The sequence below is a fragment of the Gigantopelta aegis genome, chromosome 14, assembly GCF_016097555.1.
Source record: "Gigantopelta aegis isolate Gae_Host chromosome 14, Gae_host_genome, whole genome shotgun sequence".
In the NCBI taxonomy this organism is placed as follows: domain Eukaryota; kingdom Metazoa; phylum Mollusca; class Gastropoda; order Neomphalida; family Peltospiridae; genus Gigantopelta; species Gigantopelta aegis.
The window spans coordinates 41,260,170-41,324,561 of record NC_054712.1 but is presented as its reverse complement, the minus strand read 5'-3'; the positions used below and the strand labels follow the sequence as shown (position 1 = coordinate 41,324,561).

The 64,392-nt window shown below is 40.6% G+C and overlaps 1 protein-coding gene across 1 annotated transcript; it reads left to right on the top strand.

Annotated features, from left to right (window-relative positions):
* Positions 1–6,860: 6,860 nt before the first annotated feature.
* Positions 6,861–36,762, top strand: LOC121389521 (cytochrome P450 27C1-like). The gene is made up of 9 exons (XM_041521176.1): positions 6,861–7,443; positions 26,876–27,066; positions 27,492–27,691; positions 30,080–30,280; positions 30,799–30,968; positions 31,864–32,106; positions 33,205–33,361; positions 34,176–34,219; positions 35,797–36,762. The coding sequence occupies exons 1-9, from the start codon at positions 7,183–7,185 to the stop codon at positions 35,905–35,907; spliced, it is 1,578 nt and encodes a 525-aa protein (XP_041377110.1). The 5' UTR covers positions 6,861–7,182; the 3' UTR covers positions 35,908–36,762.
* Positions 36,763–64,392: the final 27,630 nt, after the last annotated feature.

The following is a 64,392-nucleotide window of genomic DNA, read 5'->3' as shown; positions in this document are numbered from 1 at the left end:
CCCACCGAAGGGAATCGATCCCAGACCGACCGCGAATCGAGCGAGCGCTTTCCCACAAGGCTACGTCCCACCCATTTACCTGACAAAAAGATAGAGTGGAGAGGGGCCATGGTGTTCGCAATATTGGTGGTAGTATTCGTTGGAACAGTAGACCGTTAAAGGGACATTCCTGAATTTGCTGCAATGTTTAAGATGTTATCGACTAACAGAGACTTTTTAACGATTGTAATTACATACCAAATATATTTTTCTGCATAAACTATTAGTGGCTGTGTATTAAACGTGTTTCGGATCGTTCTAATATTTGTACTAGGTTAAATTTAATTTTATTTCCTAATTTATTATTTTTCGTACGTACGAGATTATCTGAAGACGAAATCCAGTTTGGGCTTCTTACAAATATTAAGACGACCAGAAACGCACTGAATATACAGACACTGATATTCTAAACAAGAAAATGTATTTAATATGTAAGATTAATCGTAGAAATATTTTATTAGTCGGAAGCATCTTACAATGCATCAAATTCAGGAATGTCCCTTGAAACTGATTATTTCTTGTTTCTGTAAAAATATATTTCATATTTCATATGTTTTATTTGTCGATTTTGAACATAATATATAAATAGAAAATAGAAAAATAAGTAAAAAATAAATATAAAATATAGGTCTACTGAGACAGAAATATTCTTTCTAGGGAAACGTCACCTGGTTATCTCATGGGTATATCAATTTTCGCAATATTATTTCGATTATTAATGCACCGACTAGAAGGAGAAATAATAGTTTATTAAGTGACTCGATCCCACAGACCTCTACCCCTCGAGCGGACACTCTACCACTAACCACAGTCCCGCCCCTAACTCTGGTTTAATCAATTTGTTTTTAACCGATCTTGTCTCGCCGCCTGGAGACACGTGACGTCAGAGCGATTGAAAGCCGATAGACGTTTGACGTCACAGCCGGGCCTGATTATAGTATACATTATTTATAACCCGGTTTTTTTTAAACCATATAAATAACAATCTGCCCCAGTGAAAGGTCACTTCAGCATCAAATAATAATCTTAAGGCAGAGATGAATTTAACTTGTAAAATGCAGGAAATTGCATTTCCGGACATCTAATTTTCAACAGTTTACGGGAGAGCATACCCCCTAACCCCCTAGAAACTTTGCTTTACGACTTCGAATGTCAGCCGTCCTCTCCCCCCCCCCCCCCCCCCCCCCCCCCCCCCCCCCCCCAACGTCTACTTGCTTCCGCCATGCCTGAAACCGCTACATTTTCCTCTTTAGTCTCTCTCTCTCTCTCTCTATATCCGTGAGTCTCTCTTTCTCTCTGTGTGTCTGCGTCTCTTTCTTTCTCTCTATTTCTCGCTCCAGCCATTGCACCACGACTGGTACATCAAAGGCCGTGGTATGTGCTATCCTGTCTATTGGATGGTGCATATAAAAGATCCCTTGCTGCTAATCGAAAAGAGTAGCCCATGGAGTGGCGTCAGCGGGTTTCCTCCCTCAATATCTATGTGGTCCTTAACCATATATCCGACGCCATATAACCGTAAATAAAATGTGTTGAGTGCGTCGTTAAATAAACCATTTCCTTTTTTTCTTTCTCTATATCTTTTTCTTCTTACCGTCTTTTTGTTCTCTTTCCGTCTCTCTTCTCTCTCCGTCTCTCATCCTTTCTCGGTCTCCTTCTGTCTGTCTGTTTGTCTGTTGTTTATCTGTCTGTCTTTTGTTTCTCTTTCGACCAAATGTATCATACGTTAAATACCAAACATCCACAGTTTAAAATGTGCTGAGATGTCGTTAGATATATAGTTCTTTACATTTCACATCACAAACAGATTGTTGAACGTCTAAAACTCACCGGTGTCGCATTAATCTTCAAACCGTCAAAATATTGCCCTTGTTTAGTTTGGCCATGGCATAATAGAAATACTACCCCCCATGACACCTGTGTAATATGACAGGTAAAAAATAGAGGCCCCAAAATTGAAGTGTAGTGAAAAGATAGAAATTTGAATCACCCAGTATGAAGGGGTCTTCATGCGGTTGTCGTAAAGTGATAGGCGATTCAAACAGGCGGGGAGTCGGCACATCTCACGTGAACAGCCTCCCAGGTGTGCCGCTCAAATCTCCTGACGTATTCACACTGTGTTGTAACACCCTGTCGCATGGCGTGACGGAATGCCCTCTGGTGGCAGACTCCGCAACTAATACTTATCTTTTGTCGTAGGTCCAGTGATGTGAAGGTGGTTCCGATTTTAATCAAACAAAATGAAACCATTATAATTCTTTTTTTAGAAGTTTTGTTCGAAATAGCAATTTTCCGTAAAATTTAAGTACTAAATAGCAATATGATTTAATTTATTTTAATTTAATTTAAATGAACTGAACTGAACTGAACTGAACTGAACTGAACTGAATTGAATAGTATATTTAACGAAAGTTTGTTTTGTTTAACTACACCACTAGAGCACGTTGATTTATTAATCACCGGCTGTTGGATGTCAAACATTTCGTAATTTTGACTTATAATCTTAGAGAGGACACCCACCACATGTTTCCTGTAGTAGCAAGGATACTTTATATGTACTATCCTGCATACAGGATAGCATAATACCACGGCCTTTGGTATAACAGCTGTGGTGCACTGGCTGGAAGGAGATATTTAACGAAACTCCAGCATGAAAAACACTTCGGCTACTGGGTTGGGTGTCACACGAGATAAATGACGATCACCATAAAACGTCCAACACTTTCAATAAAACACGATGTAAACGCAATGTAACCACTATGTAAACACAACGTAAACAGCTGTGAAAGAGGTGCATTCATGAGATACAGTGTTTAGAGCGGTGGTAAACATACAACCAATATTGCACTGAAGAATGAGTATGAAAACCAAGACATAACTGATCACAAATTCCTACCTCTAAAAGACAAACGCAAACGATATGATCAGACCATAGGATCAGTGTATATGGCTGTAGTAAACAAACCAATAGTGTACCACATTATCAACACACACACACACACACACACACACACACACATATATATATATATACACACACACACAGACACGGACACATAAACACACACACACACACACACGCGCGCGCGTGCGCGCACACACACACACACACACATATATCTATATATATATATATATGCACGGACACACACATAGATACACACACACATACAGATAGTGAGCGAGACAGAGACAGACACACACAGGCACACGCACGCACACACACACACACGCACACACACACACACACACACACACACATATATATATATATATATATATATATATATATATATATATATATATATATATATATATATATATATATATATACACACACACACAGCCACGGACACATAAACACACACACACAGCCACGGACACATAAACACACACACACACACACACACACACACACACACATCTATCTCACATATCTATCTATCTATCTCTCTCTCTCTCTCTCTCTCTCTCTATATATATATATATATATATATATATATATATATATATATATATGCATCGACACACACACACACACACATCGATACACACACACACACACACACACATACACACACACATACAGAGTGAGCGAGACAGAGACAAACACACACAGGCACACGCACGCACACAGACACACACACAGACACAAACATAAAAACTCAGACATATACAGACATACAGACACATACACACAGACCGACATACACATACATATACGTACCAACACACAGACAGACACACGCATGCACACATACACGCAGACAAACAGCAAATACACGTAGTATCAATGATGCTTATAGATGTGGTTTTAAACACATTAAGAGAGATACTATGTGCTGTATTGGCCACTGTGAGGGAAACATCATCATCATCATCATCATCATCGTTGTAGTCATCACCACCACAATAATCAACATTATCTTCAACATCATTATCAACATCATCTCCACCATCATCAACATCATAATCGTCATCACCCAGTCATCATCATCATTATCAACATTATCACCACCACCATCAACGTCGTCATCACTACCACAGTCATCATCATCATTATCAACATCACCACCACCATCATCGTCGTCATCACCACCGCAATCATCATTATCAACATCACCACCATCGTCGTCGTCACCACCATCATCAATATCAGCATTACCACCACAATCACCATCATAATCAGTTTCACGTACATCATAAAAAAAAGTAATGTTTTGGTGTTTGTTTGTTGTGTTCCCCCCCCCCCCCCCCCGTTTTCATTTTTCTTTTGTTTATTTATTTATTATTATTATTCACATTTATCGAATGCAGACGGCACGAATTTATCTATTGCCACTTCTTTGTACTCTAAACACTAACATTCGTAAATATATGTCAAGAAAGTAACCGATATCTTCGTGTCAACAAACATGTAACAGGTGTCAACAGCCATGTAACACCTGCCAGACTGTCAATAGTATTTATTCTATTTTCCTATTTACTCCCATCATCCTTTACCCGCAATATCCCATACAAAAAACAAAAAACAAAAACAAAAGAAAAAAACAAGAAAAAGAAAATAAACCAAAACATGTAATAATCTAACGCAGGTGATGTATGTTTTTCCTTTTACATTGACTACGCATTTTTAATTCTTCCATCATAATGTCTGCAAAAAAATATTTAATAAATATGGCTTTGAACCTGCCCTGCTATATTTACGAGGGGGCGAGACGTAGCCCAGTGGTAAAGCGCTCGCTCGATGTGCGGTCGGTCTGGGATCGATCCCCGTCGATGGGCTCATTGGACTATTTCTCGTTCCAGCCAGTACACTACGACTGGTATATCAAAGATCTGTGGGATGGTGTATATAAAAGAACCCTTGCTGCTAATCGAAAAGAGTATCCCATGAAGTGGCGACAGCGGGTTTCCTCTCTCAATATCTGTGTGGTCCTTAACCATATGTCCGACGCCATATAACCGTAAATAAAATGTGTTGAGTGCGTCGTTAAATAAACCATTTCCTTCCTTTCTTTTTCTATATCTGTTTCTTCTGACCGTCTTTTTGTTCTCTTTCTGTCTCTCTTCTCTCTCCGCCTCTCATCCTTTCTCGGTCTCCTTCTTTTTCTTTTGGCTATATTCACGGGACATGGTACTCGATGTTCCTGCAACATTCAAGGAACGGAAACATCATTTTACTGGCTTGAATGAACACCGTGAGGTTTTTCATGGTCACATCTTTCTTCTAGTTTTTTTTTTTATATCTTCTCTCACTTGTATATTTAGAACCAGTGCATTTCTTTCACAGAATCATTTACTTTCGTACTTTTTAAATACTAGTATTGCACAAGCTCGTTAAAGCGACAGACCCTAGTTTCAACCTGTGAAAAAACCCACTACGTTTAGTTAATCTACAAACCTGTAACACACATTTGGATAAAATTACAGTTGAGTGAAACATGAGTCTGTGACTTTGAAATGGTGAAATACCCTCTAAAAATAGACTAAAACTCGACTCCATAATTGTTACTTCTCAGACGCACGTGCATTTTTTAAAATATAAGAAATGCATTTTGTGATATTAAAAACACCAGGATGACCAAAAACACTTCGAATGTACGGAAATTGAATTAAGTAAAGTATTATTTAAGTTATCAGAAACGGTTATAATAGTCAAAAATGAGCGTTAGTGTTTAAAAACTAGGGTATTTAAATAGTAAAAACCTCGGAAAGATCACCTGCCCCATCCACGGATCTTGCTATTGCATGTCGCAATATAAATGATTTCGTTTCGTTTTTACATATACCTATATTTTTCGTCTTAACGCTCCCTATCAAAGTTGTATGATGGCCGCTTTCCGTTGAAATTATTCTTTAATTTTAATTCTAAAATATAAAACGTATACTTCATCTGCATGCTAATAAAAAATATATACCACTAAATAATTTCATTTAATAGAAAATAAAGGAAAACATTTGAAAACTATAGCAGATAGCAACACAACTGACGCGTTTGCTTTTGTGGAAAACAAAACGCGAACTACAAAACAAACAACGGCAATAAACACGGGTATTTTATTTGTATTTTAATTTAAATATCTGAAAAGTAAAACCTACTTCACAATGTCTGTTATTTTATTGCTAAATATCTGGTATTTTGTTCGTTATATCCACGTAGTTGTATAAAATGCACGCACTCGTAAGATGTCAATTTGTAACATGAATGAAACTACGTCAGTTGATCAGTAGAGCTAATTATAATCAGATTGAAAAACTAGAAAAAAAAACCCAACAAAAAACATTACAAAATGCTACGACAACTGTAGTTATAATAAACCTGTTGCCTATGTTACAAATCTCGAACGAGGATAAGTTCCCAGATTGGAAATAGGCCTACTAGTACGATACAGAAACTCACTTCAGAAATGTATTTTTTCAACTTTTGTTTTCGTCGTTCACACTGGTTGTATGTTTGTATATATTTTACTGTTATTACAATTATGCTACAATTATTTTTTTTACAATCTAACGCAGCTGATGACTATTTTTTTCCGCTTTACGTTGACTACGTTTTTTTTTTTTTTTTGATTCTCCCATGATAAACTCATTGAGCGTTGAGAACGAAGCGACAAAATGACGGCACTGTGAGCTGGCGTGTCCAGGAATAGGCTGGTTGTTTGTGGTTGGATGGCGCAAGTCGGGGCAGCGGCCTGTCGGTGTGTTCGCTCTGCCTCCGTCGATTCGGAGACACTACGCTAGCGCTGCCAATCGCTGTTTGCCGAGGTACGATCGCACTCCACTGACCCTATTTAAATGATGCGCCACCGAGCTGCCACAGAGAGCGCGCGACCGGCCGCCACTGGTCCGAAGTTATACACAGTACGCCGTCATTGGGAGAACGTCACTCACCGAGAACGGACGAGTATTTTCGATCTGTGCCGAACGTGTGTGTACGGGGCCAGCACAAACCGATACTACTATCCACTCACCTCACCTCGCTTCAGTCAAACTGTCGCCACGCGTTCAGTCGACTGCTGCTTGTGCGTGTGAGAGTGTGTGTTAAAAAAAAAGTGTTTAAGTGTTTGTTTCTAACTGATTGATTGAATTAAGTTTTAAACCACTACTACGGTGACAATATATTCGTTGTAACGAGTCAGCATGGCAGAGACGGTTCTTCGACGGATAGCGGCGCATGGACGGGTGGTTCTAGCGCGGACCAGACGCGCTACCTGTGTTAACAATTCGTGCAGTGTTTTCACCGAGGCCACGGACACTGACGATATCCATCTCAGCGGGGTCAAGGAGGGGACGCACCCCAAAACACTCGCCGAGATGCCCGGTCCCCCAGGACTGCCCTTCCTAGGCACTCTACCGGAATATGCACGGAAAGCTAACCAAGGGCAGTTCCACGAAGTACAGGTAGGTTGATTGTTTATGTCAACAGTGTAGCCTTATTTCTTAACTTTACAAGGCAGTTATTTTGGGTAATATGTACAGGGGAGGTATTTAGGGGGGCATGTACAGGGTAGTTATATTAAGGGAAACATGTTCAGGGTAGTTAATTTGGAGTATATTTAGCCTAGCAGTCTCTTGGACTTAACTCACAAAACCCCAATGTACTCCTGTTGGGAAAACATTTATTGATTCTGACTCGTCAAACAGAATATACATATTTGTCTTGCATTCCGTTTTAACTTCTAATATTTAAATATATTTCTGGCCACAGTAATAATACGTACCTGGGGCCTGTGCTAGCTGGAATACCTATGGGTGTCTTTGATCGCTTATGTAATTTTATGTTTAGAAACAAACATACCGCACTAGGGTACTTAAAAAAAGGTATACTAACGGTGTCAACAGGTATCTGTCTATATAAGTCGCAAACTTAAGACTACAGCCCCTCCCCCTACAACCAAACAAGCGATTTGGTTTGAGTCTGTTCCACTTTACGTTAGCCTATAGTAATAGTAGGCTATATACACAGTTAATCACTATGCGTTCAATATAAACGAACCGAATGGCTTCCTCGTGTGCTGTGTTAAGAGTAACATAATGTTTGTTTAACGACCCGCCGATTGGCAGTGACTTCAATAAGTTGTGCACTATAATCTGTACTAACCACTAGTGTATAGTAGCTAGTATACATCGTGTGACACTACTACCTGTAATACCCACTGGTATCTAGTACTAGTATACACTGGGTAAAACTACCTGCACTTTATTATTACTACCTGTAGTATATTGTAGCTAGTACACACTGTGTAACACTACTACCTGTACTCCCCACTAGTATATACTAGCTAGTATACACTGTGGCACTACCACCTGTTCTAACTAGTATACACACACAGTGACAGCCAGGCTGACACACACATACAACTGCCTGTCGTATATTAGCAATAGATCGCTGCTTGAGAGCGAAGTTAACAAGTTCAGTTTGAGAAGGGGAGGAACGGGGGGTGAGGGTACATACCTCAGATACATGTTTCAGGTGTTCCGCCGATGTACATGCCTACCGTCCGTGTGTCGTGGGAACACAAAAACATATTCCATCGTAACCCCCACTCACACACCCTTTACCATTGTCTATACGTCTACCTTTCGTTTGTTGTAAAAACTCCACTCACATCAGTCTATACACACACTATCCACATGTCTACTGTCCGTGTGTTTTGAAAACTCCACTTACTGTAACTTACAAACGTGCACCAACATTTAGTATCTACAGATCTACTTTTCGTGTGTTGTAAAACATAAACACTCGTAATCTACACTTGAACCGTGCACCGACTGAATACCTGTCTAGGGGAGAGATAGAGCTTTAAAAAACATTAAAATTGGGGGATTGGTTGGGGTGGGGGCATGTTATTCATATTTACAAAATCGACTTAACTACATCATTTAACTTCTTTTCTTTCTTCTTTTTTTTTTCACTAGCCGTCTGGCATGGCAATATTAATCAATTTACTAGCCCAATATTGAATATCACAAGCCATGAGAGGGGGCTACCGTAATGTAGAAACCATGCTGCCGTTAGTGTGTTGTGAACCCTTCCCTCGCCGTAACCTCCACTCGCACCGTGCACCCGTTCTCTTCTCACCTCGCTTTAAGTACACGGCTGTTATTTTTACCTTTCTTAAAAAAAAAAGAAATACGCGTTTCGTTCGCACAAACTAGCGAGCGTCGTGTTTTCGCGGTGCCTCGCTAATCTGTGTGTGAGAGATTTTTTTTTTTGTTTCTGTGGAAACTCGGAGATGCTAGCAAGTTTTCTTCGCTTTCCTCCCATCATGGCTACGTTACTCATTCAAGTTGTCTTTGTTGAAATTCCTCCTTTGTGACAGAGGACCCTTGTGTCAACTCGGACGCGCTACACCCGTGACACTTACCAGCGGAACAGCTGTCCAAAAAACACGGCCTTCAATTATTTAGCTTCACCAAGACACAGAACCCCTCGTCCACTTCTCTTGTTCTTCACTGCAGATTGTTACAGCTGTTGAAGTGAACAAAAACCCGTACAAAACACATAGACAGACACTGCGAGATTAAAAATCTTGCTGTTATTTACATTTTTGTTTAACATTATAAAAAAAACGTAGAGCTTGCTGTTATTTACAGTTTTGTTTAACATTATAAAAAAAACCCGTAGAGCTTGCTGTTATTTACATTTTTGTTTAACATTATAAAAAAACGTAGAGCTTGCTGTTATTTACATTTTTGTTTAACATTATAAAAAACCCATAGAGCTTGCTGTTATTTACAGTTTTGTTTAACATTATAAAAAACCGTAGACCTTGCTGTTATTTACATTTTTGTTTAACATTATAAAAAACCCGTAGAGCTTGCTGTTATTTACAGCTTTATTTAACATTAAAAAAAATTATAGATATTTCTGGTATTTATAGTTTTGTTTAACATTGTAAAAAAACAAAAACATGGCACAAACAAATGCAAACACTGTTTTAATATATAGTTTTACTACAACTTGGAGAAAAGGCATAAAAGTAAATTTAGAACAAACACTAAATCGGGTTAACAATTTGTTCTGATTTTCTTACATGCATTGTGTTACAAATCAAGAAGCACACATTAACATAAGAATGTTAATATCCCACCGACCCCAAAAACGTAAACCATGACAAAAAGTTACCCATTTCAATTATCCCTGTAATTATGTCAAATATTTTTTTTTTTTTTTTTTTTTACTATTTTGAATTTTGAATAATTAACAGAACATCGCCGCGTGTTTGTTACATCAGTTAGTATATACAGACGTACAATCATATCGACTATAATTCGTATCGCAGGAATATTTTATAAAACCTGTCTGTCTGTAGAATTCGCTACACGTGTATCGCTTCCAACTATAAACACATGCAAGCAAGCACACATCATATACACACGCACACACACACACATACAACATATATACACACACACACGCGCTCGGATATACAAACGCGCGCGCGGACATACACACACACGAGTGCGCGCGCACACACACTTTGTATATATATATATATATGTATGTATGTATGTATGTATGTATGTATGTGTATGTATGTATGTATGTATGTATATATATATATATATATATATATATATATATATATATATATATATATATATACATACATGTATTTTTATATATACAACAACCTATATGATTTATTCATCCAAACCACATTGTGAAGAAGAGCGAACATGAAGCTCATGTGGACATAATATTAGCTGAAAGTAAAATCCCGCAGATGAGCGTTTCGCCCACACGCCCACTACATAGTTGAGACGACGTACCGATATACATCACGTAAAGGTCAGCGTTTGTATCTTTAACGAGGCGGTCCGATACAACGCGATGTGTTTTGTGTTTCCACATTCCTCCTTAATAAAGCCAGCTATTCCGAGAACCCCGCTACATTGTAGATCCATTACGTGTCCGTCAGGGCCGGGTCTAGTGGGGCAAGAGGGGGAGTTGCACAACCAGAACAATACGAACCCCCCCCCCCTTCATCTAACCCGGTGAAGACCCCCCTCCACTTGCTGCTCCCTGATTATTTCTGTCCTTCCACACCCCTCAACTTATTTTAGTAGGCAAGACCCTGCCTCTCCCCGCTATGTACTGCCCTGCCCCTCCCCCGCTATGTGCGGCCTCCCCCCTCCGTGCCCCCACTCCCCCCCTGATAGGGCACTGTTTGTATTATGCTTGTTCACAAACTGCTTTCTTAAAATGAGCTTACGCTAAAAACACGGACCCGACATCCGTTCGTTTTTTGTATATAAAATTATATATAATCTCAACACGTCAACAGGGAAGTGAATACTTTATGGCCACGTCTCAATTACGGGGACCTGTCATCGTCGTAGTTACGTAATTATGATGGATACGTGACGATGTCTTGAAAAACACACGACGTACGTAAAGCCAGAAAAGCAGCATTAAAGTAGCATACTCCAGACTAGATATAGTTCAGTGGAACTAGTCCGGGGGTTTGCACGAATCTAGTCGCTTAGGTGTTTTTCTTTCTTTCTTTCATTCTTTTCTTTCTTTCTTTTTTCTTTCTTTCTTTTTCTTTCTTTTTTTTCTTTCTTTCTTTCTTTTTCTTTCTTTTCTTTCTTTTTTTCTTTCTTTCTTTCTTTCTTTCTTTCTTCTCCTCCTCCTTCTTCATCATCATCATCATCATCATCGTCGTCGTCGTCGTCGTCGTCATCATCATCATTTTATGCTCGTCTATATCATTGTCCGATGATTACCAAAATCTCGCTCGTAATAACGTCCACTGTAAGTAGGTACTTTGCGGTTTGTAGCGCGTGAAGTGCCACAACCGCCCTTTTAACCGCAGTGAGATTAAATCTCCGCGTTTTAGGCGCACTTCTTGACCCCGGTCTCGAGCCAGTGCCCCAGAGTGAACCATGCCACACACGACAGACCCCGTGACGTCACGTTCACTATAGTCAGTTCTTACCGCCACTCGCGTACTTTGTAATCCTTACATAGTATACACAATTATACAGAACGATACTGTAACGTGCAATAACAGATCCGTATGAGAGGTTTTTCCACTAACAAATAGTACTGAACACAAACGGTTGTATGCTACCTGTGAGGTGGGGTCGGGTATGTGTGGGTTGTGGGGTGGGGTATGGGATATACTCCACTGTTAACTTCCTGCGACATCTTAATTTTAATTATTTTCTATCATTTAACAGAAGATCAAAAGTCAGTAAGTGGTGTGACGAAACTAAATCCTCACTCCACGCAAATCAGGTGGGTTCCAAGAGTTCGTAGTCTAAGAGAACGAAACGTCGGAATTGTATCAATGAGCAAGCCAATAATGCCATTGGCACGGATGGATTTATGATTTGAGTCAATTGACAAACGCTATGGGGAGGAGTGGAAATACTTTGACTATATTTGAAAAAGTTACATCATCAAGATTCAGAGATACTATTTTCCAAACGAAATATCGAGATGTGTTCTTCCACTCCCCAATCCTCGCCCGATTTAAAGTCGTAAAGAAGATTTTAAATATTTTTAAACAAACAAACAATTTGTGACTAACAGAGCCTTCTATAATTTTAGTGGTGAAAAAGGATCAGTTACTCGTCAACCAGTTACCATGACAGCAAACTCAGGCTAATCCCTTTAAGTTAGGGAATTGATGGTTCGTACTAAACATCATACAAGTGTAACGTACAGCGATGGACCGGGCGCCAATCAAAGGGCGGGAGTCGATATATGTAGGGCGTAACTCGCTCTTCACACGTACGGCGTATATCTGATCGCTTGTTTTAGGGATGGAAGAAACCCGAACTGAATGTTCATCTCTTCGTATTGCCCGGACGATTGTGTGTCGACCCGGCTTGTACTGTACGTGTACTATATAGAGTTGCAATGCTCGTCAGTTTCCCTGTTGTAGTCATCATCGGTGACCTTTGACCCGAGGCCGAGTGCGTTCGTTTCTACCACCGGGCTGAGTGCAGTACTTTTATGGCTATCTGCCTTTCTGGACTAGGTTTTTGTAAATGGTCATCGTTTTTGCAGACTCGGCTACACGTTAGGTTTTGTTTTTTTCTTTCTTTACGACATACATAACAGAGAACAGATGTGTTAACTACTGATAAAAAAAGAAAAGGAAAAAATACTAACCACAAGTTGGTAGTAGTGGTGGTGGTGGTGGTGATAGTGGTGGAAGTAGTAGTAGTAGTAGTAGTAGTAGTAGTAGTAGTAGTAGTAATAGCAGCAGCAGTAGTAATGATAATGTGTGTGTTGCTTTAACAATCATCGGATATGAAGCATTTCGTTTCTTTAATGTCAATACAGCGGAATCTGATTCTTGACATGCTCCACATCAGACATTATAACTAAGACAAAGCGAGGAATCGCGCGTCACAGGACGAAAACTGAACCGCGTGGTCTATTCTGAGTGTTTGAATATTACAAATGCAGTGGCGATTGTATCTGTAACATCTCGACACAGTGTCCAGTCAACAGCTCTTAGATCTAACACATAGGATGAGTGTAATAAGGCCTAATCGCGAAACTAGTTTAGGGAGGGGACCAAGGGCAAAGAAGCAAGTGGATCAACTCCCTGGAAAGGGCACTTCAATGGAAATTGTAAACAAATTGTTTAACAAAAAACGGGAGGGGTCTTTATTGTTTTAGGTCCCTCCCTTGGAACCACCCTTATGTAACTCTTGGTGAATAGAGTTAGAGAAGAAACCCGCTATCATTACCCCCACAAATTGACATCTCCAGCGATTAGCGGCGAGGAATCTGTTCTAATTCTGCACATTCCCACTTGACCGAGAAGTTGTGTGCACCAAGGTCAACTCCAGTGCACTCACTTTCCTCGGCTGCAGTGTTTACTATCCGATAAATGGTGCAGTGTAGACTCGTGGAGTGCGGCGAGAATTGTGTCACAGGTGAAAACAAAGCGTTGTATCCATGCTGCTTATCGCTCACCTGCCGTGCGCTATGCTAGTTAACGATCGCTTAACTTCATTTATTCTGCTCTTTTTGTTCACATGCTCGCTCTTTTTGTGGAATAAATTATTAAATCTTTGACGCGGAAGTTTGTGAAATTAATACTAGCGGAGAATACTGCTCTAGTTCTCGGTCTGGGGTCTAATTCAGGAAGCTCTTTTAAGCAACATCGCATTGTCCTTGCGGGTCACCTTGCATTGAACTGACATCGAGAGCGTTTAGTGAATGGGGACCTCTGTATTTCACATGAATGTAGAAAGGGGACCGTGGCGTTTGGCTGGCCAGTCGGCAGATTGATTCTGTAGTGTGCATATGGAAATACGTTTCCAACAAAATGCATTGACCCATTTTTATAAAGCTAAAGCTCCTAGCAAGCACCTACCCCGTTCCGAAGTGTTCGTCAGCTCACCTCTGAGGCACCAGAAAGAGTTGTTGTTGTGCTTGTTTAATTGTTTTTTTCCTACTCGGTGTTCAAAGCACGTGGTCATTTTCATGTGTTGTCTGCCCAGGATTGGAGATACTGTTTGGTGGTCAGCGAGAATTAGCTTGGTGTAGTGGTCTGACACCCACCCCATTGAACATCTTAATCTATCTCTGGGTTGGGGAAGGTCTAATGCAGTGATCATCAGGCGCCAATAATGGGGTGCGAGCCCAGCTTGTATGAACTTGGACGCCGGCTATTTAACCTCTACACCAATAGTTCAATTTTAAAATCCTTTCCAAATTCACGTCGTTTTGTTGTTGTTTTCCTGTATGAATGATATCTGGTGGTCAACACTCAGTGCGTGTGTTTAACCGTTAACCCGCCGTCTCGCTTGGCTGACGTCACAAGTGGAGGGGGTTGTCCGCGTGTTAAAGGATTACTGATGAGGTTCTGTGGCAGTCCGCACCCACAATGGCCTCGCCTTTGTCCACCAGTCACACTGCCCACTTCGCTCCAGGCCTTTTCGTGTTCGCCGGACTAAATTGGTCAATGGATACTCGTTGGTTGTCTTATAATTTAGCCCTGTGTCGACATTGTCGCCGGCATGTGGCCGGTTTGTCGCCATTGTTCCGCCAGACAATGTCCTCTTCCCATTCTGGGCCCGCACAAAGGGCTGACATGGTCGGGTAAGCTGGTATCATTCAGGGCAAATACAAACAGCGCGCAACCCATCGACGTCTTAGCGCGCGTTCTGTTTGCTTAGATATCGTTCGTGCTATTGTTGTTGCTGTTTTCTTCCCTTTTTTTTCTTCTTCTGCGCAGAGAATAGCACAAACAGAGATATAAACAGATTGAAAGCAAAATATTAGGTCCTATGCTTCACTGCACTCTAGCTTTCTCCCTCCCTCTCTCCCCCCCCCCTCTCTCTCTCTCTCTCTCTCTCTCTCTCTCTCTCTCTCTCTCTCTCTCTCTCTCTCTCTCTCTCTCTCTCTCTCTCACACACACACACACTCACACTCCCTCTCTTACTTTTGTTTAAATGGGTTCTATTAGTTAGCCAAAATCATGTGCCGTCAACTTAAATGGAAAAGAAAACAAATTGGAGGTCAGTGTATTTAGCAATAGAAGACTGAAAACCATTATAGACGCAGAAACATTCTTGATGGAAGCCATTCTTTACGCCCAGAGGCAGCACAGTACATTTTCTATATTATCGAGTTAATTATGCAAAGATTGTGAAGGATCGATTATCACATGAACGTAAAGCGTATAATAATGGACTATAATTGGTTTCCACTATTCCAAATAGTATTACATAAACTATGTGTTAAAAGCCACGGTATGTGCTGTTCTGTATGTTGCTGCTAATGGCAAGGTGTAGTTCATGGGTTAATATGGATTCTGTGAAGTTCACTAATCATTTAATAAGAGTATTCTTGTCTTAAATCCTTATGCAATTGTCCACGCTGCCATGTCATGTTTTACAGATTCTAAGTAATCACAGCTATGGGATGTCAATAACCACACATTACGCTATTTTAATATAACGTCTAAGGTGTACGCTTCTGTTTGTTTCTTTTGTTTGTGTTTTCTTTTTTTTTCCATATGACTTAACCACGGTTTTCAAAGCCTGCATGAATCTTCTACTCTTGGTCTTGTGTTCTACGTTGTAGAGATTTAAGATGCTTTGTTAAGATGAGCACGTATCAGATAGCTAGACCGTCACCCAGATGGCTGTGGTCCGTGCTTAAATCTGCGTTAGACTCTGACGATTTGCCCCCAACATAAAGAGACGGTGAACTGTCACGTGACGACGTTCGAGGATGGCAGGGGGGTCACACACGCTTCTACAGCCACCAGCTGTGAGAAGGCAAAAACACTGGGTCCGTGACGTCATCACTTTTATGTTTTACGAACGCAGAGGGAGGACAGCGGTGAACAAAGTGAAAAAACACACGCACCCCCCCCCCCCCCCCCCCCAAAAAAAAAAAAAAAAAGAAAAAAAAAGCGAAAACAAAATTTATTCAAAAGATCCGTAAATGGACCAAAAAGCTCTTCACTTTAGAACGAGAAATGAGTTGATCGTCTGCCCACCGTGCTGTAGAGTTGACGACTCCAGTGGGAGACGACTCGTTGTTCCCCTGACCTAGTTACGATCAGCCGAGATTGCCGATAATCCCCCAGAGTCGCGCACAGGCGGGGATAAGCCGGACTATTTTATGTGTGTTTTTACTGGAAACATTCGCGTCACACACAGACCTGCACTACGTGACGCCCCGCCGAGTCGTGACGAGGTCCAGGTGTTCGGCGGGGTGACTCTCTGTGACCCTCGCTGTTCAGCCAAACAGGGCTCGAAATTCACCATATGACACACGCAAAGACACCTGCGAAAGAGATTTGGTGTGACTGTGTTATGGGCGGTTTGTTTGTTTGTTTGCGCCAAAGAAGGTGTGCGAAATTAACGATTACACATTATCATGTACGTTGACTGTTAATTGATACTAAATGTTGCTAAATGTTCACGTTACGTTCAAGAGTCACCAGTCTATTGCTATGGTAACATGTTTACGTGTAACGGAGCACTTTTAACGACTACAGTTACATAATAAATACAGTTCAGGCCCGTAGGAACCGGGGGGGGGGGGGGGGGGGGGGGGCAAGTGACCCTTCACTTGTGAGCCTTTTTTAATCACACTAATGTTTGCCATTGAAACCCGAACCCCCCCCCCCCCCCCACACACACACACACCCAAAGTTGTTCCTACTGGCCTGCAGTTTTGGTGCCTGAATAATAAATATTTCTGGTCGTTCTAATGTTTGAGTTGCAATTTGTGGAGAGTCCAATATCACGAAGGTTGCATTGGATCATGTTGATTACTTCCTGGTTATAGCTTGCGCTATGTAGAAGGACAATCAAATTATTACCATTAATGTGAGAACACCTCAGCCCATTACTGAATTGTTTCGTTAATGGGTAGGAGTTATGTTCATTGCAACAGAAATATGTTCTTTGCAACAGAAAACCTATCAGGGTTGTTTTGAAACCATGTCAACACCGTCACAGACTCTAGAACATTATTATGTAAACCTATCAGGGTTGTTTTGAAACCATGTCAACACCGTCACAGACTCTAGAACATTATTATGTAAACCTATTTACTATTAGCATGGACATCTCAGATGGTCATGCCCGAATTAATTGAATTTCAAACTCGCTTTTTGTAGTCGCTGTTAAAGCATTCAAACTCATAACCCGTCGAATGTCCAAGAAACGCAACTTTGAGTAATCGACAAACCATTGCTGTTGTCTAGATTCTAGTATGTTCCTAAACGGTATCACCAAATGCTTGCATAATCAACATTCAGGTTAAAGGCGCATTGATATTAGGTTCGTACCTCCTTATCGGATTCATATGAATATTGCCTTTAATTTTCATATCAATTTCTGTCCCAGAAACACGGACTAAATATATGAAAAATGTATCCAGGACAGCGAACATGAACTGAAATGAATTCAAATGGGGAAAAAAACAAAGGACAAAAATGAAATATAAAGTAAATCGTAAAGATTTCTATCCGTGCAGAGATCCAGCTTAATGAGTGAGTTATTCGTCAAGATGGCGGTGGCCCGGGTAATTGGTTGCCAGTGTTTGTCTAGGCTGGTGAGCTCCAGAGATGGTCAACATTTCCTAGTCAGTGGTCAAGTCTCAAGCGTCATCTTGTTCAAACACCAGCCATCGCACGTTGGCGCCAAAACACAAGATCACGCCATCTGGCGGCTTTGCACGCTCCGGGGTCACCCGCATAATACAAGACCTTCGGCGAGATTCGTGGCTTATTGAGTGTGTTTGTCGCTGGTGTTTTCGTGCAACACCTTTACCCATTACGTATCGTAATGTCTCCAAAAACCCGATATCTTGGAACTGTAATTCAGACGTATAGTCTTAGATGCAATCCTCTGCATTTTTCCATTAGAAGCAAGGGATATTTTATATGCATTTTCCCACAGACAGGCCAACACATACCATGACCTTTCGTAGACCAGTCGTGAGGCAGGGGTTGAGAATGGGGGAAAATCCAATCAGATAATGGGGTTCGATCTTAAGATCCAAGACCCTGAGGCGAGCGCACTTGATAACTACTGGGCCCACATAATACCTAATTATAAAAGAAGACGTAGTAAAAGTGAACTGGAATGGGTCACGGGACGGCGTCAAGATGGTGCCCATGGGGGAAGGGGCCTGAGGCGACGTGCCTGGACTTTTGAAGATGGGGGGTTCCTTAATAAATCATACACTCACTCACATCAATCAATCAATCACTCAATCACTCACTCACGATACTGTATTTAAAGCTACAATAGCTTAGCTATTTTTAAGTTTTTCATTTGGCAGACGATATCCGTTGAGTAAAAACTGTAGATTCTTTTCAGTTTTACAGCAGTAGACTGTGTCACATGACGATCATCATGGATTGGAGATTTTTACATAATGATTTTAGCTGTGCAGTATTTAATCCACGGTCATTTCGTGTTACTGTATCACACATTTCCACCAGACTATAAAATTCCCCTGGTCTCCGCTATTTTCAAATCAAAGGGCGCCGTCTTCTAACGCGGAGAGGTCATCAAGTACACCTGACCAAAAATCCAGTCCAAGAACTGACTGACGGTATTGCCAAATATTTCAGAGGTTATTGGGTGTTTGCCGAAAGCCGAAGTTCAACAGTGACCGGCTTTGAGCTCGGCGTCCTTCGGCTGTTTCCGGAGATTGGCGTGGCCTAAGAATTGATCTCTGGCAACACTTCTGGTTTTCCCTCTCCAATACAGTGTAATCCACGCACGACTAATTATGACGTCCTCAACAAACCTCACTCGGAGTATGTCGGCCCGAAGCCAATGTACGGTTCGCGGATTATCAGTCGACTGTTTCTCTGAATTGGGAAGACTTTCCATTCACAACGTTCCTCGCATTCCACGGAGCATTGTGCTTGCTCGGTTTTCTCCCTCTTCTCGCTGGATGGATGCCCTTCGCTTTTATTGCCTTTAGGATTGGAACCAAGCTCCCACGCAGCTAATATTTGACCGATTTCATCTCCGGGTAAAGCGCCTTTGATCTCCAGTTAACGATACTTTGTGATGTCATCAGAATGCGCGACGAATCGTTCCAAGACGAGTATTAATAAACAACAACATATTCCTCTCGCACATCTTTCATTTCACTTGGCTACACAGGCTCGACGATGGAATGTAACGATTTCATTGTCTACAGGACAAACATAGGGGATGGGAGGAAAAGGTTACGCGGTGTATGCCGGTCTTTAGGAACGCATACACACACAATCACAAAAAACAAATATACATAAAGGCACACACAATAACATGCATCAAATATATACACACATGCCCCCCCCCACCCCCACCCCCCCACCCCCCCCCCCCAATACACACACGTACACGCACACGAACATAATGGCAATTTTGTCGGTTACTTAACACCTATATTTCCGTGGCTTTTCGTCTTTTATTAAAAATAATAAATAAATTAAGTTAAAGCGTGTCTTGTTTAATGACTCCACTAAAGCACATTGATCAAATAAATAAATATATAATAAATAAATAAATAAATAGACCTCTATGGTTGTTCGTGGTCACGTGCCACTGTGATGTAAAACAGATATTCTTTACATGCTGCCACCTCGTCTGCAGCAACCGGAACTATGTTAAGCATTCATTAGGCAGGTAGTGCAATTAACTTAGATCGAATCAGGTGCTAGCGTGTACTTTTACCTCTGTGGTTAACCTACTTCCTACACACATTACCGGGCTGTATAATATCCGCCTCCCAGGTGTATACTATTAATATCTACTCCTCCCAGGTAGATATACGAAACAAGAAGAGCGAACAAGAGTTAATACGAGAAGAATTGGAACTTTTTAACACCCCACGGGGTCCGCGTATCAAGTCTCACGTATTGAGTGACGTGGGCCACTTGCCTGGACTCGTACACCAGTAGCTTAGAAATGCCGTGTGTGTTCACTGACGTGGGACAGTAGCGAGTCTTCAAGCTATAAGCTTATCAATACAGCAGATATTCACACATCATATATAATACATAATACACACAAGAAGATTCGATTGTCAAATTGTACATCGATCAAATATAAAATATCAATATATAACGCATCTCGGTGAAAACGCACCAATCATGTCGTTCAGAAAATAAGTAAAAAATAATGGTACATTTAAGTTTTCTTTCTTTTTTTATTGCTAGCTGTTATCTTGTAGGCGTTAAGTAACTTCAGAATCGAAAATAAGGGTTAGAGTTATTGCATTTTTTTTTTATTTGCAATAAAGTAATAGCAACAACAACTGATCTTTGGGAGATGCGTTTTCATTGACATTCACTGAAGACCAGAACAGGGCCCCGTTCCACGAAGCGATCTTAGCCCTAAGATTACCTAAGGCTCATAGCTACCCTATGCACTTAAGTTGATCTAAGGGCGCTTCATAGAACGGGGCCCAGGACATTAAAACTGCAGACTCGCGGTGTTCTCACCTTACGACAGGCCCATACAGACGTCTATATGGACGGTGCTCCATTTCGGATCGGATTTCTCACCGACAGTGCAAGCAAAGAATGCATGTCCTACCGAGACTACTACACGCTGGATAAGCCGTCAGAATATGGACTCCCAGGGCCGTGTCAACACTAGCATAACGGGGGTTGGGTGGGGGTGCATAAAACAAAATTAGGACAGAGCTTAACACGATCTTCTTCGCATAGATCATAGGCCTTAAAAGGTAGCAACATATACCTTTAAAGTGTAGGGTGTTTGTTAAATGGAGTTCGGGGGTCATGGTTCTATGACAAAATGTTAGGTGGTCACATGCGGTATTTTCAACCTCCTGATCAAGAAAAACAGGGAAAATAAGAGGATAGCCCCATAATTACATTTACGAGTTAAATAAGGAGTTCTTGGTGCCGTGCAGTTTTAGCTATTGGGTTGAAGGATGACGCGTGTTAGGTTCGTATGCAATTACCGGCTGCAACCCACAATGTTTTCACATTAGTGTGTGTGTGTGTATTGGAGGTGGTGTGTGTGTGTGTGGGGGGGGGGGGGGCATAGATCCACTTCTTCTATTTCACTATACACCATGCAACCTACACAATGTTACAAGGTGGTTTCACAAAGTTTAGAAACAAATTCTTCAAACCAAATACCATACCAAAAAAAGAAAAAAATACCTACAAAGAGAAGAAAAAAGAATGAGAACCAAATATTTGTATGCGGAAGGAAAGTACACGAAACTCCCATTAAAGTCAAGTAATTGTTAGTAAAATGTTTACGACATTCCGTTAGTTTATGGCAAGTAATGTTTGACAATAGTATTACAATGAATGAAACTAACATTTGTTTCTAACTGATCACCGTGTCCTGTTTCAGCGAGACATTTCGGACATTGTATTCTAATTTTAGTTTCGTAAATGCGTTCAGTATTCACGGATCGTTTCGTGAAATCGTCAAATATTTTTATCACCATCCAGATCATCGGATGCATTTCACTGCGATTCGTTCACATCGATTTTCATAAATAACTCAGACGATACCCGGGTGAACCGGTGCTGGGTTTTTGTTCAGCGGCCACGATGCGAATTAATTTTTAAAAAGTGTTTTCGATTAATCTTCGCAGTTGTAGCTAGTATTAATGTCTCTGTTGAGAGTTCGGAAACCAGATAGCGCTTTTAGTTAACGTTAGATGTATACACGATTAGCCAGGATATATGTGCTGTTTTGAAATTTAAACGAAACTATGTAATGAATGTCATATGTAATACCCTTTTTAATAATCTATAATCCTAATTCGATGCACACGTTTTATACTTAGATTTGTTTTTTTTGTTTTTTATCCATATTAATACGTACTAATACTTTATTTTATTTTATTTTATTTTATTTTATTTTATACTATGGTGCCGTTAAACACTATCCATTTCAGTAAATATTCTTTATACAAAGATTGGCTGTACTTATTAATACTAGTTCAATATACACAAATGACAAAAATTAAATTATTTGTTATTGGTTTGATTACTAATTGCATACCAGGGCCATTTCATTTGGGGAAGACGCCCGGGGTAACAGTGCTACCCCCCCCCCCCCCCCCCCCCCCCCCCCCCCCCCCCCAAGTTTTTCTCAACTCAGTATTATCATGAGAGGAAACTTCAATTTAGAATGCTTCAGAGAATCTATGAATAGCAAGAATTAAAGTAGTGTCCTGGAATATTCGTCATAACGAAAATTCTTTTTGAGTTACCTGCGCTCGAGCGCTTCCTTATCAAAAAAACAATCAACCCTGTCTTATTACCCGTCACGGCATCGTGTGTTTGTTGTAGTGACGCGTTTGATTTTGTAAAAAAAAAACTTTTAATATTTCTGTAGCTCGAGGTTTGTTGTTTTGTTGTGTGTTCTGTTTGCTCGCACCGACTCGGTCCCTTTTAACGGACTGACTCGCGATCCTGGTACGTCCCGACTCCTAAACCAGTGATTGTTTGTCGATAGCGTCACACGAACCATCGTCTTGGAAACATGCTTCAAGCTATACCTTCATGTTTTTCAAGATGTTGTTCTATTAAGGTTCAGGCACGCTATCCTGGGCATGCAAATCACGCGACTGCCTACATACTGAGAGCTAAAACAGAATGGTGGGTTTCTCTATTACCAAACTCACGGACAACTGATTATTAAAGTATCCCCCCAGTTGTATAGTTTACAACAACTATAATACACGTACATAGTTTAATTTAATGTCTACTCAGCCATGCCAGGTTACGAGATAATATAATATCTAATAAATGTAGTCGACATAGATAAAACATATAATACATCAATATGACACATTCAATTCATTTAATTAAAAAAAATAACATACAACAAGCAAACAACTGCCCCACTCCTAGAAAACAGTCTTGAATTAAATAAACAATATAAGAATAGGGAAATAATATCTGCTGTTAAACACATTTATTTCAGTTCAGTCTGGGGTATTAACAATAAAAACAACAATAAAATCGACAATAAAAACGAAAGAACATGGTAAAATGTACTTTATTCATTCATCATTATTCCTATGTCTTTTTTCCCTATCGGCCTCTCTCTCTGTCTGTCTGTCTGTCTGTCTCTCTCTCTCTCTCTCTCTCTCTCTCTCTCTCTCTCTCTCTCTCTCTCTCTCTCTCTCTCTCTCTCTCTCTCTCTCTGTCTGTCACTTAATTCCCCATCATTCTGTCTCTTTCTTTCTCTCCCTCCGCTTCATTGCCTGCGATCCAGAACTTATCGTTTGCACTTTGTCGACGTAAGTGTGAGTGTGCGGGATGCCACGAATTCCGGGTAAAATAAACACCAGCCTATTTACCTATTTCGCCGGTGAAGTAACTCGCAACTTTCTTTGTGTCAGTGATAGTGGCTCAAACCGCCGCAGTCAGCGAAACACAACACGAAGCCGTTGTTGTTAGAATTCAGTCGGTTTTCTTGATAAACCTCAAATAGTTTCTGTGAGTAGATTTGTACGCCAGAAAGTGTCTGTGTGTGTATGTATCCGTGCACATATACTAGGTAGGCCTATTTCTACTGTCACTGCTGCTACTAATGCTACCACTGTTTCAAAAGAATTACTGCCATTTCTACTACTATATCACACATATTACTACTGCTACTACTACAATTACAGCTACCACCACCAGCACCAGCACCATAACAACAACAAAAGCAACAACAACACCAAATCAGCAAATGTTTGACAATTAATGCGCTTTAGTAGTGTCGTTAAACAAAACAAAATTTAATTTTAGCTGTCGTGTGTGTCCAGAGCCGGACTCAGGAAATATATATATATATATATATATATATATATATATATATATATATATATATATATATATATATATATATTTATTTATTAATTTTTTTTTTTGGGGGGGTGGGGGGGAGGGGCAACCCAATGAATTTGAAGAAAAAAATAGAATATATATATATATATTGGGGTTGTCTCACGTCCCCTCTCTTGACTCCGCCTCTGGTATTTCCATCTCCCTCCGTGTAAGCAGAGAGCGGTCGACGTAGTAACAGTGTCGACGTAGGAAGACACGGTGTTGACACTAGCTGGGAAATACGAGCTCACCTGGGGATTACCAGTGCATTTAATTCCCATTCGAACGGATTGAAGGAGAAATGTCAAGAATTTACACTCGTCCACAAGTAGCAGGGCGTTTTATACACTGGCAGTTCGGCGATCAAACAGACCCATGCCCGCGTCCAAACAGACGGCAGGCCCGCGTTCAAATAACCAAACGGATGCGCTCTATAGTGGACGTAAGAAAATTATAGAATGACAAGTATATTGAACCGTGTATAGAATAAGATAGACTGTATATTGTGAAAGGACTGGAGATAATTTAGTGTGGTGTGTGTGTGTTCAACTTAAAGGTTTATGTAGGCGCGGAGTCATTGCCGGCGTAAGGAGCCCATTTACACTGATTTAACAATTTCTTCCGCCCCCAATAAATAATTAATATTTATGCTAAATTGCAGTTTGAGTGGGTGGGTGCGCGACTTAGACCTTATACTACGAACATGAAGTAAAGGGCAGTCTTTAGGAAAGAACTTGGTTGTTTCGGGGTTTTGGTTGTGGGGTTTTTGTGACTGAAGAATGAGTATCCAAGTTTGAAACATGTTTAGCATGACATTAAAACAATGTTACATGTTAAAGGGACATTCCCGAGTTTGCTGCATTGTAAGATGTTTCCGACTAATAAAATATTTCTACGATTAAACTTACATATTAAATATATTTTCTTGTTTAGAATATCAGTGTCTGTATATTATATGTGTTTATGGTCATCTCAATATTTGTAAGAAGCCCAAACTGGAGTTTGTCTTCAAATAATTTCGTACGTACGAAAAAATATTTTTTAGGAAATAAAATGAAATTTAACATGGTACAAATATTAGAACGACCAGAAATACGTTTAATATACAGCCACTAATATTTTATGTAGAAAAATATATTTGATATGTAATTACAATCGTTAAAAAGTCTGTGTTAGTCGATAACATCTTAAACATCGCAGCAAACTCAGGAATGTCCCTTTAAATCCATTTCGCCAACTTAGTACAAGTTTAAAAGCTTTAGATTTTAGTCTAAATAGAATGAGTTATTAAACCAAGCCATGCATAGTAGTAGGCCTATTAGAATATTTGTTTCATTTTATATGGTGTAATGTGGTGCGACTCGACTGTGACTAAATAAACGAGGCGTTGAAAGAAACCCATTAGCCGTCTCGTAATTCGCTCGGCAGAATCCCCACCGTTTGTGCCCTCATTCCAAGAGATAAATTACCTTCTATAACTCGCGCCTGACATGGCACCAAAAGTTAAACTGTGACGTCACGGCCCTCGCGACCGGCGCTCCAGCACGCGCGCTTTGGCGGGTGATGTTTGTACATTTCATATTCGGCTTGTCGGCCGCTCGTAACCGATGTGTCAATTGACTCAGGCGGACAATGCACATATTTGAAGAACATAGGCTCGCGACCCCAACTCGAAACACGTTTGCAACTCGTAAATTATCTCCAAGTTGAGAAATGCTGAGAATTTTGTTAAGAATGCGCGCTGCTATTATTGTTTCTCCCCCCCCCCCCCCCCCCCCGCAAGGCGATCGATACCAGCGTAAAATATTTACAATGAGGCAGTAACATAATGCATCGCCCATGAATACGATATTAATGTCTTCCGAGAACACGTCAGTTTGCGCTATAAACTGCGATCTATACCTTGGAGTGTTTGGTTTTGAGAAAATTAGCAAACTGTTATCTCCTTAGAGACACTTAGTAACGGCAAAGATCAAATAAAGAAAGGGATGAAGTGATTCATAAAGTATCGACTGCAGTTTTGTTACGGCGAACAAGGTTAGTTGGCCAGCGTCGCGTGTTCATCGTAATTACGTCTACAGTCAGAACAGAACGGCAAAAGGTGTAACGTGCATTACCGTGTCAGTGACGCAGTAACAGCAGGGCACATCAAAATGGTGAGGGTGGGGGAAGGGTGGGGTGGTGGCGTAGCCACCCCCGCCTTCAGGTCTTACGTGCTCTTTCATAAAAGTTTCACCCTCGTCTAATCAACCTGAATCCGTTTCTGTAAGGTAACGATGGGGTTCAAATCAAAAGGTTGACGTATATAACAATATCATTTATGAGCGTATCTACTCCGCCCCTCTCCCACCCCTCCCCAAATCATTTATCCATTTGAGAGATGTTTTCTGAAGTCGTTGCATGGTGTCAGGTATTGCCTCAATTAAGAGAAAACACTTGGTGTGACACAACCTTTACCTTCATATTCTACATTTCCGATCAGTCCATTATTAACAGTTTTTGTGTTGTTCTTTTAGAGGCGGTTCCATCACAAATATGGGAAGATTTTCAAAGAACCCTTCGGATCAGTGACCAACGTGTCAGTGGCGGACCCGTCAATGGTGGAGGAGATTCTTCGAGCCGAGGGGAAGTACCCCCTCCGACCGCCCTACGAGTCGTGGGTGCTCTACAACAAAATGAGGAACCGAACGGGCGGAATAATGACGGCGTGAGTAGTAATATTTGTAGTTAGATTGCGTCATACTCACTTGTGTTCAGGAGGGCGAGCGTTCGCGAACAACTAGTCATGTCTTATGGTCATTCATTTAGCAACAGTCTAGCGAGCGTTCGCACTTCCATGTAGCTCGTGGTAATCAGTATTTATATTTCTGCCGCCAGAGTTCCACATCTTAAATCCAACATGTTCTTCCCACTACACCACACAACACAACACAACACCACACAACACCACACTACACCACACCGCACCACACTACACTGCACTGCACTGCACTACACTACACTGCATTACAATATACTGCACGCTATACCTTAAAATACCTCTCCACTCGCTTTTACAAATGCTGTTAAAATTGTTTTTAAGTCATCGTCCATGAGCAGCTCAACTAAAACCAATTCCTCTTGTTTCCTTAGTGACGGTGAACAATGGCGCCGGTGTCGGAGTGCGATGAACTCGAAGCTGAACCGACCCAAGTGTATCGGCGAGTACGTGGACGGCATCAACACTGTGGTGACGTCACTCGTCGAAAGGTTGCGCTACTTGAAGAACAACTCGAGCGAAGGCGGCTTCGTGCCTCAGCTTCCGAACGAAATCAACAAGTTTACAATGGAAGGTAAAGACAGTTTACGTCCTACTAATATCAGTAAGAATATTAAAGGGACATTCCTGAGTTTGCTGCATTGTAAGATGTTTCCGACAAATATATACAATATTTCTACGATTAAACTTACATATTAAATATATGTTCTTGTTTAGAATATCAGTATCTGTATATTCAATGTGTTTCTAGTCGTCTTAATATTTGTAAGAAGCCCAAACTGGATTTTGTCTTCAAATAATTTCGTACGTACGAAAAAAAATATTTAGTGAATAAAATGGAATTTAACATAGTACAAATATTAGAACGATCAGAAAAACGTTTAATATACAACCATTAATATTTTATGCAGAAAAATATATTTGATATGTAATTAACAATCGTTAAAAGGTCTCTCTTAGTCGATAACATAATGTCCCTTTAATGATAGAAATTACTCCTATGGTGTATTTATGTCTAAAAATGTGAAGATAACCTAGTGAAAAAATCCATCCCAGTCCTTGAGATGTTTGAGACTATTTATGTCAGTATCTAAAACATACTGAAATCAGTAAATGCTATTTCTGATCAAGATTCTTCATATGATCCAAAGCCACGGACATCTCGTGTATGTATATATTTAAAAACAAACATTTTAAACATGCTCCAAATAGTGCACGTCAGCTCTGATAACTCCCCTTTAAATGCGCTGTTTAAGCCGTCATTCGACAAATTGTCAAATGCAAACTGAAGTGTAATCTGAAAAATTTATTTTTATTACATCGCCAACTAGTTAACTCGAAAATCGAATACAGCTATAAAGTTTAAAGAATCCTAAATTTTTAAACTTTGTTTTGGCTAACTCCAACTTGAATTTCGCTGTAGCTTGTCTGACAAATTTTTGAAACTGCTAATAAATATGCCATTTGTGACATGACTTATTTTTCAGTGTGTTTATATATCTGAAACCTGCTTAAAATCTCCATTGAGAAAGTGTTTTTGAATAATTCATTGTCATTCAATCAAAACATATAAGCTTTCTTCCCACGGTATAATTTCTAGTATATGTATATTAAACTTAACAAAAGAAGAAAATCTCGACAGTGAGAATGTCACTGTATATGTTTCCGTGGCTATGATATCCTGCCAGTAATACGGTTCAGTTTAGCTGCAATCAAAGGATTAACACGTGGCGGCTAAATTATGATCGATCCCTCCACACGACACTTAAACTGTGACAAGCTGCGGAAAGATCAGCATTTAGACCGTTCATAAAAATGCCCCGCCTTGGTGGTGTAGTGGTCAAGCCAACCAGGCCAGGATTTAGACCTTGAGGGGCCCGGAGCAGGGGCAGGGATCCAGGGCACTTCAGGTTTGGGGGCCCTCAACTGAACTAATTTTATAATTATTATTATTATTTTTATATAAAGGAAGTCCTTAGTCTGGAGGGCCCCTCTGGCAGGGGGACCCAGGGCAATTGCCCCTTTTGCCCTCTTCTAAATCAGGCACTGAAGCCAACGGTATTGGGTTCTCATTCCGGTACCTGCTGCCAAACAGAGCGAGTTTTAACGACTCACGGGGAAGGTGCAAGGCCACTACACCAACTTCTCTTTCACTAACAACTAACAACTAACCCACCGATAGCTGATGTGTGTCCTGGACAGCATGCTTGAACCTTATTTGAAAAATAAAGTATTGAAAGTAACAGCCGAGGAACAGGGAAATACTGAGGACAGCGAATAGGGCTAGTACTTTCAACGGCTGGCCGGTAGTCACGTGAGAAAGCGAGGCGTGTCATCTCGGGTTAATCCGTTAATTCGAGCAACTGTCATGCCGCATAGCTTGATACTACTCCAACCATATAATTTATTGCCATTTTTCTTTTTGTTATATCCGGCGCAATATTGGTGCTGGTGGACTAAGAACTGTAAAATCACATTTGTTTTTTCGTGGTGGTCTAATTTTCTCTTAATTCATGGACTAGTTCAGTAAACGAATTTAAGAACACAACGAAAATGTAATACATGTGTATATATAATGCAGTTTAAAACATAAAAAAATGACACTACGTTTTCGATTCACGAATTATTATTACCCAACGAAATGTGGGGTTTTTTGGGGTTGTTGTTTTTGGCAAAATCACGAACATTTATTTCCACAAAAACAGAATTTCAGTAATAATATTGTAACGATTTTCTTCTTTTATTGTGCCAACAGCAAAAATACCTGAACTGCAATTAGGACCCCCTCTTGATATTGACCCATGATTCCAGTTGCTTGTTATATAAGCTTTCTTCTCGTGTTGCAGCGCTTGTTTTTGAGTCATTGTGCCCACAACAGACGTGCTTTAACCGAGATTTAGGACCCTTTCCTGGTCTTTGATTTCAATATGTTTCTTATATCAGTTTCCCGCTCTTGTTGCAGCGCTTGTTTGGGTGATTCTTGAGATGCGCCTTGGTTGCCTGGATACGACAGTACCTCCTCAGATACAAGAGTTCATCACCTCGGTAACGAAAATGTTTTTGACTGGTTCCAAGCTCGTCGCTTACGCCAACATTCAGAAGATGCTCAGGACCAAAGTGTGGAAGGAACACGTGAAATCCTGGGATGTCATCCACAACATAGGTTAGCTTCTAGTTCGGGTTTCTTCTTTTCATGTAACAACCTGGGATGTTATCCACAACATAGGTTAGCTTCTAGTTCGGGTTTTCTCTTTTCATGTAACACCCTGGGATGTTATCCACAACACAGGTTAGCATCTAGTTCGAGTTTCTCATTTCCATGTAACACCCTGGGATGTTATCCACAATATAGGTTAGCTTTTTTAGACTTAGCTTTTGTTAGGTGTAAACGTGACACTGTGTTAAGTAAGAAGATATCTTCTATTGACCGTGGACATGTAAATTGATACAGCAGCCTAAATCCTCGTAAAATTCTTTAAGAAAAGGACAAAACTCAATACAAGAACAACAGCAGTGATAACAACATTGTTACTTACTGTATTGTAATACAAGCAATCTTAAATGTATTTTAAAATCTTTAATTACCACAGTATCATGACTATCTGAATTGCGTCTGACTTGTACCTAGTTTGTGCTGAATTACGTGAAACATCTACTCACTGTTGTCGTCTTTGCTCACAGCGTCCGAATACATCAACTCGAAGATGGTGGAGGTGGAGAGCAGGCTGTCGGCGGGGATACCGGAGGGTGAGAGGGTGGACTTCCTCACCCACCTGATGGCCGGCAACAAGATGACGAAGGAAGAGATCACGAACAACATTATTGAGATCCTCATGGGGGGAGTCGACACAGTACGTCTATTGTTATATTATAGAGATCCTCATGGAGTGTGGGGGGGGGGGGGGGGTCCACACGGTACGTCTATTGTTATATCATAGAGATCCTCATGGACGGGGGGGGGGGGGTCGACACGGTACGTCTATTCTTGTCCAATGGCTGTCGTTAAGGGACGAGCAGAACGGATGTATCGATTTGGAGATTGGCAGTCCTCCTAACGGCATGATTACAACCATCGATCATGATCATGCGTGGACGACATCAATTGTTGACGGATTTACTCTATCTTAAAATGACGTCCAAAACATCATATGAAATTTAAAATATGGTTCTACTATAACAACCTTAAGACTAACGTCAACAAAACACCAGCAATATTAAGAAGAATAAATAAACACATATTAATTAATCAATGTGCTCTAGTGGTATTGTTAAACAAAACAAACTTTGAATGTACAGCAATAGCCCAATTTGAAGGAAGGAAGGAAGGAACTGTTTTATTTAACGATGCACTCAACACATTTTATTTACGGTTATATGGCGTCGTACATATGGTTATGGACCACATAGATATTGAGGGAGGAAACCCACTGTCGCCACTTCATGGGCTACTCTTTTCGATTAGCAGCAAGGGATCTTTTATATGCACCATCCCATAGACAGGATAGCACATACCACGGCGTTTGATGTACCAATCGTGGTGCACTGGCTAGAACAAAAAACAACCTCAAAAAATTAACAAGCTAAACTATTGACAAATAGCCCAATGGGCCCACTGACGGGGATCGATCCAAAAACCGACCGCGCATCAAGCGAGCGCTTTACCAATGGGCTATGTCTCGCCCTAGTAGCCCGATTTGAAATCCACCCAAAGTGGAAATAACACTGGCGTGTTTGTATGATTTGCAGGCGGCGAACTCCATGTCGTTCCTATTCTACTCCCTGGCCAAGCACTCTGGCGTACAGAAGAAACTCCAGACCGAGGTGGACAACCTGCTGGGAGGGCGGCCCGCCAACTACGAGGACCTGCAGAGCATGCCCTACCTCAAGGCCGTCGTCAAGGAGACGCTCAGGATGTACCCGCCCATCCCCGTGAACGCCCGCATCATGCAGGACGACATCACGATAGACAACTACACAGTTCCTAAAGGAGTAAGTTCTAGTCTTTATATCACAGCTACACAGTTGCTAAAGGAGTTAGTTCCAGTCTTTATATCATAGCTACACAGTTCCTAAAGGAGTTAGTTCTAGTCTTTATATCATAGCTGCACAGTTCCTAAAGGAGTTAGTTCCAGTCTTTATATAATAGCTACACAGTTCTTAAAGGAGTTAGTTCTAGTCTTTATATCACAGCTGCACAGTTCCTAAAGGAGTTAGTTCTAGTCTTTATATCACAGCTACACAGTTCTTAAAGGAGTTAGTTATAGTCTTTATGTCACACCTGCACAGTTCCTAAAGGAGTTAGTTCTAGTCTTTATATCACAGCTACACAGTTCCTAAAGGAGTTAGTTCCAGTCTTTATATAATAGCTACACAGTTCCTAAAGGAGTTAGTTCTAGTCTTTATATCATAGCTACACAGTTCCTAAAGGAGTTAGTTCCAGTCTTTATATCACAGCTGCACAGTTCCTAAAGGAGTTAGATCTAGTCTTTATATCACAGCTGCACAGTTCCTAAAGGAGTTAGATCTAGTATTTATATCACAGCTGCACAGTTCTTAAAGGAGTTAGTTCTAGTCTTTATATCACAGCTGCACAGTTCCTAAAGGAGTTAGTTCTAGTCTTTATATCACAGCTACACAGTTCCTAAAGGAGTTAGTTCCAGTCTTTATATAATAGCTACACAGTTCCTAAAGGAGTTAGTTCTAGTCTTTATATAATAGCTACACAGTTCCTAAAGGAGTTAATTCCAGTCTTTATATCATAGCTACACAGTTCTTAAAGGAATTAGTTCTAGTCTTTATATCATAGCTGCACAGTTCCTAAAGGAGTTAGTTACAGCGTTTTATATCGTTTGTTTGGATCACAGAGTCAGATTTTAAAAATTACATTGTTTGGCTAAGGCTAGATCCAGAGTTAAGTGTTGTTGTAGTGAGGCAAGCACGTAAATGTTTAGTCTGGATCCATGAAGTCACTTTTCAATCTCATGGTGTTACGTTTCAGTCTGGTAAATTTCTGTTGAAATTTGATGAAATAACTCCGATAAGTTGTGAATATCCTTCAGTAATGTATGTTTTTATTGTTTTTAACAGACATGCATTTTACTGAACAACTACACGATGTCACGAGACGCGACGATATTCAACGAGCCGGAATCGTTCATACCAGAGAGGTGGTTGAGAGAAGAGTCGAGACACTGGCATCCGTTCTCCGCGATTCCCTTCGGCTACGGAGCAAGAGCTTGTATTGGTGGGTATCTTTTCAAATCAGTCTTCCAATTAGACACCATAAACATATATCAAATATCAACTGAAACAAGACAGTAAGTTCTGCATTTTGTATTTTGAATAAAGATCAAATTTAAATAGATGCAGAAAAACTACACATGAAGTTACAGCTTTGTTGAAGTTGTGTGTATCTACTGTCAACAGTTTTTCTTCTGTAAGCCTTTTGTTTTATAAAATCTGGTGGCCATTTTGCCAAGTGATTGAGATCTTGATTGAAGATGCTGGTGAAGTATGTGGGAAATGTGTCAGTGGAAGCCAAGCTGAGGATCCAAGCAGTGAGGACTGTAAGTGTAACACAGCATGGGAATCGTTGGTGATTTCGCAGCATTAAGTGGACTGCCCTACAGCAGACAGACAAAGGATATGGAATTACTAAAACCTGAAAATGAACATTCTGAAATTCGTTGGTGACTTCTCAGAATGAAGCGGAATATCATTCAGCAGAGACTATAGCTAAAGGATTCATCAAATCTGCAAGTATAAAAAAACCCCAAAACATTCCAAGATTGTTGGTGATTTAATCAGAATAAATTGGCATAACCTTTAGCAGAGAGGAAAACCTGTAAGTACAAAACATATTCTGAAAATTGTTGGTGATTTTTCAGAAGCCATTTCAGCTTCACAATTTATAACCAAGAAATTGAAAATTTGAAGCATTTACGTTTAGCTACAAACCGTGGTAGCGAAACAATATATAATAATGCATTCTCCATTTTTTCAGTGTTAAACATATTTCTGATATTCTTCGTTTGTTTATCGATGAATTTCTTTTGCAGGTCGTCGTTTGGCAGAAACGGAAATGTACCTGGCAACGATACAGGTGAGTAAATCCCTCCACTTTAATCGCACATGTTTAGTGTCTGTAACATATCTGTAGCTAGTACATTCCTCCACGTGGTGCATACAGCTTTTCTCTCTTTTAATATTTTGGTTTCTGAGTGTCATATTTCGCCTAGTAAATCCCAGATCAGTGGTCCCTCCATTATCGATGTACGTTAAACTGTATTTGATATTGGCTAGAATCCAATATATTCACAAAGCTTTTGGTGATGTGCAAGGGGATGCAGTCTCCAGTAAAGGATCTCCTTGGAAGTGGCAGTCCTCCTAGATATGAGGGATAAGATAGAGATTCATTGAATCCTCCACTATTTTGCCAAATGCCCATTCGACTCTGCATTGTGCAGAGATACGGTCCTGACCGTGCATTACGGCATTGTAGTTCAGATTTAAAACAATTATCAATATGCATGTAATTCGGTATTATATTTTGCGACCTGAATTCTCGTAACACACCTGGGACCTAATTCACTAAACTCTCGCAAGTTTGCGATATCGCAGTGCAATGCAAAAAGACTTGCAAAGAGGATGCTTTGTTTTCTAGCAGAGCCTAAGAGAGCTTTGTGATCTAGGCCCCTGAAGTTTGGTGTGTGTAACTAAATATTGAAAATATATTCTTGCTTATTTATATAAAATCTCTACGAGTGTCTGTCAAACTTTCCAACGAGTTCTGCCTTGTGCAGATGTAGACTAGTGAAACCAGTTCTGGGGACGATCCGTCCTCCCAGTGAACGATGTACTGCCTTCGTGGATCTCATGTAGAAACATTTGTAAAACATCCATTGGACTCTGCCTTGTGCAGATGTAGACTAGTGAAACCAGTTCTGGGGACGATCCGTCCTCCTAGTGAACGATGTACTGCCTTCGTGGACCTCATGTAGAAACATCTGTAAAACATCCATTGGACTCTGCCTTGTGCAGATGTAGACTAGTGAAACCAGTTCTGGGGACGATCCGTCCTCCTAGTGAACGATGTACTGCCTTCGTGGACCTCATGTAGAAACATTTGTAAAACATCCATTGGACTCTGCCTTGTGCAGATGTAGACTAGTGAAACCAGTTCTGGGGACGATCCGTCCTCCTAGTGAACGATGTACTGCCTTCGTGGACCTCATGTAGAAACATTTGTAAAACATCTATTGGACTCTGCCTTGTGCAGATGTAGACTAGTGAAACCAGTTCTGGGGACGATCCGTCCTCCTAGTGAACGATGTACTGCCTTCGTGGACCTCATGTAGAAACATTTGTAAAACATCCATTGGACTCTGCCTTGTGCAGATATATCAGCGTCAACGTGCTCGTTGTTCAGAGTTTAACATATTGGATAGTCGTAGTTCTTAATAGTAGCTTCTACTCATGTGTGTTTTTATCTTACCATTCTTACCCCAGTCCTCAAATAAACAATATCTCATCTATCGATTCCTTATTATCTTATTCTATAGTGGAATAGCAATGACATCACCGAAACCGCTGCTTTTAAACAAAACGAAAAATACTCATTGTTAAATGTTTATGTTCCATGTATGTATGTATATATATCTTCTTTTTTTCTGTGTACAGATTTGCCAGAACTTCTCGTTGGTGCTGAGCGACAAGTTCGACATCACTCCGAGTGTTCGCACGCAGCTGACACCCGGACCAGAGCTGCCCATCCAGCTAGAGGAGCGATAAGACAGGGAGAGGAAATCACCAACACAAACAAGGACAAAATGGCGATACGCTTCGCATGTGACAATCAGTTCGTAAATTACACCACGAAGAGAAATGGATGCCTGATCCAGTAAAACTGCTATTCGTGCCATATTTGAGAAATGGTGGGAATATGGGCAATATTTCGTTCTACCACTAGAAGGATTTTCAACAAATATGGATGACGAACAGAAAGAAAACAAAAACACCACAAAAACTGTTTGAAAAGCAAAACAAAACAAAACAAACTCACGACGTTCTCAGGGTTATGGTCAGACTTCACACTATACTGTACCCTCAATATCTATGACGAAATCGTGACGTCATGTATATAAGAATGACGTCACGTGACCTTTTTTTTTTTTTTTTTTTTTTACTCAAGTTTGTGCATATTCACGAAGACCCATATATGGCAATAAGTAATTTATTCAGTGTTTTTCTTGTGAACAATATGTTGGAGGGTGCAGTGTCAGACTTTTACGTTTTAACCACCACGATCTGTAGGCCGACGGACAATGATACCAAAGAAAGGGTGGTCAGAATTGGAGTAACGGGTATGTGTGCTACTAATTATGTGCAAAATGACAATATTCTCTCTCTCAATATATATATATATATTATACGTGTAAGTACAAGTAGAATAATAGATGTACAGTGGCGATGGCCGGAGTTGGCCAATGCCGCGAGTTGTTTTCTTTGAGATGTACATTTTGTTTCTTCATCATTCTACCTCCAGAACTTGAACAAGTTTTAATATAGATATTCTTGCGTTATCAGTGTTAACACAGGGTCGAACGGCAGTTAACGAAACATGTGAAATGGTGGGGATACACTATAGTCGGGGGAGGGGGGGGGGGGGGGGGGCGACACAAGCACATTTTAATGTCTTTTTATATATATATTTAGAAAAAAAACCCACGTTAAATTGTCCGGGGGGGGGGGGGGGGGAGGGCTGTAAAAAACTACTAAAGTCAGCTAGCGTCATCTGAAGCGAAATGCACACAGAGCGTATATGTCGTGTGCCGTGACGCGCACGACTTTGTGTATAGTATGTTAACTGCCGTGCGACACTGTTTTATATCAACAAGTACAAACAGACGTAACATCTACCGTGTGAATTACAGTTCCGTGAAACACGTACTGGTTTTAGCAGTATCATCACTTTTAGATTGTATGGTATATACAATATACTATACAACGAGGTTTGTGTTTTTAACTACGAATACTTTTAGTTATTCAAATCGTACAGTCGTCGGTAGACTATTATTTAATTATTCAAGTTAAATTACGAACGATTACCAAAATATTTAACTGTACAAGTTGTATGTATCATTAATAACTGTCAACTACAAAAGAAGCAAATCTGTTTGGAAAACAATATCTTTGTCTTTGGAATATAAAATAATCGATATTTTTTTTACTACATATCGGTAGTAAACAGTTTATACCGTTACCAGTAATTTAACCATTCAAGAAGTATTTATACTTACCGTTAGTTTCGCAGATAGTTGTATGTCCAGATATAGATACTATTAGCTGCACTGCTGGTTCAAAGTATTTACAGTTATCGACACTAATTATCGATTATCAAACTCCACAGCTAGTACGTGTTTTATGTACAAGTAATACGAATCCAGTATGTACTACTTCTGGCACTTCTACTCCTATAACTAGTTGTATATATATATACAGTTCTTAATAAACAGTTATTAATGTACAGCGACTTGTATACATGTACATTATCGCGACGTGTATACATGTACATTATTGCGACTTGTATACATATACATTATCGAGACGTGTATACATGTACATTATCGAGACGTGTATACATGTACATTATCGCGACTTGTATACATGTACATTGTCGCGACTTGTATACATGTACATTATCGCGACTTGTATACATGTACATTATCACGACGTGTATACATGTACATTATCGCGACTTGTATACATATACATTGTCGCGACTTGTATACATATACATTATCGCGACGTGTATATATGTACATTATCACGACTTGTATACATGTACACTGTCGCGACTTGTATACATGTACATTATCACGACTTGTATACATGTACATTATCGCGACGTGTATACATGTACATTATCACTTGTATACATGTACATTATCACGACTTTTATACATGTACATTGTCGCGACTTGTATATATGTACATTATCGCGACTTGTATACATATACATTATCGCGACTTGTATACATGTACATTATCACGACTTGTATACATGTTACATTATCACGACTTGTATACATGTACATTGTCGCAACTTGTATACATGTACATTATCGATACCATTCAGTGAAAACATAACTGGTTGTATGTATTATACAACTACTAATACTTTATACAACATACTATTTATTGTACGATTATCGATACTGTTACCCATACAACAAGTTGTGTATGTCACGATGTGACGTCACACAATCCAGTTAGGCTGTGAAATATTACTGTATCATATTGTAAACCGGCTGGTGTTGAGGACCTTAGGCGTTGGAAGCAGTGGAGATGAGGGGGGGGGGGGGGAGAGCATTGGGAACTGCAACACCAAATGTAAAGGTTATACATTGCCCATCCCCCACCCCCACTTGAAATGTGAATACATTACTTCCGCTCCCCTCCCCCACCCCACATTTCTGGAATCAATTGATGAACTATTTGACACGGTCTTACATCCACTGAATGTTCAAACTTGTTTGTGTTGGATTCAGTTTCTAAGACGGGGGTGTGGGTGTGGGAGGGGGGCACTTCCGACGCCTATGAAAACCGATGTTTGTATGTACCTATGTTTGTGTTACAACGGGGGCTGGGACGGGCCTGTAAACGTTCTGTTTTTAATAGTGTAACGCTGACGCTATGTACCTATGTTTGTGTTACATGTTGAGGGGGGTGGGGGTGGGGGGCTGGGCGCGCGTTCTGTATCTCAGTGTAACACTGACGCTACGTACCTATGTTTGTGTTACCCCGAGGGCTGGGAGCGCGTTCAGTTTCCCAGTGTAACGCTGACGCTTTGTACCTATGTCTGTGTTACAGTTGGGATAGGCCCACGAACGTTCCGTTTGCCAGTGTAACGCTGACACTATGTACCTATGTCTGTGTTACAGCTGTAACTGGCACGCGAACGTTCAGTTTGCAGTGTAACGTTGACGCTGTGTACGTATGTCACAGTTACAGTAGGGACAGGCCCGCGAACGTTCCATTTGCCAGTGTAACGTTGACACTATGTACCTTTGTCTGTGTTACAGCTGGAACTGGCACACGAACGTTCAGTTTGCCAGTGTAACGTTGACGCTGTGTACATATGTCAGAGTTACAGCTGGGACAGGCCCGAGGACGTTCAGTTTGCCAGTGTAACGTTGACGCTATGTATGTATGTCAGAGTTACAGTTGGGATCCCTCTCTACAACCCTCCCCCAACTCTTTCCTGTCCTGGACGAAGGAACCGGCCAAGGCCGGTCCCTGTGACCAGGATAGGCGTGTGCTACAACAGCTTGCGCTGAATGTGCACGTAAATCTCTTTCTCAATTCAATTCAATACAGTTGGGACAGGCCCGCGAACGTTCACTTTGTCAGTGTAACGTTGACGCTATGTACGTATGTCAGTGTTACAGTTGGGACAGGCCCGCGAACGTTCCGTTTGCCAGGGTCAGGTTGACGCTATGTACGTATGTCAGTGTTACTGCTGGAACTGGCACGCGAACGTTCAGTCACGTTGACGCTATGTACGTAAGTCAGAGTTACAGTTGGGACACGCCCGCGAACGTTCTGTTTGCCAGTGTAACGTTGACGCATGGTACGTATGTCAGTGTTACAGCTGGAACTGGCACGCGAACGTTCAGTCACGTTGACGCTATGTACGTATGTCAGTGTTACATTTGGGACAGGCCCGCGAACGTTCCGTTTGCCAGCGCTGACGCCGTGTACATACCCCAATGCTCATTAGTTGTTGTGTTTATTACAGTATTAAATCGCGTTGTACCTCTCTTACACTGCACACGACACTTTATTTTATTTCATATTTAAGTGATTAAAATCAACATGAACCTTTACTCGTCTTGTGTTCTTTATTTATGAAGATTTTCTGTTCAGCACTCTGCCAACTGGGGCTTAAAGGGACATTCCTGAGTTTGCTGCAATTTTTAAGATGTTACTGATTAACAGAGACTTTTAACGATTGTAATTACATATCATATACATTTTTTTCTGCATAAAGTATTAGTGGCTGTATATTTAACGGGTTTCTGATCGTGCTAATATTTGTATTTATTAAATTTCCTTTTAATTCCTAAAATATAGTTTTTTTGTACGTACAAAATTATTTGAAGACAGTTTGGGCTTTTTAGAAATATTAAGACGACCAGAAACAAATTGAATATACAGACACAGCTATTCTAAACAAGAAACTATATTTAATATTTACGTTTGATCGTAGAAATATTTTATTAGTCGGAAACATCTTACAAAGGACTGCCCCTTTAAAAATTGTGTTTTCGGGAACCCGACACAACTTAGAAAAATATCCAACAATAATTTGTTTTAGTAATTGTGGTTTATTAATACATGTAGGTGAAAAGAGTAACATTGTTGGGGAGGAAGGAAGGAAATGTTTTATTTAACGACGTACTCAACACATTTTATTTACGGTTATATGGAGTCGGACATATGGTTAAGGACCACACAGACATTGAGAGAGGAAACTCGTTGTCGCCACTTCATGGGCTACTCTTTTCGATTAGCAGCAAGGGATCTTTTATATGCACCATCCCAAAGACAGGATAGTACATACCACGTCTTTGTTACACCCGTTGTGGAGCACTGACTGGAACGAGAAATAGCCCAATGGGTAACATTGTTGGGATGAATTGATTAATATATTAAAATAAATTTAAAAGTCAACCTACCTGCCTAATTCCCTGTACGTTCCCTGAAACACTTTGTCTGTATGCCTCAGCTAATGTTGGACATTGTTGTTAGCTACTACCACTACGAGCTCTTCATACCATTTTATATTTGATTTTAAGTACCATATAAATAAATCGATGTTCATTGACCAGATTCGACCCAGAGACTCTTTATATTAGGGGGCGGGACGTAGCCCAGTGGTAAAGCGCTCGCTTGATTCGCGGTCGGTTTGGGATCGATCCCAGTCGGTGGGAAAGTGCATATAAAAGATCCATTGCTGCATTAGAAAAAAATGTAGCGGATTTCCTCTGATGACTATATGTCAAAATTACCAAATGTTTGACATCTAATAGCCGATGATTAATGAATCAGTGTGCTCTAGTGGTATCGTTAAATAAACCAAACTTTATAATAGATGCTCTATATGAGCTAATGGGGGAATTTTCACTAGCAACTGCCACTAGCAACACTTTATAACAACACTGTTACATACCCTACGTCGTCTTCAAGTTTAAAAGAAATCGAACTCCGTTGCAAAAGATGATCGCTCTACCAACTAAGCTAATGAAAAAATAACTCCTACGTATCCCCCAACCCGCATCCCACGTGAGGCTACGTCCCGGAGCCATGGGCCACCATCATTTGGACTGATGCGGGTCCTGACGGGGTTTTATAATTGTATTCTTATAGCCGGCCTCAGTGGTGTCGTGGTTAAGCCATCGGACATAAGGCTGGTAGGTACAGACTTCGCAGACCGGTACTAGCCCCTATCCAGAGCGAGTTTTAACGACTCAGTGGGTAGGTGTAAGACTACTACACCCTCTTGTCTCTCACTAACCACAAACAACTAACCCACTGTTCTGGACAGATAGCCGAGATGTGTGTGTCTAGGATAGCGTGCTTGAACCTTAATTGGATATAAGCACGAAAATAAGTTGAAACTGAATGAAATGCCTGTCTTCACATATATAGACACAGACAATAGAACGTAGCGCGCGCATGGGTGTTCCATCGACTGGTACTAATCGTACACCTAGAAACTCCAACCAGTACCCGAACCCTCGTGATTTCCACGCCGGCTCCAAATGTACAGATAAATCAACTTCCAGTGAAAGGATTCGAACCAGATACTCTCAGTATAAACTCTCAGTATAAGAGTTTACGGCTCTTCCACCTGTGCGAGATGTCACACTTCATACCAACACGACTACGTTAAAGGAACTGTCAGTAGTTGTCTGCATTGTAAGATGTTTCTAACTAATAAAATATTTTAAGGACTGAAATTACACATTAAGTATATTCTCTTGTTTCGAATATTAGTGTCGGTATATTATTCAGTGTGTTTCTGATCGGTTTAATATTTGCATGTAGCCCAAACTGGATTTGTTCTCCAAATAATTTCGTACGTTCGAAAAAAATATATACACAATGTTATGGAAATTAATTAAGCACCACTTAAACTGTATTGTAACTAAAACGACGTCTGCAAGTAATTGTACGTGCCGACGGAAGTTTTATCTTTTTTTCTTTCTTTTTTTTTCTTTTTTATCCCACTGCCCCCTTTCTTTTCTCTCCTTTGAATTCCATCTCATTTCTTGCCGATCTGGCAACTCCTCCTATCTTTCAACATCTTTCGTTATCCACCTCCACATCCCAGTCCTTGTCTCTCCAACCGCGACAGGTGCTTGTCTCCTGTAGCTATCTGTGCCACACACCTGCCATTCCCCATCAGCTTTTAGCTGTGGGCTTAGTCTGAACACTTCGGGGAGTGTTCAGTAGTTACTTCTGGCATTGGAACTTGTAACCACCTGTTATACACCCCTACTACCGGCGGTCGTTAGTTAGTGCCGTGGGTCAGACTAGCTTTATTAGCGGCAGAAGAGTTTAACCTGATATTGAAAGCTTTATATATTCTGTATCTACTGGGTATATACCGAGACGGCGTCAATAAATTACTTATGCCAAGCACATCAGTGTGACTGCAGCTCCATAGTTAATCATAATACATCATCTTACATAATTGACGGTTTCTGTCTTTTTTCCCCTAGAATGCATTAATTATTGATGTAAAAACAGAAACTGGATATTGACACACTTGCTGTCAGTCTTTTTCAATAGCACAGAGCATTAATTTCAGTGTTTTGTATGCACTAACGGGTTACAATTACTCGCGACGTGTAAGCCACGTGGTCAAAACCAGGCAGCGCATAACTAATTTCCAGGTGGATATATTAGGAAATACAAAGACGTTTGATCTAGCAATCAGAAACACATTTGATATACAGCCACTGATATTTTAGGCATATATATACTCTTTTAAAAAAGTAGGGGAACTCTAATAAGAATTTACAATTGGCAAGCGTGTAAGATATATTAGCTATGGGGAATGGTTTTATGATAATAGTGAATTAATTGGGCAAACATTACAACCGGTAGTTCAGTATTACATTAGGTTTTATGACCACCAAAAATCTTGAAGGACGATTGAGGTCAGAAGTGAAATTTGAAAGTTGACTTTTTTTTTATCAGTAAATCGCAAATTCAAACAATAAAAATGACTAAAAACAAAACAATAACAACTGTATGAGCAACAGAATGAAAAAGATTGCCAGAAATAATGTTCCACAGTGATTAATCGACCTTTCTGGAAATTGTCAAAATCGAGAATGACACCCTACGCACGTGTACGGGGCAACTGCGTGATGCATGTGCAAACTATGGAATGCGTTTCGATGTGTTGATAAACATACCTGAACGTTCTTTACTAGGATGTCTGTTGTCAAAACGTATGTTCGTCGAAGGAAGAAGAAGGAAAAGTTTTATTTACTGACGCACTCAACACGTTTTATTTACGGTTATATGGCGTCAGACATGTGGTTAAGGACCACACAGATATTGAGAGAGGAAATTTTTCAATTAGCAGCAAGGGATCGTTTATATGAACCATCGCACAGACAGGATAGTACATATCACGGCCTTTGTTACACCAGTTTTTATGAAATGTTTGGCATCCACTAGTCGATGATTTACAAATGTATGTGCTCTATTGGTGTCGTTAAACAAAACCAAACTTTAACTATCAGTTAGTCGATGATATATATTGATATGATCAGTGTTTTTCAACCAGCAGACCGAGGACACAAGCAGGTCGCCGTCTGTGTCAGGACTCTATCGTCTGGGGACCAATGAACATGACTTTCAGTTTAAATTGACAATGTTCTGGCCGGATTCAAAACAAAGTTTGTTTTGTTTAATAGCAACACAACACAACATCCTCGTATTTACTTGAACATCAGCTATTGAATGTCAGACATATTCTGACTTATAGACTGTAGTCCTTAGTTGAAGTTCGTTTTGTTAACGATACCACTAGAGAACACTGATTAATTAATCGTCGGCTGCTGGATGTCAGACATTTTTGATAATGTATTCACAGTTGTAGAGGAAATCCTTATTAGCAGCAAGGGGTCTTTTATTTGCACTTTCCCCACAGACAGCGGGCGGGACATAGCCCAGTGGTAAAAGCGTTCGCTTGATGCGCGGTCGGCCTTCGATCGATCCCCGTCGGTAGGCCCATTGGGCTATTTCTCACTCCAGACAGTGCACCACGACTGGTATATCAAAGGCCGTGGTATGTGTTATCCTGTATATGGGATGGTGCATATAAAATACCCCTTGCTGCTAATCGAAAAGAGTAGCCCATGGAGTGGCGACAGCGGATTTCCTCTCTCAATATATGTGTGGTCCGACGCCATATAACCGTAAATGAAATGTGTTGAGTGCGTCGTTAAATAAAACATTTTCTTCCTTCCTTCCTTTTCCCCACAGACAGGACAGCTTTGTTGAATTTTTCCCATGCGATTGGATAAAAAAAACGTAACATTAAAAGGACATTCCTGAGTTTGCTGCATTGTAAGATGTTTCCGAAAAATAAAATATTTCTACGATTAAACTTACATATTAAATATATTTTCTTGTTTAGAATATCAGTGTCTGTATATTCAATGTGTTTCTGGTCGTCTTAATATTTGTAAGAAGGCCAAACTGGATTTTGTCTTCAAATAATTTCGTACGTACGAAAAAACATTATTAGGAAATAAAATGAAATTTAACCTAATACAAATAGTAGAACGATCAGAAACACGTTTAATATACAGCCACAAATATTTTATGCAGAAAACTATATTTGATATGTAATTACAATCATCAAAAAGTCTCTGTTAGTCGATAACATCTTAAAAATTGCAGAATACTCAGGAATGTCCCTTTAAGAATATAACGCGTTCTGCAAAGAGATCAACATCCCACGAGGCGAACAGAGTTTGTGCCCACGGCGGATATGCTTAAACTTTATGTGGATCTACCCACATGAATGACCGCTTTATCAACTATTTTGTCTGTGGGAAAGTGCCTGTAATGAAAAGGACACTGTGATTAAACGACAATTGGGCACGTGCGCGTCACTTGTCAACCCACATTCATATTTGTGCAGGTTTCTTTTCCCTTGCAATGTCACTGACACAACATTGAATTCTGTATGTACCTCACTGGTTATCAGTCAGCCGTAACACATTTTTTTTATAGATTTTTCCCATCCACAAAAAGTAGTGCTTAAAATAAAAGTGACAAAAATATTTGATCAAAATGTTTTTTCTTCAAACGTGAATTGAATTGACAACAAACAAATCTACAAACTCGGAGTTTGACGAAATAAATTTAGATTGCCGCGATGAAATGTTCCGTCAGATTTCGACGAATGAACTAAGTTAAATTCCCGGATGTGGCATGTTGTCACCGATGTGTTACTCCGCGGCTGGGTCCATCTGTGTTGACTAAATGTGGCCTAATCATTTGGCGGTCACATCTTCTAGTGTTGGTGCTAGGTCACAGCTGGCTAATGCATTTTAGACCCGACTTGAAGCGAACACAACAAACCTCCGTCAAACGAGGTCTCGCCGCCAGGTGTCTTCGCGGGAATCAAGCTGGGAAAGTCGGGGTATTAAACATTCCTCCTTTCGTCATCTGGGCCCATATTTCTCTTTTAGTCGCCTGGGCCCATATTTCTCTTTTCGTCACCTGCACCCATATTTCTCTTTTCGTCACCTGGGCCCATATTTCTCTTTTCGTCGCCTGGGCCCATATTTCTCTTTTCGTCACCTGGGCCAATATTTCTCTTTTCGTCGCCTGGGCCCATATTTCTCTTTTAGTCGCCTGGGCCCATATTTCTCTTTTTGTCACCTGCACCCATATTTTTGTTTTCGTCACCTGGGCCCATATTTCTCTTTTCGTCACCTGGGCCCATATTTCTGTTTTCGTCGCCTGGGCCCATATTTCTCTTTTCGTCGCCTGGGCCAGTATTTCTCTTTTCATCACCTGGGCCCATATTTCCCCTTTCGTCGCCTGGGCCCATATTTCGCTTTTCGTCGCCTGGGCCCATATTTCCCCTTTCGTCACCTGGGCCCATATTTCTCTTTTCGTCGCCTGGGCCCATATTTCTCTTTTCGTCATCTAGGCCCATATTTCCCTTTTCGTCGCCTGAGCCCATATTTCTCTTTTTGTCACCTGGGCCCATATTTCTCTTTTCGTTGCCTGGGCCCATATTTCTCTTTTCGTCGCCTGGGCCCATATTTCTCTTTTCGTCGCTCTGGCCCATATTTCTCTTTTCGTCGCTCTGGCCCATATTTCTCTTTTCGTCCCCAGAGCCCGTATTTCTCTTTTTCCGCATTGGTCCATATCTTCGCAAGCCAAGGTACCAATGTTCCGTATAACTACGAAATGAAGTACTTATACAGAATGGTACCTTGGTTTGCAAAGATGATATTTTCGCAGTTATCTTAGCGCTACGATATCACAAAACCATCGTAGGCTATGGCGAGTGGCGTAGTGACATCATAGCTTACGATGACTTTACGATATTGTAGCGCTAAAATAACTTCGAAAATCTGTATCCTGGTATACAAATAACCGTGCTGTGCAATTATTATCTCTATGGGAAATCCCGTCGTTGGGCCCATTGGGCTATTTCTCGTTCCAACCAGTGCTCCATAACTGGTATGGTACTACCCTGTCTGTGGGATGGTGCATATCAAAGATCCCTTGCTGTTAATCGAAAAGAGTAACCCATGAAGTGGCGACAGCGGGTTTACCTCTCTATATCTGTATGGTCCTTAACCATATGTCCGACGCCATATAACCGTAAATAAAAGGTGTTGAGTGCGTCGTTAAATAAAACATTTCCTTCCTTCCTCTATTGGAAAGTAGTTTCTTTTGTTTACCGACACCACTAGAGCACATTAATTTATTAAGCAACGGCTATTGGATGTACAACATTTGATACTTCTAACTTCTGAAAAAACCTGGCACATTTTGTTTTTCTTCTATTAGCAGCTAAAGATCTTTAGTATTCATTTCCGAATACAAAATAGGAGGTTCGTTATTACGAGTCAGGCACATCAGGCGAAAACTCTACCCACTGATCTACATCCCTCCCCAAAAGGTTTGAAATTCGGTGTGTTGAATATTCCTCTATCCGTGTCTTCGTATATCTAAAGGTTTGAAAGTCGGTGTATTGAATATTCCTCTACCCGTGTCTTCGTATATCTAAAGGTTTGAAAGTCGGTGTATGAAATATTCCTCTATCCGTGACCTCTTATGTCTAAAGGTTTGAAAGTCGGTGTATGAAATATTCCTCTATCTGTGACCTTTTATGTCTAAAGATTTGAACGTCGGTGTTTGAAATATTCCTCTATCCGTGTCCTCGTATATCTAAAGGTTTGAAAGTTGGTGTATGAAATATTCCTCTTTGCGTGTCCTCGTTTATCTAAAGGTTTGAAAGGCGGTGTTTCCAAATATTTCCCTGTCTGAAACCTTGTATATCTAATGCTATGTTGGCTTAAAGTTCACATATACAGCAGTAGGTACTGGGTTCGGATGCCATTACTAGCTTCAAATCAGACTGCGAGGTCATCTCTTTGAGGTGTGATGTCACAACATTTGCAGACTGCCCAGTTAGCCGAGGTATTTGCTCAGGACAATGTGCTTAAAACCTACTTGTAAATAAACTTCAAATTGTGTGTAATTAATCAACGAACGAGTCATTTCAATTCAAGTCTGTGTAATGTTATCATATTTTACTAGTGTGAAATACAAAATTAAACCTGCATTGTTTTGTTTTCAAGACCAAACCTTTGAATTTGATCTTTGAGTTTATTCTTCCTATGTGTAAACTGTTAAAGATGAGCACCTGATGGTGAATCGTAGACGCAATCACGACCTTCCCTAAAACATCATTTCGACTCTGCCTTGTGCAGCGATAAGATTTTGGTCATGCAACCCTGAGACATGTTTCATCTGATGACATACAACATGCATTCTGTTTTTTTTGTCCCGGGTGGGGCTTCTGGCTATCCAGAAGCGGGACCCGGGACAGACATGCTAAAAACCTTCATGGTATATGAGCATGGTAAAATTATCCGCTCCGCTTCGCATTCTGGTTTGTTTCTAGAGTTAAACGTGCCAGTCTAATGCTCGTCTGAGACTATCAACTGCACGACAAAGTTTTACAACGGGTGCCCTCAGATTCACAACTAATTGGTTGTAGAAGTTGTATATGATGGAAATCGAGTTGTAAGAGCGCTCAGACTAGCAAATCGAATGTCGTAGAAGTCGTGAGAGCAGAAGGTTGGCCAGCTTTGTGCTGGCAGTTGGCCGTCGTATGTGCTTTCCTGTCTGTGAGAAAGTGCATAATATTATAAGAGATCCCTTGCTGCATTTGGAAAAATGTAGCGGGTTTCTTCTATTGACTACGTGTCAGAATTACCAAATGTTTGACATCCAATAGCCGATGATTAATTAATAATGTGCTGTAGGGGTGTCGTTAAACAAGACAAACGTTTTGGTAGTGTGAGCCTTTCATTAAGTTTAGTAACATCATACATGTCGCTTGAGGTGATGACTCAAACACTCAGCGTTCAGTTCAGATTGTAACAGCCCGTTCACCCGTGTTGGCAGTCAGTTGTTCTCTCCCACACGTCGAGTACTAACCGCGCCGCCGATCATATCACCCACCGCTTACACCGATGAGTCGCGAGATAGAGGTTATTTGTCCCGATGGTGACACCACTCGAGTGAGTCGAGCCCCCAGACGCCTGACTCGTGACACACTGTCGACAGCGAGCTATTTCACCGTGATCCCCGTGTAATCAGGCTCGAACATCGCCCAGACCCGTCTCCTCCGCGGCAACCTGTTAACAGACCCCCGACGCACAAAGCCGCACATGCATGGTGCATAATGAAAGCGACAAAGACCCAACAACACAATTAGGCCTTTCACAAACGGAAGAGGTCTCGCATTGTCGCGCGCATGCCCGATTACCTCATTATGCAGATGCGTCGCTTGACCTGTTTTCGCCGTCAGGTTGTGGCTAATGTGCACTTGCGGTTTCCGCATTGGGGGGTCTCCATCAAAACACCTAGCTTCACGCGAAGATGCGGTTAGATCTTCAATATACTACCTTCTCACAACATTACTGCGCGATTAGGCAGTCTTTTTTTTTCACTATTTGCGGTCCCGGTTCAGTGAGAGTGTCAAGTCGATTGAATTGGATGACTATATCCCTTGTGCTCAGACTCAAACATTAATAATGTTGATGGTGATGATCTTAATGTATGTTGGTGTTTATTTTCCATTATACTTCAAACGGGCAATCCCGGGCATGACAACACAACGAACTGTACGGGCAAGCTATCCTACAGGGGAACTGAAGATTAACCTCAACATCCACCGTCTCTAAACTAGTTCTACTTGAAGACTGTCTTATGGTCTTCACCAGCTTGCACCTCGATCTCCAGGACAACTTCTTCCTGTCCCGGAACCGACTCCTGGCGAAGTCAGAAATCGGATCTGTGATAGGGTGTGCCTGAACCACTTTTGGAAATGGGCACATAACTGGAGTACCCAGTCCAGGACATCTTTCTGGAGTTTGTGCCAAACCTGTCGTTAACGACTCCATGAACTCGCCAACCTAAACTAACCTTTCTTCAGGTTTAGGACCATCAGATTATAGACGTTTTAGATCACCCGGCAAAGTTTGTGTTTATTTATATTTTTATTTATTTATTTACTTACTTACTTATTTATTCATTTATTTGTTCGATACTCGATACTTATATTGGCGGCTTGTCTAAATTGCACTAACTCACCTTAAAACGTTTCGTAAAGCGGTCAATTTGGTTTCGTCTATATTTTGTTTCACATTTGGTTCAACCTTTAGAAAACTTACTAAGTCTTCTGTTGTAAATACCGTCCACTTCATCCTCTTCTACCGGCCTCGGTGGCGTCTTGGTTAGACCACGGTCAACAGACTGGTAGGTACTGGGTTCGGATCCGAGTCAAGGCATGGGATTTGTAATCCAGATATCGACTCCAAACCCTGAGTGAGTGCTCCGCAAGGCTCAATGGGTAGGTGTAAACCACTTGCACCGACCAGTGATCCATAACTGGTTCAACAAAGGCCATGGTTTGTGCTATCCTGCCTGTGGGAAGCGCAAATAAAAGATCCCTTGCTGCTAATCGGAAAGAGTAGCCCATGAAATGGCGACAGCTGGTTTCCTCTCAAAATCTGTGTGGTTCTTAACCATATGTCTGACGCCATATAACCGTAAATAAAATGTGTTGAGTGCGTCGTTAAATAAAACATTTCTTTCTTTCTTTTTCATCCCCTTCTTCCCTTGATAGAGTCAGCGGCGAAGTCAGGGCCTATACTCAGGTTGGACATGCGTTAACATTAATTGGATATAGGGAATGTAAAAATTGTTTGGATTTCGATCTGGGGACGAAAGAAGTTAGCAATCAGGAATATTTTATGTTGAAGGCTAACAATCTAGACAACACATGACAATAATACCGACAGTATATACTATAGCTGATATTTCTACAGGAGGTCACCCATCCATGTATACTAACCGCGCCTTCGCAGCTTGATTTCGCTAACAACGAGAAGAAGTAGACTGTTGTAAATTCTGAATAAAAGATAACAAACCAGCTACCATTTATTTCTAAGTTTATGTCCACAGCGGACTTTTTTTTTTCATTTGCTGGAAACATAACGAGTGACAAATACTCGATACAAATAAAAATCATTTCACAAAGAATATAGGTTTGTTAAATTTGTTATTTTGGTATAGCATACGCTAAATCGGTCAATGACACGGTACGTTATTTTCCAAGTGCGACAATCTGAAATGTTTTCCATTATGATTGTAAAATGTTTGAGAAAGTCACTAGTCCACACAGAAGCTGTGGCTAGAGTCTTCTCTATTACAGTAACACAGTTGATAATTTCCACTAGTCCAGACACACAAAAAAATCAAGTAACCGTGACAGGGGGCTAAAGGATTTGTCGAACCTTGTTATTTGGACTGTGTCAAGAACAGATGTCAACGTAATGGTTAGTGAGAGATATTCTGAAGTTGACATAGCATCCATTCCCCGGTAAACACTGACTGTCTCTCTTTCTCTCGCTCTTTCTCTCCGTCTCTTTTACTGTATATTTATGAGTCCCTCTCTTTATCTCTCTCTGCGTGTCTCTCTATCTCTCTTTGTGTGTCTCGCTCTCTCTTTCGGTCTCTCTCTCTTCTCTCTCTGTATATCTGTCTCTCTTCTCTCTTTGTATATCTGTCTGTCTCCCTCTCTGTCTCTCTCTCTCCACTACTCTCTGTCTCTCTTTCTCTCGCTATTTCTCTCTTACTCTCTATTTATGTGTCCCTCCCTCTCTGTCTCTCTCTCTCTCTCTCTCTCTCTCTCTCTCTCTCTTTGTGTCTCGCTGTCTCTCTTTCTGTCTCTCTTCTCTCTGTATATCTGTCTGTCTCTCTCTCTGTCTCTGTCTCTGTCTCTCTCTCTCTCTCTCTCTCTCTCTCTCTCTCTCTCTCTCTCTCTCTCTCTCTCTCTCTCTCTCTCTCTCTCTCTCTCTCTCTCTCTCTCTCACACACACTCAATACCAGGATACGAACCTAGTACCATCGAAGGACATTTGAACATTGGTCGCAATAAAAAAAAATTGATCTGTCCACCCTCGTGGTTTATCTATTGAATTGTAACCCATTCCAAATTCAGTTTGAATTCATTTCTGGCATTGACACTCCCCCCTCCATCTTCATCATCATCATCATCATCGTCGTCGTCCTCATCATCGTCATCATTATCATCATCGTCATCATCATCATCGTCGTCATCATCATCTTCACAATCACCACAACCTCCATCATTGTCGTCCACGTCATCATCTTCATGTTTATTATTGTCGTCATTGTCCTAGCTTAAATATAATAATTATACCTACTAAAACATGCTCACTATAGAAAAAAAAAAACCTTAGATGCGTTCCTGATTTTTATCATCATCATTATTTCGTATCATTGTGAGATGAAGAAATAACCTTATTAAGCTTACTGAAGGATGCATAATGGCGGCTCGTGGTGAATGCGGAGGTCACCTGCAAAACCGGCAAGAGCGGCAAAGTCGTAAAGACGGTTTATTATATCACTCAGCAGGCGGGAGACCGCGCGATTCCCCGCCATTGTCCGCGAACCCGACATGGAAGCCCGGGTACTCTGTGTATGTGACAAACTCCACACATCGTCAATCTGTGAGTCACGGACAGAGGAAATTAGTTAATATCTCTCACGTACTCACTTAATCCGTGGCTGCTTAGGATTGGAAGTAGTTTTCTATCACCTATTTTTATCGGTAAAAAATAGATAACATAAATATACTAAGGGAACAATTATATAACTTATACTGCGGGCACAGTTAAAAAACTTATAATGCGGGAATAATTTGGTAACTTATACTACAGAATAATTAGATAACTTATACTGCGGGAACAATTTGATAACTTATACTGCATAATAATTATCCAGTTGAGATTCAAGCACGCTGTCCTAGGCACGTAACTTAGCAATCTGGACAGTCTATCGGATACAATAAGTTATAATATATACAATGGTTAGTGAGAGAATGAATTAAAGAATGAATGAATGTTTAACGACACCCCATCACGAAAATTACATCGGCTAGTGGGTGTCAAACTAAGGTAAATGCCTAAACGGAGGGAATGTTAGTGAGAGGAAGGACATGTTTTATCTATGGACGCACTCAACACATTTTAGATAGGGAAGAAAAAGAAAGAAAGAAATGCTTTATTTAACGACCCACTCAACACATTTTATTTACGGTTATATGGCGTCGGACATATGGTTAAGGACCACACAGATATTGAGAGAGGAAACCCGCTGTCGCCACTTCATGGGCCACTCTTTTCGATTAGCAGCAAGGGACCTTTTATATGCACCATTCCACAGACAGGATTGCACATACCACGGCCTTTGATATACCAGTCGTGGTGCACTGGCTGGAATGAGAAATAACCCAAAAGGTCCACCGACGGGGTTCGATCCCAGACCGACCGCGCATCAAGAGAGCGCTGTGCCACTGAGCTACGTCCCGCCCCTGCCAGTGAGAGAGAACTCGGTATAGCGGCCTTACACCTACCCACCGAGTAGCTCGCGTGCAAACCTTCCAGCCTCAAGTCCGATACCGGCCTCGGTGGCGCAGTGGTTAAGCCATCGGACTATAGGCTGGTAGGTACAGGGTTCGCAGCCCGGTACCGGCTCCAACCCAGAGTGAGTTCTTAAGGGCTCAATGGGAAGGTGTAAGGCCACTACACCCTCTTCTCTCTCACAAACCATTAAACAACTAACCCACTGCCCTGGACAGACAGCCCAGATAGCTGAGATGTGTGCCCAGGACAGCGTGCTTGAACCTTAATTGGATATAAGCACGAAATAAGTTGAAATCAATCAATCAAGTCCGATGGCTTCACCACTACACTGCTGAAGATAAAGCCCCGGTCACACTGTCAAGGATCAGGACGCCGGGTTAGCCACGGATACGTTCCGGCATCATTCGTGACAATCCGTTGTGGTCCGTACTAAACTACCGATCCGTAGCGGTCCGTAGCGCTCCCCGTTGTCAACTAACCCCTATCCTTAATAATCCTTGGTTTATCCGTTAAACCGTGGTGCATCCGTAGGGAACCGCGGATAGACCACTATCCAGGGTTATCCGTGAGGTTTTCATCCGTCGTGGATCCGGCCAGACGATCCTTGACAGTGTGACCATGACTTAAAAGTCAATAGGATACCTTTAATAGGCGTTCATGTCGCGATCCAAACATCAACACTCCCACGGACTGCACCGGCTTCTGAACAACATACCGCGACAGCCACGTGCGTATTGAGGAAACGTCGTGTGGCCGATAACGATGGACCGGTACCAATCACGTAAACACCATCCAGGGACCAGTCTAGCCAGTCTTCTCGCACGTGCAGTGGTTTCCGTTCGTTGATATTTCCCCATTCCTTGGTGTTTTCTGCGTGTCACTGTGTCACACATACCGCGATGTTAGTAAATATGATCGTATACCAATGACGTTAAGATGTCTTGCGTAGTAAACTAGTTAACATTATCACAATACAAATGACTCGGCTGGGGTTTTTTTTCTGTTCTCTCGGGTGTGCGATGTACACACATATTCAGCCAATACATAGAGAATAATACATGAGTGGCCGCTAGATACCATTTATCTCGCAACGAGTTGCTTTAAAATGTATCTAACGAGCGAAAGCGAATTTAATACGTTTTTAAACAACTAGGTGTGAGATAAATGGTATCTAACAGACACGAATGTATTATTCTATTTCTTACATATCCTAAAAAAACAGGTTTTAATCAAATTTTAACATTTGTATCGACTAAAAGATATTTACAACCCTTTGCACTTGTATACATTTCATTTCAACTTATTTTCGTGTTTATATCAAATTAAGGTTCAAGCAGCTGTCCAGGTCACCAATGCCATACGTCCAATAAAAAAACACGGTGGAAATCGATTACACTGTGACGTATAGTTAACTTGGTAATCATGTGGGTTAGTTGTTAGTTGGTTGCACTTGTAGCTGCCTTACGCGTCACAGACACATGATTACCAGGTTAACTATACGTCACAGTGTAATCGATTTCCACCGTGCTTTTTTATTGGACGTATGGCATTGGTGACCTGGTCATCACCAAGGAGCAGCCAGTCTTACGTCTTGAAATTATTAATACACATACATGTGTAAACAACTGTGTGCTATCAAAAATAACACATGGTGTTCACAACAACGGGAGTGTAAGAAAGCACATTTCATCGAGTTTGGTAATTTTATATCAGAGTACATGTTGTATTTATATTTATATTAATTAATTAATTAATTAATTAATTAATTTATTTATTTATTTATATATTTATTCATTCATTCATTCATTCATTCAAACATACATACATACATACATACATACATACATACATTCATTCATTCATTCATTCATTCATTCATATATGGTGTATATAAAAGATCCATTTCTACTAATGCAAAATGTAGCGGGTTTTCTCTCTAAGACTATGTCAAAATTAGCAAATATTTAACATCCAATAACCGATAATTAATAAATCAATGTGCTCTAGTGATGTCGTTAAAGAACAAACTTCTTCTTTTTCATTCATTCATATCTTTATTTATTTATTATTTTGTTTGTTTGTTTGTTTGTTTGTTTGTTTGTTTGTTTGTTTGTTTATGTGGATGTTTATATGGAAGACTGCCAGGCTCCGACGTGTATTTGGAATACTGTGTCATTTTTAAAACTGACACCACCACCACCACCCGGCCCACCCCCACCACTTCCACAAACATTGTGCCTTCCAGAGGAAGGGAGGAAACTGTGTATTTAACGACGCACTCAACACATTTTATTTACGGTTATATGACGTCAGATATATGGTTAAGGACCACACAGATATTAAGGGATAAAAAAAAACCTCGGTCACCACTTCATGGGCTACTCTTTTCGATTTCAGATTTCAGATCAGTTTTTACATGCCTATATCCACTAGGGTTCAGGCATGTCCCTCCCTGGTCTTATCCCTGATAGACAGGATAGCACATACCACGGCCTTTGATGTACCAGTCGTGGTGCACTGGCTGGAACGAGAAATAGCCCCAATGGGCCTACTGACGGGAATCGCTCACAAACCGACTGCGCATCAAGCGAGCGCTTTACCACTGGGCTACGTCTCCCCCCCCCCTCCCCCCTCCCCCCACACACCTTCCAGAGGAGTCTCGGGCTAGGGTGTCGTTACCCTAAAACTGTTGGCCTGACGAGTAACGTCATTAAAACTAATGAAAACACTGGTGCTGTTGTAACGAAACTGGCAGACTTATCATTTTTAGTATTCAGCGGGCAGACGCCGTGAAGAAATTAGTATCGAGGTGCTAAGATCGAGTTCACGCGAACACGTGTGCCAGGAATTAAACAAAGTGTCAGATGAGACCCTAAGACGATAACTCTTGCTCAGGTGGTGAACTGCGTTGGAGTGATCTCCTTTTTTTTTTTTTTTACCTCCGTCAGTTTTAAAGGCGCGGTCAATCCAAGTCTGGAGATCGCCGCGGTAAGACGAGGTTGTTTCGCCTGTGCACACTGCACAGGCTTGAGAAGCCTCCATTTTGTTTTGTTCTTGTCAACGAAATGGCGTTTTCTACTGGGATGTATGCGGCCATCTGGACTCACTGAACGCTGGGACGCTTCTCGTTTCAACAGCCTGCATCACCAGGTTGGATTCTTTTTTTTAAAAGCGAGATTCCTTGCCTCCACGTCATTTTTCCGGCTGACTTTTGTCGACATGTTTCCGTGACTATGTGTGACGGCCATTCTGCACGGTTATTCGCGCTTAGTCTCTACAAGTCCGAGCCTTCCTTGCAGCACTGGAAGATTGACCGCCCCACTCTACTACTCTTTTCTACACTTTACTTTGTTTTATATTGATGTCATCTCGTGTCCTCCGGAGCCGGGCCCGTCCGCACCACTATACCAATCATGACGACTGGAATACATCCTAGTTCTCTTGGTCAAACGGATCCGGCTTCTCAAAATCTTATTTCCGCACAGCACTACACCTTCCATAGCCCGAGCACTCTAACTGTAGAGGGCTAGACGGACATTTGGACAGATATTCAGCCCTTACAATCAGAAACCAAGCTATGTAATTTTATGGCAATCGTTGCCCATCACATAGTCATATTATATAAATATTCGGCCGACTTGTCAATTCTTTTATTTTTGGCTTGTTAAAGCAACTAAAAGCGTACTTTTTGGTTGTGTTAATTCATTTCAAAGATTATAATTATGGAAAGTATATATAAAATTATGAACTTTCTGCAAATTACATAAGTTCAAAGTACAGATAAACCAAAGTTTTTCTTAGTAAAAAAAAATTTTTTTTTTTTTATTTTATTGTTTAAATTCGATTAACTTTTTCACTATTTTTTTTTTAATTCTGCCCATTTTTAACACCAACCCAACCACCCACCCACCTACCAATTCTGTACCGGACCCAGTCACTGCCCGGGAGAGACGTGCTTGAACCTTAATTGGATAATATAGGCACCTTTATATGTTATCCATTTCAAAGGCGCAGTATCGTGGACAGTTGATTTATACAAATGGTTTACTAAGGATTATCTTTGTCCCTGAAAGTACAGCGTTTAACCAGCGACATGATTATCGTATTCCAGTTGTGATCGATATTTTAGTTTATAAACGATTTATCGCCAAGCAGCCATAAATCATAAGGGGAAAATCTTGGTTCTTTTGTAGATATTTTTAGAATGATGACGAGCGTTAGTCGAAGAAGAAGACGACACACAAAGTGTATATTTCATGACGTGTGGTCTGTTAACTCTACAACTGGTGTAACAAAGGCCGAGACATGTACTGTCCTGTCTGTAGGATGGTGCATGTAAAAGATCTCTTGCTGCTAATCGAAAAGAGTAGCCCAAGAAGTGGCGACAACGGGTTTTCTCTGTAAATCTTGTATATATCTCTATATATGTCCTTAACCATATATTCGACACCATATAACCGAAAATAAAATGTGTTGAGTGCGTCGTTAAATAAACCATTCCCTTCCTGTTAACTCTTACCGTCATCACGTGTGTGCGTACCTTTAAAATATTTAAAAGTAATGTGTTAACCAAAGTGTTAAATAATGTGTTAAATAATGTGTTAAACAGTGTTTAAAAGGTGTTAAACGATTTGTTAAATCAAGTTAAACCATGTGTTAAAGATGTGTTAAATGTTTTAAATATTGTGTTAAACAGTGTGTTAAATCATGTTAAACAATGTTTTAAACGATGTTTTAAATAATTATTAAATAATGTTTTAAATAATGTGTTAAACAATGAATGAAGTGATGTGTAAAACAATGCATTTATTGTGTTAGACAGTGTGATAAATAATGTGTTAATTAATGTGTTCTGTTGTTTCGCTGCTTCTCTTTGACACAGCTTCCCTCGCCTCTCAACCTTCACCCGTAGGATATAAAAACCAGGCCTGGGGCCTAATTCACTATACTCTCGTAACTTTGCGACCTCGCAGTGCAATGCTAAAAGACCTGCAAAGAGGATATTTTGCTGTGTAGCAGAGCCTAAGAGACTTTTGTGAATTAGGCCCCTGGTGCTTATAAAACTCTAAAAGAGTCTGAGACAGTAACGTCATGGCAACGCCAAACAAATTGCATGCGTGTGACGTCATTTGAGATTGAGTCTGGACTCTAAAAGTTTTATAAGCACGGGCCCAGACCAGCACACAACAGAGGTGTTTGGGTGAAAGTGTTTCTGTGTTGTAAAAACAAAGATCTACTTCCTTCCTTTATCTTTCTTTTGCAATCTTCTTAAAAAGTGATAACTTCCGGGCACTATTCCCTATCTCCGTTCTTACGAACTGACAGCTTAAGTGCTGCTGTAGAAAGCGAGATCATATAAACAAACAGGGAATTAATTAGTGCAGTTTGTGTTGTTTTTACAAGGTGTGTTCGAGACGAGAATGCACGTGCGGTTAGATAAACGACGCACGTGTTCATGCAGAAATCACACACCAGACACGTAGGTCATATATTTACATAACACGATAAATATTTCTTGTTACACAAAAACACGAGGGTATTGAATGTTAGAATGCTTCTTACAGACTAACGATATATTGTCACGCAACGTCACGTGATTATTACTTCATTGTTATTTTGTTTTTACCGGAGCAGAAGCGGGTGGTGGTTCAGGGGCAGACAACTGACGTGAAGTGTTCGGTGTACCTATAGAGGTAATTCTTACACATTCATTTGAGAAAATAATGATGTCAATTCAAACCCGTCTGGTTTGCTGCGCCGTGGTGATTAGCAAAAGGTCAAGTCCACACCATCCACTGAAATTAACGCTACCGATCACTACTGACGAATCTTACGTTTTCTGATGGATGGGTTGACTGGAAACAAGGAAATGTTTTATTTAACAATGCACTCAACACATTTTATTTACGGATATATGGCATCGGACATAATATGGTTAAGGACCACACATATATTGAAGGAGGAAACCCGCTGTCGCCACTTCGTGGGCTACTCTTTTCGACTAGTAGCAACAGATCTTTTATATGCACCATCCCACAGACAGGACAGTACATACCACGGCCTTTGTTACACCAGTTGTGGAGAACTGGCTTGAACGAGAAATAGCCCAATGGGTAACTGGAAACAAGACACTAGTTCGTTCGTCAGTAATTTCTCTTGATGTACCAAACAAAATGGCAGTACATATAAATGATTCTTGCTGAATTTTTCTTTTTATAACAAAAGCTTATGGAGCGCCAGCTTCTGATTTCATCTTTCTTTCTTTCTCCATCTCTTCTCCATCCCTCTGTCTCTTTCCCTTCTAATCTGTCTTTGCCTCTGTCTCTGTCTCTGTCTCTCTCTCTCTCTCTCTCTCTCTCTCTCTCTCTCTCTCTCTCTCTCTCTCTCTCTCTCTCTCTCTCTCTCGTCTCACTCCCTCTCTCTCTGTCTCTCTTTGTGTGTATCGCTGTCTCTCTTCTCTCTCTGTCTGCCTGTCTCTTTCTGTGTGTGTCTCTCTCTGTGTCTCTGTCTCTCTGTGTCTGTGTCTCTGTCTCTCTCTCTCTCTCTCTCTCTCTCTCTCTCTCTCTCTCTCTCTCTCTCTCTCTCTCTCTCTCTCTCTCTCTCTCTCTCTCTCTCTCTCTCTCTCTCTCTCTCTCAGCCAAATGCCGATATAACCACACGTTAGACAAACTAACCCTAGTTTATTTTGTGTTGAAGTGATGCTATACAAGCTATACAAATACCAGTACTCATTTTTTTTCATCACAATGTTTTTTTTAGCTCTAATAATTTCTACATTCTGCACAAGCAGAGGTCATTGTTATTGAAAATCCATTGTTAAACAAGCCACTGGCACGATCAAGCACACAGGGATGTCCCCGCTTTATGAGGTGTACTTTCAAATTTTGCATTTGCTTTATTTCATTTAGATATACCCCAAGTGCCGAAGGCGCGCATTGTCCGCTGTGATAATAAAACGATAATGCGACATAAACTGATATGATACTCAACGTATTGAACGCAACAAAAGCTGTTTTGTTGCTTATGTACTTTCAATTGTATACACGGTGCATTCGGCGTTCAAATTTGAATATAAAAGTCATTCAGCTATACAAAGGGTTTGTCCAGAATGTGATGGCGAGTTCCGGTTAAAGTTAGCACGTAATTTCAAAACGGTTGGGGGTGGGTCGGTGGGGGGGGGGGGGGGGGCAAGGGCGTACATTCACGTTTCTGTATGTCGAAAAGCAGTCGGTTGAGTGCTCGCCTAAGGTGCTTGCGTCGCAGGATCGAACCACCTCTCTGAATCCATTCAACTGATTTGTTTTTTCTCGTTCCAACCAGTGCACGACAACTGGTCATAAACAGTGGTGTGGGTTTTCCTGTTTGTGGGAAAGTGTATATAAAAGATCCATTGCTGCTAATAGATAGCATTGGAAGATTTTCTCTGATGACTACGAGTCACAATTACCAAACGTTTGACATCCAATAGCCGAGCCAGTGTTCCACAACTGGTGTAACAAAGACCGTGGTATGTACTATCCTGTCTGTGGGATGGTGCATATAAAATATCCCTTGCTGCTAATCGAAAAGAGTAGCCCATGAAGTGGCGACAGCGGGTTTCCTCTCTCAATATTTGTGTGGTCCTAAACCATATGCCTGACGCCATATAACCGTAAATAAAATGTGTTGAGTGCGTCGTTAAATAAAACACCTCCTTCCTTCCAATAGCCGAACATTTAATCAATGTGCTCTAGTGGTATCCGTAACCAAAACAAACTTTTAACTTTTTTTGTATTATTATCTACTTTAAACTAGCCGTAGGACTAGAAACGTCCGGACTGGCTGACAATTAAATACGTGGATCGCCGGCAAGATGTTGAGAATAGATGTACCCGTTGTGGTGGTAAGGTGGGGGCCAGGTAAACAATTGTGTCCCACTGGTACCGCCGCGTGAGGGGGACGGCGTGTCACACGCCCCTGGCACCGTCTCGTTAGATATATAGAGAGATATACACACAGATTGTGATGAGCCATCTCCGCGGACGGTAAACACGTGCGAGCCGCTGTCATTAACCCATTAACCGTCGCTCCAGGTGGGACAGGTGACCAGTTCAACCTCACGGTCTTCAAAATAACGAAAATAATAATTATCTCAGTGTACAGCTGAAACTTCGTCATATGTTATTGTTTTCTAAATCCAATGATAATAATTTACTATTAGATTGCAGACTTAAACCATTATACTCATTGATCCTCCTAATACATTATATGGCTGTAAAATCTGGGGATACGAAAATGTGGACATAATAGAACAGATTCGCCTTAATTTTCTGAAACGCTTTTTTCCAATAAAACTAATTACTGATAAACGAATTATAGGATTTGGGGTTCGTATTGTGAAAGGCAAATCTCTCATTTACTACTTAATAATATGATACTGGATTCTTCTGAAAAATTACAGTTATATTTGGCTAAAAAAACCCTTAATACCCTTATTCAACTACCTAGGCATGTCCGATATCTATTTGTCAAAAAATGTCCCATCCATAAAAATTCAATTTGAACATACTAAGCGAAGGCAATTAGTTCAGTACTTGAAAACCTGGCAATACAATCAAGGCGAGATATATTTGAATAGCATCCCCGTCGAAAACAAATTATGTACATTGTGCGAAGGAAATGATATTGTAGATGAATATCACTACTTATTTACATGTTATTATTTTATGAACACGCGCATAGGTTTAAAAGCATATTGTCACAGACCACTGACCTATTTAATGGTCTAACAAAGTATTACCTGAACAAAAATAATTTGATTTGTCCCTAAATGTACTTTATTCAACCATTTTCATAACTACCATACTCCATTTATTAATGATATTTTGTAAAAATAATTGAATTATGGCAATGGTCCATAATTCATAAACTAAAATTGCCGAAAGGGTTGACATGGATTTCACTCCATCATGGTTCAGTTAAGGTGATCCAATAGCTAGATTTGGTTTCCAACAATTAATGTAATTTTTAGTTATCCATTTTTAGAGAAATAAGGTCCTTAAATCCATGACAGTATGGCTTTAAAAAGCCATATTATTGTTATAAAACCCTCCCAAAAACCCCAAACTAGCACACTAAAATTCAAATAAATATTTAATTGTAATTTGTATATTCTGTAAGCTATAAATATACATCTCTAATATCACTAAATAACATTTAAATCGTATATAACTTTATTACCGGCATCGGTGGCGCAGTGGTTAAGCCATCGGACTACAGGCTGGTACCGGCTCCCACCCAGAGCGAGTTCTTAAGGGCTCAATGGGTAGGTGTAAGGCCACTACACCCTATTTTCTCTCTCACTAACCAACTAACAACTAACCCACTGTCCTAAACAGACAACCCAGATAGCTGAGGTGTGTGCCCAGGACAGCGTGCTTGAACCTTGGATTGTCTTGTCAACACGTGTCCTCATTTAAAATCGTTTGTATAACTATTCTGAATTATGAGTATAATATTCTACGAAGAACTCCTGTTGTCATCTTGTCATAATAATTTCGCATACGCTGTCGTTTGACGACCTGTTTCTAGAAATTATGGAGTGAGTGCAGGAATCAACACTCGATGGCTGTAACCACATGTTTTAAACAATATATATTTCTCTTTATAATAACAGATGGGGTTGGTCAACAGGCATAACCTATATAATGACCTTTCCCTACATTATACAATTGAAATCAGTGGTCAACAGGCATAACCTATATAATGACCTTTCCCTACATTATACAATTGAAATCAGTGGTCAACAGGCATAACCTATATAATGACCTTTCCCTACATTATACAATTGAAATCAGTGGTCAACAGGCATAACCTATATAATGACCTTTCCCTACATTACACAATTGAAATCAGTGGCGTAGGAAGGTGCCAAAAAGTGTGTGTGTGTGTGGGGGGGGGGGGGGGGGGCACGCTTTTATATTTACACACTTTTACACTATTATAAAGCAAATATAAAGCAAAATATCTGAAAAGTGGGAGGCACATGCCCTCTTGCAGGAGAGAGGTTGTTACAAGTATTACAAAGCAGGAGAGAGATTGTTACACATATTACAAGGCAGGAGAGAGATTGTTACAAGTATTACAAAGCAGGAGAGAGGTTGTAACAAATATTACAATGCAGGAGAGAGGTTGTAATAACTATTACAAAGCAGGAGAGAGATTGTTACACATATTACAATGCAGGAGAGAGGTTGTAATAAATATTACAAAGCAGGAGAGAGATTGTTACACATATTACAAGGCAGGAGAGAGGTTATAACAAATATTACAAGGCAGGAGAGAGGTTGTTACAAATAATACAAGACAGGAGAGAGGTTGTTACAAGTATTACAAGGCAGGAGAGAGGTTGTTACAAATATTACAAGACAGGAGAGAGGTTGTTACAAGTATTAGAAAGTAGGAGAGAGGTTGTTACACGTATTAGAAAGTAGGAGAGAGGTTGTTACAAATATTACAAGGCAGGAGAGAGGTTGTAACAAATAATACAAGGCAGGAGAGAGGTTGTTACAAATATTATATGACAGGAGAGAGGTTGTTACAAGTATTACAAGGCAGCAAGTATTACAAGGCAGGAGAGAGGTTGTTACAAATATTACAAGGCAGGAGAGAGGTTGTTACAAGTATTACAAGGCAGCAGAGAGATTGTTACAAATATTACAAGGCAGGAGAGAGGTTGTTACAAATAATACAAGGCAGGAGAGAGGTTGTTACAAATATTACATGACAGGAGAGAGGTTGTTACAAGTATTAGAAGGCAGGAGAGAGGCTGATATACAAGGCAGGAGAGAGGTTGTTACAAATATTACAAGGCAGGAGAGAGGTTGATATACAAGGCGGGAGAGAGATTGTTACACATATTACAAGGCAGGAGAGGTTGATACAAATATTACAAGGTAGGAGAGAGGTTGTTACAAATATTACAAGGCAGGAGAGG

Excerpts from the sequence above, each read along its gene's own strand:
- LOC121389521 (XM_041521176.1), top strand. The coding sequence starts at position 7,183 with ATGGCAGAGACGGTTCTTCGACGGATAGCGGCGCATGGACGGGTGGTT. Across the intron at positions 27,067-27,491 it reads ACGGGCGGAATAATGACGGC|TGACGGTGAACAATGGCGCC; the intron begins GTGAGTAGTAAT and ends TTGTTTCCTTAG. Across the intron at positions 33,362-34,175 it reads CGGAGCAAGAGCTTGTATTG|GTCGTCGTTTGGCAGAAACG; the intron begins GTGGGTATCTTT and ends TTTCTTTTGCAG.